The 72,089-nt window shown below is 38.7% G+C and overlaps 1 protein-coding gene across 1 annotated transcript; it reads left to right on the top strand.

The window, feature by feature from the left end:
* The first annotated feature begins 41,433 nt into the window (after nucleotides 1-41,433).
* On the top strand, nucleotides 41,434-42,648 carry LOC113289428 (probable serine/threonine-protein kinase roco9). Its single transcript, XM_026538676.1, has 2 exons — nucleotides 41,434-41,742; nucleotides 41,954-42,648. Exons 1-2 carry the CDS (start codon nucleotides 41,579-41,581, stop codon nucleotides 42,450-42,452), a joined length of 663 nt encoding a protein of 220 aa, XP_026394461.1. The 5' UTR covers nucleotides 41,434-41,578; the 3' UTR covers nucleotides 42,453-42,648.
* Nucleotides 42,649-72,089: the final 29,441 nt, after the last annotated feature.

The following is a 72,089-nucleotide window of genomic DNA, read 5'->3' as shown; positions in this document are numbered from 1 at the left end:
CTTCGCTTCCCTCCCCAAAACCAACCCTTCTCCTCCTCTTTGTGACCGAAGCAAGTCTGGAACGACCATTTCTTGGTTTAGGCCGGATTTGTACAGATTGATCTCTTGAATCTAAAGTACTCCCTTGCAGTACATTGTTTAGGTTTTAGACTCATTTCTCACCCATACACCCGAAATTACCGAAATCAGCAGAAATCGTTTTCACCCTCAAACAATTATATATATTTGTTTCTTTTGCTTAACAAAATTTAGGTTCAATTGATATTTATTCCATGATGTGTGTGTGGATGTATGTTTCAATTGGTTCTTGTTAAGAAAAACTATCGTTATCTTGGTTTATTGTGTAGTATCAATCGTTCAGGCTTACAAAATTTCGGTACAATTGATGTGTGTGTGATTCAATTGGTTCCGGTTAAGAAAAACTATTGTTATCTTGCTTTTGTATAGTTTCAATGGTTTAGGCTTACAAAATTACGGTGCAATTGCGGTGCTTTTAATGTCTATGTTGTTTCAATTGCTTCCGGTTGAGGTGAATAATTATGCAAGTTGATTTATATTGGTTTGTATGAATTATTTATGGCTTAATGTGTATACGGGATGAGTTGTTTAGTCCGATTCGATTGCGGATAATAAACTAAGTTAATTCTGATCTTAGATTTTCTTATCGAAGTGAGGTTTCGATTATTCAAGTCTAATCGAATGCCTAAACAAGGAAATGCTAGTTAACTAACCTAGTATTTGGTTTGTTTAAAATTGAAAGGTCTAAGTTTATGGATAATTAGAACCTGATGAGAAAAATGGAGTTAATCTTTATTTTTGTCTTATCGAATTAAGCGGTTGTTTTTGAACAATCGGTTTAGCAAAGGAACTAATGTGATTAATTGTTTTTGGTTTGCTAAACTAAATGGGAAAAATTGTTTCGGAAATTGTTTCCTTGGTAACATATCAAAATAAGACTACTTGTAGTTTCGGTTTTGATATTGATTATCAGAACGTGATGTGTGGAACCCTCATACCTAACTCTACAGGTTTGCAAGTCTATTCTGAGATTTGTAAGATTCTTTTCGTGTTGTCCTTTATTTTTTCGTTTCTTTGTCATTTTTGTGACAAAAATGGGGAGAAATATATGGAGTAAACAAGTGATACTAGCATTGATTTTATACTAATTGGTATCATTAAGGAAAAGAACATTGGTACTTGAATGTTTTATCTACCAAAAGGGTGAAAGCACAAACTAAGGGGGAGTAACATGTCATATAGTTGGTATAACAAAGACGTGCGGATTGAATATCTACCTATCTTCCTTAGGGGGAGTATTTTCTTTGTTATTATAATGTCAACAACGGCATTTTCAAGGATTGAATGTAAGCAGTTTTACTGTGCTTTTGAATCGGGAATCAAGTGGAGTGTAATGATTACTTTTAATTTGTTTATCCATATAATGTAAGAGTATCGTCACTAAAATTGATGAAGGGGGAGATTGTTAGAGCATTTCTCGGTTGAACCCACCAAGCATTGGTATGTCAAGTTTGGTTGTCATATTTTAGTGAATCAAAACTCATGTTAAGAGTCGCTTGATTATATACTAGAGTTAAACTTCGTATAAGTTAGCTTGAAAGCATTAGGATATGAGACATTACAAGTATTCCGAAGTCTTGAAGATAGAAGCAAGGAGATACAACGACAACAATCATCCCTCCACTTGAGGTTAGTGATATTTGACTTGAAATGTTTCATTCCCTAACGTATCTTTCAAGTCGTGCATATTGAAGGAATAACTGACTCTAGATAGACATAGTATTAAGGAATACAATACGATGTTTATTTCTTAACCATTAAACTTTGTAGATAAGACATCGCCATAATCATTTGAATGCTATTGTGATTATGTATGGGTATGAGGTGAGGATTTCATCATAGGGAACAATGTTTACATGTGTTCTAAGGAAGTAAGTTCATAAACTTGTTTGTGAACCGAAAAGGAAATTTCCAGGAGTTATTGGTTTTGTTATTCATTGCATATCTTATGAACAACCAATATGTGTGATAGAGTATAACCGCTCACAACTTTTTGTGTTCTTGGTAGAACTATTCACAAAGTCCTGACTTTTGTATTGGTATAACTTTTATTAGTAAAACCAATCTTAAGTAATCACTTGTGGTATAATCGGATTATGTCTTCCTTGGAGAAAGGGAACCGATCCTTGTAAGGGAAAGGGAACCGATCCTAGTAAGGGAAAGGGAACCGATCTTTGTAAGGGGTGCAGTACATCAATGGGAACCGATCCTTGTATGGGGTTCAACAAGGTTTATAGCAGAAAGGGGAACCGATCCTATGGACATGTGCAACACATATATGTTAGATGCCATATATATGTGGGGAACCGATCCTAGTACCTATTCAACCGAATCTTTGGGAAGCTAGTGTGACTATGCGTAGTACTCACATGGAGGTAGAATCGAAACTTGTTTTGGTAGAACCGTAAACCCATGATTGTGATTGAATGTTGGTTTGATCAATCACATAGTTCTCGAAATTCAGATGAACTAATTCTAAACTTGTTTGGAAGTTTGGAAAATCAGTTTCAAGGTTGTAAGTGTGAAAGAGAACTTACAAAGTAAAGATGTCGGCAAACTTTGAACACGTGGTGTGAATGTTTATTTCTATAATTGTTCAAAGATATTCCTTAACGGCTAAGGGAAGAGAATCCCAGGATCGAAACATAAGTAAGTTAAGAATATTTTAATTAAGGTTATTAATTTATGTTTGTAGGGAAATTACAGAATTAGTAATGTGCATTTACTAATTAGATTTTCCGAGAGATTTCGATTGTTATTTTTGGACAGAGCATTTCCAAGAATTATGAAAACCGAATCTGTGCATTTATGAATATCTTGAGAATATTTTCGGTTTTGGAAATTCCTTGGTGTCCAAACTTCCTTGTCTATAAATACACAAAGTTTTCCTTTCTAGCAAACTAATCCTTCGTAACAACAGACTTCCTCTTTTGTCTTTGTTACTGGTATAGACGCCTATCGGAGAGGAGAGTAATCTAATTAGATGAAATCTCTTACATCCGCTCGTTTTAAAGTCTTCTTTGGGATTGAGAAGCTCTAGCGCGACCCGTTGGTGGGAAACTAGATAATTGCGGATTATCTTTGTTTTCGATTGATTTGATTGACTACCGGTGGTTGAAATCTGATTGCACCTAGTATGTTTATTCTTTAGAATCTTCTCTTCTGATATAAGATTTACCCAAACTAGTTCAGAGTTTCGACAGGGAACTTTAGACTGTTGTTAGTTCTAAAGACGATCTGGTTATAATCCATTGTTAACAGACTCCGTTCTGTGCGTGATTGATCACAAGAGATTTATTGAAGATTTAAGAATATTTGAAGACAAAGAAGATATTGAAGATCTGACTTGGGTTTTATAATCTTTGGTGTGCACAATACTTGTTTGGGTAAAAGAAGATCCAATTAATAATCGGGTTATCCTTGTGGTAGATTGGATTGATTAATTGAGTAGATCGGCATTAACACGGTTCTTCGGATTAAAGGTGTTGTTGGCTTAATTTTAATCGATTACCTTTGGGTGATTGAACATAAGATAGATATAGACCCGACGAAGGAGTTTATGTTGAGATAAACGGAAGAGCCTTTGTCCGACTCATATCACTTGGTTGAATAAAGTAGATACCAAACAGATTTCTTGTTCCTTTATTGTTTGGAATACGAACCAAAGGATTGTTCCAAGTACGTGACTTATCCATAAGTCAGAGGCGTGGGAATACAGACGGAACTAGGTGAAATATAGGGTTAGTTACTTGGTCTCAACTATATGAAGTTAAGTGTAATTTTTTGCAGCATCTTAATCCTGAGAGTATTCAATTCTGGACTAGGTCCCGGGGTTTTTCTGCATTTGCGGTTTCCTCGTTAACAAAATCTTGGTGTGTCATTTACTTTTATTTTCCGCATTATAATTGTTTTATTATAATTAAAGTAAATTTCACAAATGTTAATTCATATTCACTTGATAAGCAATCCTATTTTGTTTGGTTAAGTTCGAACCTTTATATCAAATAAATATACTTCGTTGTTGTATTGTCTCGATCTCGTATCCATAGTCGATCACAAGAAGTGTGAACCAATTAGTTGTATTATCTCGACTCAGTCCATAGATAATCACTTTCGGAGAAAGGACTTATAGGTAGGAAAAGTTTTAGCTTGAGGTATATTTGGGTACCCTCGCCTTTTCAAGGTAACACCTATTTATACAAGTCGTAATAAAACGTACCCTGGTCTCGTAGGAAGTGGAAAAAATTGAGTGGTGGAAGAGTAACGTGTAACGTCAGAATTTATGTTTCCATAATGAAGGGATCCGTTTACACCATCACTCGTTGCCATTACTATCCGCCGCGTTTTATGACACTTTTCTTGTAACGGGCGTATTGCACGCTGCACGATGTAAACCTCTAGACCAATACCCTGATGAGCATCCCCCAGTTTGTGACATGTTTGATGTCTTGAGTGTTTTCGTGGAAAACATGTAGCATTTTGCTATGTGTGGTAAGTTAAAATCAAGAGTCTTGCCGCAGGAAAATAGCATGTGATGCTATTAGGCTCGTCTTGGATGGTCGCCCAAAACCTGCTACACTTTTGTTAGTTCGGTGGTGAACTTCGATGGCTGAGATCGCATTTCATGAGAAAGGGTAGTCGTTGATTATGGCTACCTTGTGTTGGCGCCTGATAATGGCGCAGTGGCATTTTGGTGTACGCCAGTGGTAAGGTGGTATGGCTCGTGCATGCCAGTGGCACGATGGTGTAAGTGGCCCCTAGCGTAGCCATGGCCACTAGATTTAGGCGGCTGGTCACCTGAAACTTACCACATGTCCGTCAGTTCGTTGGCGAACTTGGATGGCTGAGATTTGTAATCCAGGAGAGAGGGTGTCAGTTGATTATGGCCATATCTCGTTGTATAGCAAAGTGGCGCCATTATCAGGCGTAGCCATGGCATAGCGGCATGCCAGTGGCGTGGCCACGCCTGTTGCGTTGTAGCATGGCCAAAACTAGGATTTGGCTTCGTGGACAAAGTTAGGGCTTGGCGCCATGGCCAAAGTTAGGGCTTGGCATCGTGGACAAGGCTAGGATTTGGCGTCGTACCCAAGGCTAAGATTTGGCGCCGTGGCCAAATTTATGGCCTGGCGGCATGGCCAAGGCTAAGATTTGTCGTCGTGGCCAAAGTTATGGATTGGCGGCGTGACTAAGGCTAAGATTTGGCGCCGTGGCCAAAGTTATGGCTTGGCGGCGTGGCCAAGGCTAAGATTTTGCGTCGTGGCCAAAGTTAGGGCATGGCGGCATGGCCAAGTCTAAGATTTGGCGCCGTGGCCAAAGTTAGGGCTTGGCGGCATGGCCAAGTCTAGGATTTGGCGTCGTGGCCAAAGTTATGGTTTGGCGGCGTGGCCAAGGCTAAGATTTGGCGTCGTGGCCAAATTTATGGATTGGCGGCGTGTCCAAGGCTAAGATTTGGCATCGTGGCCAAAGTTAGGGATTGGCGGCATGGCCATGGCTAAGATTTGGCGTCGTGGCCAAAGTTAGGGATTGGCAGCATGTCGTCTAAATTGGCTCGTGGCATGTTGTGGAATATGACCAAAAATTAGGGCTTCGGCTAATGTTATTGAAGCAAAAGTCATGTTTCGATCATGAAATCCTAATTGGAGTCAGTTATGGCATTGTCCACGAACAAAAAGTGGATTAGCACGTAGTGGCGTCATTTGTGGAACATTGGCATGTTACTTCGGCAGAGTGGCATGTTGGCATGTTACTACGGCAGAGTGGCATGTTACTGCGGCAGAGTGGCATGTTGGCATGTTACTGCGGCAGGGTGGCATGTTGGCATGCCAATGTTGTTGTGGCATAGCACGTTTGGGTTGCCAGTTAGTATGGCGGTGCGGCAGGGTGCGTTTGGCCTTTAATGTATAGTGGCGAGTTTAGAGCGACTTGATTGGTCAAGCAAAGGGGCCGGCCAAATATAAGGCGCGGCTACACCTATAGTGCTCGTGGCGCATTTTAAAGTGACCTGATTGGTCGGTAGGAAGAAGAGGGGCCGGCCAAGCATGGGCGTGGCCACACTTCTGGTATGAGTGTGGAGGATTTAGAGAAACCTGATTGGTCGATGTGAAGTGGGGCCGGAAGGTAAGGGCCCATCCAAAACTTATGCGAGTGTGGATAGTTTGAGGCGACCTGATTGGTCGATGGGGAATATGGCCGGCAAGTATGGGCCCAGCGACCTGATTGGTCGACAAAGGAGTAAGGGATGGTTGGGTAGCATGCGGCGTGGCCAAGTGGCGCGGGTTGGTCTATGGAATTGCCACGCTTCCTCTCATAGTTTCTACTACTCCACGGCTCCTTTGTTCTTTGCTTTCTGATTTTGGGTAGGACTTTGCACCTACTAATCCATGGCGGATCAATTGCTTAGTCTGGGATTGTTGCTACATGCACCAGTCTGGATAAATTTCATGTGAACATATTGAGTTGCTTAATAAATACGAGAGGTTGAACACTCATCACTTTTCATGGCTCCGTTTCTTTGCAGAGTGACGACACATTAAATGTGAGGTTTTACAAATTTAACCCTGAAATAAAAACCACCATCAACAAAAATATTTTGTGAGTATCGTCTTCACAAATAACTTGTTATTTGACCTAATAGCGCCACATGCTATTCTTTACGGCAGGTCTCATGGCTTGGCTCGTCACACATGACTACCCGCCACTTAGTTTGCACGTGATTGAAAAGAATAATTAGGCAAGACCCACTCAGTAACTTGCTACATATTTTCTATGAAATACTCGAGACATCAAACATGTCACAAACTGGGGGATGTTCATCAGGGTATTGGTCTGGCGGTTTACAGCATGCGACGCGCAATGCGCCCATTACGAGAAAGTGTCAGGAAAGGGAGGACGGTTAACAGCAGTAAGAGAGTAGTGGGTGTAAGGCTGACCAGTCTTCCCTCATGACGGAAATGTGATGGTCACCACCTTTTACACAACCCCACTTCTCCACTACTTAACTATCTCCACTTCCTACGAGATCAGGGTGCGCTCAATCAAGACTTGTATAAATAGGTTTTCAACCTATTTCGACAAAAACAAGTGTTATCAACACAAGTATCCAGCAAAACACCAAGAATTGATAGCTTACATTCCGCAAGCCAGTTCCATATACAAGTCATAAAACAACCACACTTTCAAAATTCAACATTTTTGATCTCAACACCTTCTTCGCTTCCCTCCCTAAGATCAACCCTTCTCCTTCACTTTGTGACTGAATCAAGTCTGGAACGACCATTTATTGGTTTAAGCCAGAATGGTACAGACTGATCTCTCGAATCTAAAGTACTCCCGTGCAGTGCATTTGTTTTGGGTTTAGATTCGTTTCTCGGCGGTACACCCAAATTTACCATTTCCGGGAGAATCAGTTTTTACTCCAAAATAATCTGGCAATATATATGATAGTTAGTGTTGTTTAGATTTCACTGAAAACAAGCATATCAACCTCTTAATAGTAATTCTGAATGGAATTAAGAAATAGGAAGAGTCTACAATTACCATAAGAGTAGGAATTATCGATGGCCATGATGGTTTAGGAGTTGTTGCGCATGGCTTCAAACATGTGTTAATTTCCAAGAGACGGGTTGTTCCACAAAATTCCTTAAATGACTATTAATGGTATCTTTTAAAGCTCTATAAAAAGATATTGAAAAGATAGTTTCCAAAATATAGAAAATTAATCCAAAAGAGGTAAGGTAATTAAGAGAAAAAGGGATTTGAGATGATAGGTAATCAGAAGGAAATAATGCAGATAATACAAATGAAAACAATGCTGCAAGAGACAATTAGCCTTCTGCAGCATACAACTTTGCCAAGAGGGTTGCCAAGACTTTGTGCACCAGAGAGTTATTTGAGGATTTTTATGCAATACGAGATTGAATGGAAACATTGTTAGATTGAGTATGATAGAGTTCATCCGGAAAATACTTCTGAGTACGAACTTTGGAAGAGAAAGAGAATTGAAAGAGACGAGTAGAAGGGTAAGGAAAGAGAGGGGAGGGGTTATATGTATGTAACAATAATCATTATGCAACCGAGAGTAAATCTGAAATTAAGAAAGAGACCGAGGAACAAAGGAGGGAAAAAAATGATGTTGAGGATGCTTGGTATGAAAGATACTTAGCAAAGAAAGCGATTCCTCGAATTTTTGCAAAAAAACATGAAAGAGAAATTGAATGTTGATTTTGATGGAGAAACAATTGACAGTCTTGATGAGAATGGTGAACCATTTGAGGATAGAGAATAAAGGGGGGAATAGAATGAAGAGGATGCAGATGCAGGTGATGGTGGAATTCACAAGTTTTTCTATCTCAAGCTTATTGTAAAGGTTAGTTGTACAAACGATATCTTGATTTCTAGTATCAAAAGGAGAGGGTACCAAGTATACCATCAAATTTTCCGTTCGACAAGTTATATGGACAAAATTTATTACAACACAAGTAGGTCAAAGCAAGGAACCTTGAAAAATATTTCATATAGATATTTTCTCATTCGCTTCCGCAATCAACATATATAGATTAAAGGTCTGTGAGCCTGATTGTGTAGAAGAGTTCTTGAATGATATCAAAAATTAATATCCAAGATCAATCTAGTCGTATTCGAATTGATAGGATCCGAATTCTAACAAGTACGAAACTTACAATCTCTATTTAAAGATATGAATTTAACAAGAACAATTCTTGTTTTTTATCATAAATAATGAGGCTTTGATCTATTTAGATTGATTACCCACTACTTGTGTTATTCCTATTACAAAATGTTGATGGTGGTTTTTAGCTTAGGGTTAAAACTGTAAAACCTTGCATCTGATGTGACGTCACTCTGTAAGAAAACGGAGCCATGAGTGTCAACCTCTCCACTGGTATACTTATTGAGCCGTTCAATATACTTACATGAAATTTATCCAGACTGGCGCATGTAGCAACCATCCCAGATGTTCTGTAAATTTCGGCGCCTTGCCTATATTCACTTAATATAAGTTTCTTTGAATGATTTCTATGCTATGTTCCTCGGCTGAACCCTTAATGTTGATATGGCATGACAATTTGTGTTCACTCGCAGCAGAGTAGCATGAATTTCCAAATACCAAGGATAAGGTCTTTGCATAAAGTATTCAATCAGAAAGCATGTTGCTCTCTGGTAATGAACTTAAAGAACTCTGTGTCAACCCATGGAATTCAATCAATTGCTTTTGCGCCTTGTGCAGTATACCAGACCTTGCTTGTCGAATGTAAGCCTATGCAAACTAGGTAATTAATCCGCCATGGATTAGTAGGTGAAAAATCTTGCCAGAATCAGAAAACAGGGAGCCGCAGCAGCAAAAGGAGGTGTGGCCATGCCTTAGGCCAACTGGCGCCACTTTCCATTGGCCACGCCCCATCCTAAACCGGCCATATTCCCCTCGACCAATCAGGTCGCCTCAAACTAGCCACGCACACATAAGTTGTGGCTGGGCCCTTACTTGCCGGATCCACTTCTCATCGACCAATCAGGTTGGTCTAAAGCCGCCACACTCACACCAGAAGTGTGGCCACGCTCATGCTTGGACGTCCCCTCTCCTTTCTACCGACCAATCAGGTCACTTTAAAATGCGCCACGAGCACTAGAGGTGTAGCCGCGCCTTATATTTGGCCGGCCCCCTTTTCTTGACCAATCAAGTCGCTCTAAACTCGCAACTATACATTAAAGGACAAACGCGCCCTGCCACGCTACCATACTAACTAGAAACCCAAACGCGCTCTGCCACAATAACATTGGCATGCCAACATGCCACTCTGCCGCAGTAACATGCCAATGTCCACAAATGACGCCACTATGTGCTAATCCACTTTATGTTCGTGGCCAATGCCATAACGGACTCCAATTAGGATTTCATGATCAAAACAAGACTTTTGATTCAGTAGCATCAGCCGAAACCCTAATTTTGGTCATAGTCCACAACATGCCACGAGTCAATTTAGCCTTGTCTACGCCGCCAAGCCCTAACTTTGGCCACGACGCCAAATCCTAGCCTTGGCAACGCCACCAAACCCTAACTTTGGCCACGGCTTCAAATCCTAGCCTTGGCCACGCCGCCAAGACCTAACTTTGACCACGGCGCCAAATCCTAGCATTGTCCACGCCGCCAATCCATAACTTTGGCCATGAAGCCAAATCCTATCCTTGGCCACGCCGCCAAGCCATAACTTTTGCCACGACGCCAAATCCTACCCCTGGCCACGCCGCTAAGCCCTAACTTTGGCCATAGCGCCAAATCCTAGCCTTGGCCACGCCGCCAAGCCCTAACTTTGGCCACGGTGCCAAATCCTAGCCTTGGCCACGTCGCCAATCCCTAAATTTGGCCACGACGCCAAATCCTAGCCTTGGCCACGCTATCGAGACCTAACTTTGGCCACGGCGCTATGTCGCAGTTATGCCGCACGTGCTAAATAGAGTTGCGATGATCCAAACCCTAATTTGGCTAAAAGTTGCCATGCCAACTGAGTCCGGTAACTCTCCTAAGGCCTCAAGATTAACTTACCAACAGGTCCAATGTTGCCGGAGCCATATTCGGGTCTAACACCAATATGCCAAAACAGCTGCCACGGCTACACCACTGGCATGCCGCTATGCATGGCTCTGCCAGGGGCCAATATGCCAATGACGCCACTTATCTATGCAAACAAGATGCGGCCATAATCAATGCCCATCCTTCCTCATGAGATGCAATATCGGCCATCCAAGTTCTCCACCGAACTGACATACTTGTGGCAAGTTTCAGGCGACCAGTTGCCTAAATCTAGTGGCCATGGCTACGCCAGGCTCCACTTGCACCACCGTGCCATTGGCATGCACGAGCCCTGCCATCCATGACACATTGCCACTGGCGTACACCAAAACGCCACTATGCCATTATCAGGCGCCAACACAAGGTATCCATAATCCACTGCTACCCTCCTTCATGGGATGTGATCTCAGCTATCGAAGTTCTCCACCGAATTGACAAACCTGTGGCAAGTTTTAGGCGACCAGCCAAAACGAGCCTAATAGCATTACATGATATTTTCCTGCGGTAAGTCCCTTGACTTTGACTTTCCACACGTAGCAAAGTGCTACATTTTTCCACGAAAACACTCGAGACATCAAACATGTCACAAACTGGGGGATGCTCATCAGGGTATTGGTCTGGCCGTTTACAGCGTGCGCCGTGCAATGCGCCCGTTATAAGAAAATGTCATGAAGCGGGACAATTAGTGGTGGTGAAAAGTAACGGTGTAAACGAATTCACTTCCTTCATCATGGAAGCATAATGTCTGACGGTTACACGTTACTCTATTTTTCCACCACTCAATCGTTTCCACTTCCTACGAGACCAGGGTACGTTTCAATATGACTTATATAAATAGGCTTCACCTATTTCCACCAAAGGACAAGTTTTGGTCGGTAACAACACAATATCTAGAAATCACCTGTAGTTTTGCATTCTGCTAGCCAGTTCTACTTTCAGATACAAGTCATAAACAACCACACCTTCAGAATCAACAATTCTGGTCTCAACACTCTCTTCGCTTCCCTCCCTAAGACCGACCCTTCTCCTTCACTTTGTGACCGAAGCAAGCCTGGAACGTCCATTTCTTGGTTTAGGCCAGGATTGTACAAATTGATCTCTCGAATCAAAACTACTCCCGTGCAGTACATTGTTCAGGGTCTAGACTCGTTTCTCATCCACGCACACGAATTTACCAAAAGTGGCAGAAGTAGTTTTCACCCAGAAACACAAATATAAACAATATAATGCGGAAAACGAAAAACACAATTAGACACCAGAGATTTGTTAACGAGGAAAACTTCACTTACAGAAAAACCTCGGGACCTCGCCCAGCATTAAACACCAAACTCCATTAAACTGCTACAAACACTAGCCTACTATCATACTTCATACTGGAATGTAGTTGAGACCAAATTAACCATCCAAGCAATTCATCTTCAATTGTGTTCCTTATGTCCATTGAACCTTGCAAGATTCTACACACTTGGTTCCATTAGTTGACGTTCTTTTTATCCTAAGAGTTGCTTCAACCTCGGTGAAGACTTTGATAACTATCTGCCTCTAACATACAAGCCTCTTTGATTTTCCCTTTAATATGTTTCAATATAGGTTTTAAAATTTATTTTCAGTAGACAAAGACCAGCAAACCTCACGAATCCAGAACACTTACACTCAATTAGCTGAGAAACCTGGAAAACTAACCACCTCTCAAGAACAATTCAAACAAATCAAAAAAAAGTTTGTATATCTATCTTGAGGTTTCACAAAGTCGAGATGAAGGATAAATTTGTGATTTCTATCTATTTTGTTACCGATCTAAATTACGTTTGTTAGAGCATTGCTCGGTTGAACTCGCAGGCATTGGTATCTCAAGCTTGTTTGTCAAGTTTAGTTGTCAAAACTATAAGTCTTGATTTCTAATCTACTTATAGCTAAGTCACGTATTAGGATAGTAAGTGTAGTTGAGCTTTAGACTTCACGGCGTTCATCGAATGAAGACGAAGAACTACTCAAGGGAACTTGTGGAACTTCATCAACAAAATGTATGTCGAGACTTGAACTCATCTATCACTCAAAAGTCTATCTACTCTATCTCATATTTTAGACAAAAGTCGTATTGCTATATAGACTTCAATTATACACATTTGATATTTCGAGCTGAGTTTATCTCGCTTATCTATTTCTCGAAATATGTGTTGGTAAGCTTTCGCTTTAACCAAGTTCATCTTTTATTCTTGAAGAAAGTCAAAACATGATCATGTGAAAATCGCCTTGTAACATCATATATGATTTGCATGAGACAGTCATTTGATGTAGACTCGGAATGTTTCGTATTGCTCATTCGATCACTTGAATGAGACAACTATTGTCGTCTTCCAAGAATGATTCAATGATTGAAATGAGGGTTTAGAACATGTAACCATGGTTGGATATAAACATAGTGTGTATTCACATTTATGTAAAGTTCAAAACCGGGAACCATGGTATGCGTACCCGTATGCATGCTGGTTGGTTGATGGAAGTCCGGGAACTAGGTATGTGTACCCGTACGCATACTGGCGGAAGTTCAAGTTCCGTGAATTTCTGCTGGAGTTTGGAAGTATAATATGGTATGCGTACCCATACGCGTACTTGCGTAACCAAACTCAGTACGGGTACGCATTTGGATACTTATGTAGGTCATGTTTCTAAAATTGGTTTGTTCATGAACTAATATATTTATATAATAAGGAACGCAATCTTTTCAACCCATGGCTATACTGTTCATGAAATGATTCGAGTGAATCAAAATCGATTTTGCTTCAATTGTGTCTTGTATACTTATATGAGAATATAAACAATTGAAAAACTCTCTAACTAGTTTCATTTGAGTCATTTGAACTAGTTATGATAAAGATAAATTAGGTATGGTCACCTTTATCTAAATGATGGTACATTTCATTTGTGTATAACAATTTAAGATTGATCTAACGGTTGAAATATATTATCTTGAATCTAATCAGGTTTTCATCTAACGGTGAATAGTGAATGCTTTGTTACCTAGATAACATTGATTGCAAACCCTGATTTGAAGACTATATAAAGGAGAACTCTAACAACTGGGAAACCTAATCCCACACCTCCTGTGTAATAGTAGTTGCGACTAGAGTCGATTCTCCTTTAACCTTAGGTTTTTCCAAAACCCTGAAGGTTAACGACTTGAAGACTTCATTGGGATTGTGAAGCCAGACCAAACTATTTTCTCTATAGTTGCGTGTTCGGATATTGTTGTTTTCTATTGTGATTGAGTATTATCTTCTTTAAGATTTTATCGAGATTTATTCTCCGACAGGCAAGATTGAAAAGTAGTCACAAACATCTTCGTCTCATCGTTTGTGATTGTTAGAGAATTGCTCGGTCGAACTCGCATGCGTTGCTATCTCAAGCATGTTTGTCAATGTTAGTGATCAAAACTATAAGTCTTGATTTCTAGTCTACTACAGATAAGGTCTCGGACTAGGATAGAAAGTGTAGTTGAGCTCGAGAACTCCATGAAAATCATCATACAAGACGAAGGACTACTCAAGGAACTGGTGGATCTTCATCGACTAAAAGGTATGTGGAGACTTGAACTTATCTATCACTCAAAAGTCTATTTATCTCCTATCTTGAGAAAAAAGTCGTTTTGCTATATAAACTTAGATTAAACATACTTGGTATTTCGAGCCGAGTTTATCTCGCCTATCTATTTATCGAAATATGTGTTGGCAAGATTTCGCTTTATCCAAGTTCATCTTTACCTAGTGAAGAAAGTCATGTTATGTTTCAATCACTATGAAAATTGCTCTGACGAAAAATGGTTTGTGAATAAAAACTATATTAAGTCCTCTGAGAATGTTTCAATGATTAAAATGAGAGTTTAGATTATATAACCATTGGAGGATATAAGCATTGTTTCAATAATTAAGTGAACCGGAGTAGTGCGTGAGCTAAGTACGCGAACTCAGTCCGCGAACTGGTGAAGTTCTCAAACCCAAGAATTTCTACTGGAGTTTGTGAACTCCATCCGAGAATTTAAGTCCTCGAACCCAGTCCGCGAACTTGAGTAGGTTATACCTAAAACCGATGATTGCGAACTTATTCATATTAACTAAGGAATGCAATTGCAAACCGTGGATATATAGTTCATGAACCAATTCAAGTGAATCAAATCGTTTTTGCTTTAATTGTGTCTTGTGTAGTACATGAGATTTCCTTGCAATTGAATAACTCTCTAAATAGTTCATTTGAGTCATTTGAACTAGTTATGGTGAAGAAGAATATGGTTGATATGAAAGTGATCATATGACTAACCATTTGGTTAAATATTGTTGAACCAACTAATGTACAAGTTTGGGTACGGTTACACAAGCCTAGAAACGTGCATTTCATTTGTGTATAACAAGCTATGTTTTCGATCTAACGGTTGATAAATATTAGCTTGAATCTAATCAGGTTTTCATCTAACGGTGAATAGTGTATGCTTTGTTACCAAGCTAACATTGATTGCAAATCCTGATTTGAAAGATTATATAAGGGAGAACTCTAGCAACTGGGAAACCAAATCTCCACACATTCTGTGTGATACTAGTTGTGCTAAGCTAGATTCGATTCTCCTTTAACCTTTGGTTTCTTCTTCTAAACCAGGTTAACGACTTAAAGACTTCATTGGGATTGTGAAGCCAGACCGACACTACTTTATCGTAGTTGTGCGATCTGATCTTGTTGTTTCTATCGTACGAGTACAATTATAAATAATTGTCTTGAGATTTCTATCTCCGATAGGCAAGATAAAAAGTAATCACAAACATCTTCGTCTCATCGTTTGTGATTCCACAATATCTTTTTTCGCTGCGTCGATTAAGACTATTGTGAGGTGATTGATAATAGTAGGATGTTCTTTGGGAATATAAGTCTGGATTATCAATTGGTTCCTGTTCATCTTGATTTATCAAAAGACGAAACAAAACTCGTAGGTATATTCGTGGGAGACGTATTTATCTATTACCATAGACTTTTTTGCGTGATAACGATTTTTTTATTAAAGTCTTCGACTTTGGGTCGTAGCAACTCTTAGTTTGGGTGAGATCAGCTAAGGGAATTAAGTACGTAGTATCCTGCTGGTATCAGAGACGTAGGAACATAATTGTACCTTGGATCAGTGTGAAATTGGTTGGGGTTCAACTACAGTCCAGACCGAAGTTAGTTTGGAGTAGGCTAGTGTATGTAGCGGCTTAATACAGTGTGTGTTCAATCTGGACTAGGTCCCTGGGTTTTTCTGCATTTGCGGTTTCCTCGTTAACAAAATTCTGGTGTCTGTGTTATTTTTTTTCCGCATTATATTTTGTTATATAATTGAAATATCACAGGTTGTGCGTTGTTCAATCAATTAGAATATCCGAGATGGACACTTGGATATTGGTATTTGGTACCATCCAAGTTACCTCTCTAGTATTTGATAAAGACTCACAAATTTCTATTTGCTTAAGTATATATCAAATCGAGATATTGAGGTACAAACTCTTTGATATACTTTTTATCTAGATTGAGTCTGAATGTCTAGTTGATTCTCTAGAAAGTATATTGGAGTTTGTCCATACAGATTTTTAAGCGAAATATTGGGTGTGGTTGTTAGACCCCCTCTTTTTCAATTGGTATCAGAGCAGGAAAACACGTTTAAGACCTTACAAGTCTGTGTTTGTAGCGATCTGACTCTATGGACAGAAGTGCTATCTCTATAAACGTACCACCAGCCTTCGATGGCTCAAACTACCCATGGTGGAAAATTGTTATGTGTGCTTTCCATCAAGCACGTGATTTTAGAACCTGGGTACGTGTTGTTAATGGCAATGATCCTCCGATTAATACAGAAGGTGGTGTATCTCTACCTAAGGATGTTGGTAGTTACAGTACTGAAGAATCCCTTCCAGCAATGCAAAACTCAGACGGATTAAATGCTATCAGACAGGCTATTGCCCTAGACTTTCAGCACTATGTGTCTACTTGCACTAAGTCTAAAGATGCCTGGGATATCTTAGAAACTGTATTTGAAGAAAATAAACACGTTTCTGAGAAGCACGTCGTCGATGGAGGAAATAACCTCAACTCCCTCTCCAAAAATGCTCCTCTTGGAAAGGTAAAAGTTCTTGATCAAATTTCTAAAACCTTTGCATTCAATGATGTTTCTGACACAAGTGGAAGCTCTAACTTGTCTTGGGAAGATAAGTGTTTCTAAAATGGTGATTGGTTTGATAAACCATTAATAACAGAAAGGATCAATGAATTTGTAAAAAGGAGCATTAGATGTGATAAACATCCACTGTCATCTCTTGCTGCTAATGATTCTAAGAAAGAAAAGTTCTTATGTGTCAATGTTTTGAATACGTCTGATGGATGTGATGAACCCCCAGCTCATGCATCAGAACCATCCATATACTCAAAATATGATTCAGAAGTTGAGCCTGACACAGATATTTTTGAATTCTTGAATAAAGAGGTTCTTCAAGAAGATCTTCAATTAAAATCTTCATTGAAGAGACTAGAAACATTAATCCAGGTGAAAGATCTTGAGATAGACTGTCTTAATGATAAAATCACCATAACCATTACTTTGAAGGAAAAAGAGACTAATACTCTCAAGGATGATCTACAAAGATTATCAGGAAGCTCTGACAAAATCTCAGCAATGTTATGGTCATAAATCCTTTGGAAATACAAATGGTTTAGGATTTAAAAGCAAGACTGCAGACATTGTCGACCCCGTCGTTTCTACTTGTCTTGGAAAAATAAAGGTTGGCAGTTGTGATAAACAGAAGGAACTTCAACAAGACAGAGGATCCTTGATTTGTTCGTTTTATGGAAATGCAAATCATGTTCAAAGCACGTGTTGGAGATTCAAGAGGAACAACAAAATAATTTCCAGACTGCAAAGAAACATGCAAAAGATAAATCTGGAAAATCAAAATGGGTCTCATAAAACCAATGCTTCCAGAATCAGAAGAGGTATGATGTCTGTTTATACAAAAAACCTTGGTAAATCACCACGTGATAAACAAAGGGAGCGTTTGGCTCACAACGTCACTGTCTAGTTTCAGAGACGTTCGCATCCTCATTGTTTATCTTGGGGAAAATGAGGTTTGAACTAAAAATGGCCCAAGTCATTTTTGTAAGTCTTTTTCTTATGTTTGTTAAGAAAATATTCTCCTAAAAAGATTGAAGGCGAATAACAAATCCTGAAAGACTTGTTCTATCTCTCTAGGGTTTGTGGGTTCATCAATCCGTTTTTATTCTTGTGTGTTCTCGTTCCTATTCAAAAGATACATACTCATGGCTCCTGTGACCAGAGGAATCACAAAAAGAGATGCAGTTGAAGCAGTTAATGTGTATCTTTGTGAAGGAATCTCTTCCTCAAGAGTAAAGAAAGCAAAGTAAACAATCAATGGAGAAGGTTCTTCCTCTAACTGTCTCTTGTCTGTTTGCCATTAAACAAGAGAAATGATTTAAAATCTCAAATCGTTTCCTCTTTGGAGAAGATAACTCACTATGAACAAATGTTGTCTCTAACCAAGAACACCTTTTGTGAGCTAAAAAGAGAACTTAGTGAGTTGACTGATATTTCTGAAGATTTAGAGAAATTGAATGATCCCATAATCAATGGGTTTTTCAACAATGAGAAGGAATTCTCGGTAGATGCTCTGAGAAAGATCTACAGTGCCTATTAAATCTTCTATTTTACTTATTTTTATTTAGAAGAATAACTAGAGTTGGAATAGCCATTATTGTGATTACACATAGGTATGTCCAACGTTTTTATCTTCATGTTTTAGGTTTATTTGTTTAAATTCTAAAACTATTTGGAGGATGATTTTTGCAGTATTAATCTTTATGGTTTTATATATTGCCATATTGTTATGGGATATGTATGTTTACGTCCGTGAACTTGATTGTCCCATACGTTGTCAAAAGTAAAGTCGTTCATGAGTTGATATGTATGTATTGATGAAAGAATGAATTGACTTTTGACAAATACAAAAGTTAAGCCTATTATGTCAATTCTTGATGAAAGATAGGATAAAATATTTTGTGTTCAAGGATTATGTCAGTTGAATGTCATTGTGCAAATGGTGATGGAAAATAGAATGGGTCCTTGCTTATTCCACGGTATAAGGTCGATCTCCGATCCACAATTTTTGTGTACATACTATGTTGTTCCATAAGGTGTCTTATGTTGAGCTCTATCGACTGAGTCATTATTTTTACATAGTTGTTGTTCCATGAGATACTTTGTGTCGAGCATGACCAATTAAATTGATTACTTTTATGATTAGTTTAGTTGTGTATTTCGATTAGATCAATTATGGGTTTTCTTGTGATTAATCTAATTGAGTGTTTTTAAGTCTCCATAAGTTTACTTATGTTGAGCATGTTTGATTAAATTAATCATGGGTTCTCTTATGGTTAATTTAATTAAATATTTTTTGGATCCAAATTCATACTCGTATGTGATTTGTTATGTCCAAAGAAATCCTTCTTTTCTCTTTGAAATTAAGGTCGCTCTTGTTGTTATTTCGGGAATGACATTTTATGGGGGAGAGTTCTTAATTGAACTTGTGCTTAATTACCAAATATTTGTGGGGAGTGCGGCTGTGGAATATTATAAGGGTTATCTTGTATCTTTATAGACTCCTTGATGAATGCATTTAGCTTCGGCTTTATGATTGCATCTAAATAAGATGATATATGCTTTCTTTTGGTCATGAAATATCTCTTTCGAAAATTTCATTAGGATCCCGTTCTCGTACCTTTGCCAATTTTATTGACAAAAAGGGGGAGAATTATTATGTAGTTCACACTACAAATACATATGGTTTTCGGATCATTATGTAAGGGGGAGTGGTTTCCATGAGATATGGAGTATTGACTAAGAGGGAGTGACATATCACCATAGTATTGTTGTTAGAGTTGTGGTACAATTGAACTTTGACGCTGTGTAATGAAACTATGACACTGTATAACAATGATTGAGAACTCTTTTTTTCTCCTTGTTATAGATACGGATTTTCAAAAACCATGATGCTAAACTTACAACCTTTGGGATCATTGGAGTACTTGGAAGTGACAAAGATTTCGAGTAATGTTGAAGATTAGGCATGTGGAATAGGAGCTACAAAAGTTTATTTATATATTTTTTTTGTATTCCATATGTATTGATAGTTTTTCACTAAAATTGACAAAGGGGGAGATTGTTAGAGCATTGCTCGGTCGAACTCGCATGCGTTTCTATCTCAAGAATTTTGTCAATGTTAGTGATTAGAACTATAAGTCTTGATTTCTAGTCTATTATAGCTAAGGTCTCGGATTAGGATAAAAAGTGTAGTTGAACTCAAGAACTCCATGGCAATCATCATACAAGACGAAGGACTACTCAAGGAACTGGTGGATCTTCATCGACTAAAAGATATGTGGAGACTTGAACTTATCTATCACTCAAAAGTCTATTTATCTCCTATCTTGAGACAAAAGTCGTTTTGCTATATAGACTTAGATTATACACATTTGGTATTTCGATCCGAGTTTATCTTGCCTATTTATTTCTCGAAATATGTGTTGGCAAGCTTTTGCTTTAGCCAAGTTCATCTTTACCTAGTGACGAAAGTCATGTTATGTTTCAATCACTTTGAAAATTACTCTGACAAAAAATGGTTTGTGAAAAACAACTATATAACGTCCTCTGAGAATGTTTTAATGATTGAAATGAGAGTTTAGATTATATAACCATTGGAGGATATAAGCATTGTTGTGGAAACACATATATTTATAAGTCCTTATTCCTTAAACCAAAGTTTGCGAACTTTGTTGATCAAGTGAATCAGAGTAGTGCGTAAGCTAAGTCCGCGAACCCAGTCCGCGAACTGGCGAAGTTCTCAAACCCGAGAATTTCTGTTGGATTTTGTGAACTCATCTGGGAACTTAATTCCACGAACCCAGTCCGCGAACTTGAGTAGGTTATATCTAAAAACGATGATTGTGAACTTATTCATATTAACTAAGGAATGCAATTGCAAACCGTGGCTATATAGTTCATGAACCGATTAAAGTGCATCAAATCGTTTTTGCTTCAATTATGTCTGGTGTAGTACATGAGATTTCCTTTCAATTGAACAACTCTCTAACTAGTTCATTTGAGTCATTTGAACTAGTTATGGTGAAGAAGAATATGGTTGATATGAAAGTGATCATATGGCTAACCATTTGGTTAACTGTTGTTGAACCAAATAATGTACAAGTTTGGGTACGGTTACACAAGCCTAGAAACGTGCATTTCATTTGTGTATAACACGCTATGTTTTCGATCTAACGTTTGATAAATATTAGCTTGAATTTAATCAGGTTTTCATCTAACGGTGAATATTGTATGCTTTGTTACCAAGCTAACATTGATTGCAAACCCTGATTTGAAAGACTATATAAGGGAGAACTCTAGCAACTGGGAAACCTAATCCCCACACATTTTGTGTGATACTAGTTGTGCTAAGATAGAGTCGATTCTCCTTTAACCTTTGGTTTCTTCTTCTAAACCAGGTTAACGACTTAAAGACTTCATTGGGATTGTGAAGCCAAACCGATACTACTTTATCGTAGTTGTGTGATCTTATCTTGTTGTTTCTATCATACGAGTACAATTGTAAATAATTTTCTTGAGATTTCTATCTCCGATAGGCAAGATAAAAAGTAATCACAAATATCTTCGTCTCATCGTTTGTGATTCCACAGTATCTTTTTTCGCTGCGTCGATTAAGACTATTGTGAGGTGATTGATAATACTAGGCTGTTCTTTGGGAATATAAGTCTGGATTATCAATTGGTTCCTGTTCACCTTGATTTATCAAAAGACGGAACAAAACTCGTAGGTATATTCGTGGGAGACGGATTTATGTATTACCATAGACTTTTCTGTGTGATACAATTTTTTTTATTAAAGTCTTCGACTTTGGGTCGTAACAACTCTTAGTTTTGGGTGAGATCAGCTAAGGGAATCAAGTACGTAGTATCCTGCTGAGATCAGAGACGTAGGAGCATAACTGTATCTTGGATCAGTGTGAGATTGGTTTGGGTTCAACTACAGTCCAGACCGAAGTTAGTTTGGAGTAGGCTAGTGTATGTAGCGGCTTAATACAGTGTGTTTTCAATCTGGACTAGGTCCCGGGGTTTTTCTGCATTTGCGGTTTCCTCGTTAACAAAATTCTGGTGTATGTGTTATTTCTTTTCCGCATTATATGTTGTTATATAATTGAAATATCACAGGTTGTGCGTTGTTCAATCAATTAGAATATCCGACCTTTTGGTTGTTGATTTAAATTGATTGACACTTGGATATTGGTTTTTGGTACCATCCAAGTTATCTCTCTAGTATTTGATAAAGACTCGCAGATTTATATTTGATTGAGTATATATCAAATCGAGAGATTGATATATAAACTCTTTGATATACTTTTTATCTAGATTGAGTCTGACTGTCTAGTTGATTCTCTAGAAAGTATATTGGAGTTTGTCCATACAGATTGCTAAGCGAAATATTGGGTGTGGCTATTAGACTCCCGCTTTTTCAGTGATTCCACAATATCTTGTTTCATTAATCGATTAAGATTATTGTGAGGTGATTGATAACACTAGGCTGTTCTTCGAGAATATAAGTCTGGTTTATCAATTGGTTCCTGTTCACCTTGATTTATCAAAAGACGGAACAAAACTCGTAGGTATATTTGTAGGAGACAGATTTATCTATACAATAGACTTTTCTGTGTGATACAGATTTGTTTATCCAATCTTCGACTTTGGGTTGTCGCAACTCTTAGTTGTGGGTGAGATCAACTAGTGTGCAGAATACGGCGTGGTTCAAGATGCGTAAGGAATGCAACTGTACCTTGATCACTGTGAGATTGGTTAGGGATCAACTACATTCTAGTCCGAAGTTAACTTGGAGTAGGCTAGTGTCTGTAGCGGCTTAATATAGTGTGGTGTTCAAATCTGGACTAGGTCCCGGAGTTTTCTGCATTTGCGGTTTCCTCATTAACAAAATTTCTGGTGTCTGTGTTATTTCTTTTCCGCATTATAATAGAAATATCACAGGTTGTGCGTAGTTCAATCAATTAGAGAATCCAGCCTTTGTATGTTGATTATATTGATTGACCCTTGAACATTAGTCTTTGGTACCGTTCAAGTTGTTTCACATAATAATCAAGCTCACGGATTTCTATCTGTTTGATTTTCTGATTACATTGTGAAACAGAGATACAACTCTTGGATATACCTTTCTTGAGATTGAGTCTGACTGTCTAGTTGATTCTCTCAAAAGTATATTGGAGTTTGTCCATACAGATTGCTAACCAAAATATTGTGTGTGTTTGTTATACCCCCGCTTTTTCACCCGTGAACTTCTATTACCAGTGGAATAAGATCCGAATATACAAGCATACCAGGTAAAAATATAATATGACTGGGATTTACTAATCCCTAAGTAAAGTCTTCAAAGTCGTAATTTAGAATAAAGTTCTTTAAAGAACCTAGGGTATAGAGGACGACTCCATCTTTGCAACTAGGACACAAGAGTGTTAGGGATTAAGAAATCCTGTTTCAAGAGTCTCTCAATTTATAGATTTTCAAGGCTTTATCTAGCTTTGGATTCAAGATAAGATAACTTGAGATTCAAGCAGACGATTTTCCAGTGTAAATGAAATTCTTATTAGGAATTCATGTAAGCATGTGAAAAGCCCGTCTTGAAATTACACAAAAGAATATACATTATGGTCCAGGGTTCTGGTCACGTGCACAATGATGGTCCACGGCGTCAAGTATGACTCTGAACATACAAGCACTTAGCGGTGTTTAGTAACACTTAATACTAAATAATAATCCACAAGCTCAAAAATGATTTTGTAAACAATGTTTTCTTAGAAATGTCTATGAGAGTTTTAGCAAAAACAAACATATTCGTATAGAATAGTTCGTTTTACTTGTCTAATACAAAAATTAAAGTGTATACATTTGCAAAGTCAGGCCATAATGGTTTGCAAATTAGGTTCGCATACCATGGAAGTTCGCGAAGTCAGATTCAAGGGGTTTGTGTTAGAGCAATGCTCAGTTGAACCTACAATTTTTTCCATCTCAAGCTTTTTGTCAAAAATATCGAAATATGATTTTAGCAAAGATGCTCAACCGTCCTTAACAATATTAGTTCAAAGCAATTTATTGTTTGTGAATTAATTTGTGGGTCAATTGAAAATTTCCCATGCAAATCATTTTATCACTTGGGAATATCTCAAACATCATAAACTACTGATATTTCTGCTCAAGGTAGGTTGGTGAACCAGTTCGCAAACTATAGATATCTGAGTTTCAGAAATACAAGGAAGGTTGGCGAACCAGTTTGCAAACCGTGAGTTCGGTTGGGAACAATTCACAAACCTGGTACACGAACCGTTGTGTACTGAATTCTTAAAGTTGGTATTTTAGGCTAGCAGTTTGGCGAACTCGGTTCACGAACCGTAGTCAACGGAGTTCGGTAGTCTTGTAGGGTTGCTGAAACCGGTTCAGAAACCGATGCACCTTGACTTGTGAACACTCCTGACGCTTCACAAACCATTGCACCAACTGTCTCAACATATTTTAGCAGATGCTCAAAGACTTATTTTTTTATAGTATGTTTAACATCGCTAAAACTCTCTCAAACACTTCTAAGACTTCATTGATCACTCGAACACTTATGTGTGTGCGTCATGATTAAATTCTTAGGTGTTTAAATGAGAATCAAATTACTTTTAGTTCTTTGGCATACTTGCAAACGGAACAACCATTATACACGATTCCAGAACCGGTCCATAATGTATATTGTTCAATTGTAATTTCAATACCAAAAAGTGTTGCTAGATTCTCAAGTTATCTTAGCTTGAATTCTAAACAACCCCTTGTCATTGAAAACTATAAATATCATTTCTCTTTGAACTGGGAAATTCAATCCCTGACACGTTTTTGTCCTAGTTGATTCTAGAGTCGTCATCTATGGACCTATGTTTCCTCTGAGAAACATAATTAGGTATAAGACTAAAAGACTCCGCTTTGTGGATTTTTGAAGCAAGGTCCGACTATCTTTACCTAGATAGTTCGTGTATCCTGATCTTGCCTTTCCATTATCGAGATTTTCGTAATATCTTTCAGGCAATATAGACAGTAATCGCAAAGTTCTCTACATCTCGGACTTTGTAATTCCTCAAGATAAATATTTGAAAACTGATCTTAATTGATTTTTTGAAGATTGTTCTTGAGAGGTGGTTAGGAAGTTGTAGAAAAAATTCTCTTTTTCTCTTTTCTTTATTTTTTTGCTGGTAGGAACAACAAACTCAGATTTGACAAGAATCTCATTTTTTTTTGGTAGTTCTGGATTTGTGAGGTTTGCTAGCTTTGTTTATTTCAAAAATATTTTCTCACCTTGATCTTTAATCAAAACGAAAATTTAAATAGGCTTATCTGTTAGAGGTAGATTGGTATCAAAATTCTTCACTTCGGCCGAAGCAACTCTTAGGATATAAAGGACGTCAGCTAAGGGAATCAATTACGTAGAGCCTTGCGAGGTTCAAGAGACGTAAGTAGCGCGACTATATCTGAATCGCTTGGAGGGTGGATTCGTTCTCAACTATATTCCTGTATGAAGTTTTTTAGTAGGCTAATGTTTTTAGCGACTTAATACAGTTTGGTGTTCAATTCTGGACGAGGTCTCGAGATTTTTCTGTGGTTGCGGTTTCCTCTTAACAAAACTTCTGGTGTCTTGTGTTTAACCTTTTTCGTATTATATTGTTTATCTTTATAATTTGATTTACACAAGTTATACGTATTCAATCTTAGTAGATACGTCAATCTAATTGTAATCGATTACGAGACTCGTTTCTTGTTGAATTCGTATATTGAAAGGTAGATAACAAGTTTAATTACTTGGAAAAATTCCGATTGGATTATTCGAATACATCTAGATTGTTCTTGGATATTGATTTTTGAGATCGCCCAAGTACTCTTCTTAACAAACAGGTTCACAGACTTCTTTTCTATCTACATAATGATTAAGAAGAGGTAGAAATATAAACTCTATATACATATTGTCAAGGATCATTCAGTTTGTCTAGTTGCAATTGTATTAGGTTTTGTCCATACAGGTTTCCGAACGAAAAAATTGGTGGTGTACTCGGTACCCCTGCATTTTGAATTTTATCAGAGCAGGCAAACAACGCTAGACCTAATAAGTCTGTGTTTATAGCGATCTCTTATTAATATACCACGATACCCAGGGGATTTTGAATCTTTTTCAATATTTGACTTTTTAAAGTCTGTTGAAAAACTCTGACTAGACCACCTCCTGGACAGAAAACCCTTGAAGCATTCACTGATCTTGAGAAACAATTAGAAAATCTTACTCTTGATGTGGACTTATTTCTGCAGAAGGAAAAGATTATCTTGACAGATTGAATATTATCATGATGGATTACATGTTTGTTGAGGTGGATATTGACAAGTTAATAAGGGAGTGTTTCATTCCCTCTCCTTGTCATGTGAAAAAACTTTCCTCCTTTGTTCCAAAGGCAGAGACTAATCCTTATTCCCTAGAGTATGCTCTAAATCATGATCTAATACATCATATTGACTACATCTTGTCTATTCACAAAAATGGTCTGAAACAGAGTTATCAATATGAATTTAAAAAAAAAAAATCTTGATGAAAATTTCAAAAAGATACTCTGTAACAAAAGATATGCTTTACACAGTGCTAAACGCTACCTCCAAGCGCTTTTACTAAAAAAGAGTATGACAAGTAATCAAGGTTGTTCATTTCATCATTATACTCATGGCGACTGCAAAAGTGATTTTTTGGTGTTTCAGGAATACCTCTTTTTTACAAGTGTACACTTAATCTTTTTTTTTTGTGGAAGTAGTTGGAAGGAAGTCCTCTCATGAAGTCATTTTGTGTTATAATTAAGTTTTCTTTTTGAGAGCATTATTTTTTTTTGGGGTTTTATCTGTAAATTGATGCCTTCTTTATCTCTTGGTTGAGCCCTGCTCCTAAGAGATGCATTTCTATATTAAGAAAAGAATACTTAAATTTTACAATTTCTTGATTGGCACATGTGCGGTTCACGCACCATGAAGGACATGTGTAAATATAGTTCTAGAACTAGTATATCTGATTCATGAACTATCCAGACTTCACATTAAAAGAAAGAGCATTTTTTTTTTATCTCTCCCTCTTTCTCTCTTTCTCTCTTTCTTTCTTCTCAACAGTTCGAGAACTAGATTTTAGAGCACTGCTCGGTCAAACTCGCATGCATTGCTATCTCAAGCATGTTTTTCAATGTTAGTGATCAAAACTAAGTCTTGATTTATATCCTATTTATAGATGTCTCGGACTAGGACATAGATTGTGTAGTTGATCTTAGTTTTCACGGCGTTCATCACTTGAAGACGAAGAACTACTAAGGGGAGCTTGTGGAACTTCATCGACAAAAGGTGTGTGGAGACTTAAACTCATATATCACTTGGAAAGTCTATTTCTACTCTATTTTCTATATTGAGACATAAGTCGTGTTATGATATAGTTTTCTATATACACATTTGAGATTTCGAGCTGAGTTTATCTCGCTTACATATTTCTCGAAATATGTGTTGGTAAGCTTTCGCTTCGACCAAGTTCATCTTATATCATGTGAAAATTTCCCAGTAACATCTTACATGGTTTGTGTGATACAATCCTTTGGTGTAGACTTGGAATGTTTCGATAATGATTATTTCAATATCTTGAAAATTGCTTTGATGCTAATAGTGTGTGAAAACGGCTATTGTCATCCTCTAAGAATGTTTCAATGATTGAAATAAAGAGCTTAGAATCATGTAACCATCTTTGGATATAAGCATATAGTGTGTTCGCACATTTGTGTATAAGTCCAAAACCGGGAACCAAATGTATACATACTTGTGTGTGTACTAAATGGTTGATGGAGACTTGCTAAGTATGCGTACCGTACACATAATGGCGGAATTTCACGTCCGTGAATTTTTGCTGAGTTTGGAAATCAAAACCAACTCAAACCAGTTACCAAAGTATGCGTACTCGTACTCATACTAGTGGAAAGTTCACGTCCGTGAATTTCTGCTGAGTTTGAAAACCAAAACAAACTCAAATCCGGTTACTTAAGTATGCATACTTAAGTGGTTACTTTCTAAAATCGGTTGTGTAAATGAACCTAAATATTTATAAAATAAGGAATGCAATATTTGCACCGGTGGATATAATGTTCATGTATTGATTCGAGTGGATCAAACCGATTTTCCTTCAATTGTGTTTTGTACAATTCTATGAGAATATATAAATTGATTGGCTCTTTAACTAGTTTCATTTGAGTCATTTGAACTAGTTATGGTTAAGATGAATAAGGTTGATATGATAGTAATCATATGGCTATCCTCGGTTAACTATTTGTGATACGTTTAGGTACGGTTAAATAAACCTAAATGAGGGTACATTTCATTTGTGTGTAACAAGCTAAGTTCGATCTAAGGGTTGAAAGATATTAGATTGGTTGAATCAAGTTTTTCATCTAACGGTGAATATTGAATGCTTTGTTACCAAGGTAACTTAGATTGCAAACCCTAATTTGAAAACTATATAAAAGAGAACTCTAGCAACTGGGAAACCTAATCCCCACACCTCCTGTGTGTTACTAGTTGCATAACTAGAGTCGATTCTCCTTTAACCTTAGGTTTCTATCAAGACCCTGTAGGCTAACGACTTCAAAGACTTCATTGGGATTGTGAAGCCAGACCCAACTATTCTCTTGCAGGTGCATGTTCTGATCTTGCCCGATTCTATCGTATTAAGTACAATTGAAATAATTGATTCGAAATTAATTTCTCCGATGGGCAAGATAAAAGTAATCACAAACATCTTCGTCTCATCGTTTGTGATTCCACAATATCTAGTTTCGCCATCATACGATATAGATTATTGTGAGGTGGTTGATAATACTAGGCTGTTCTTCGGGAATATAAGACCTATTTATCAATTGGTTCCTATTCACCTAGATTTATCAAAAGACGGAACAAAAACTCTTGGGTATTTCTGTGGGAGACAGATTTACTCAATCCTATAGACTTTTCTGCGTAAGACAGGTTTGTTTATCAAGTATACGACTTTGGGTCGTAGCAACTCTTAGTTGTGGGTGAGATCATCTAAGGGAATCAAGTGCGTAGTATCCTGCTGGGATCAGAGATATAAGGAGCGAAACAGTACCTAGAATCAGTGTGAGATCGATTAGGGTTCAACTACAGTCCAGTCCGAAGTTAACTGGTAGTAGGTTGGAGTCTGTAGTGTCTTAATACAGTGTGGTGTTCAATCTGCACTGGGTCCCGGGGTTTTTCTGCATTTTCGGTTTCCTCGTTAACAAAATTCCGGTGCCTGTGTTATTTCTTTTCCGCATTATATTTTGTTTTATAAATATCACAGGTTGTTCGTTTAGATCAATCAATTAGAATATCCAACCTTTGGATGTTGATTTACATTGATTGACACTTGAACATTGGTCTTTGGTACCATTCAAGTAACTCCTCTTATATTCAATCGGGATCGCAGATTTCTATTTGCTGATTGCGGATTGAATTAAGAGTTAGAGATATTAAACTCTTTGATATACTTTACTCTATATTGAGTCTGAATGTCTATTTGATTCTATAGAAAGTGTATTAAATTAAGACATCTCAGATTGCCAAACGAATTGTTGGGTGTGGTTGTTAGACCCCCGCATTTTCATTAGAGAGAAAAAACAAAAAAGTTTTGTAACTTCTCATCATCAAAAAATTATTTCTTGATGAAATTTTGATCTTTTGATGTTGTTGAATTCCTTGTGAATTTTCTTTCCAATTTTTTTCACCTTCATCACAGTTCCAGAGCTTTATCATCATCAATAGTTCGGGTACTTGGTAAGTTTTTCTACTAGTTCTTGATATTTTTTTTGATTCTAAACATGTTTGTCAGGAAAAGGAATCATCATGGAGAAACTTCTAGTAAAAGGAATACTTGTAGGAATGAGCATGATGATGAACAATGTTTTGATGCAAGTCTTCAAACCCTCTTTGTGAATGAGCATGCTTTTGTTACGTATAATGAGTATTGTAGTAAAAAACTGATCATGGAAAGAAAATATTATGCATCTATTATTAGGGTTCGAAACCTCCCCGAGTTCATGAACTCTCATGAATAGGTTCTTATTCACCGCGGTATGGGAACTTCCCATTCCGAAATGGCGAGTCAATTTTATGCTAACTTGCGTAATGAAGACATTTCTAATTGTGTATTCAATACCATTATTAAGAACAAAAGTTTTGTTGTTACTCGTGGTGTGGTTGCTGAGTTATTAGACTTGCGACATAACAATGATTTTGAAGTTCCTCAACCCGAGAATCTGCGACCTTCTCAAGATGAAGTGTCTAATATTCTTATGGGAAAACCAGTACCTTGGAAAAAAAAAGGTAAACTACATGTTCATGATGCTGATTTGTGCCTAAAAGGTGTTGGAAAACTTGTTGTTGCTAATCTCATGCCAAACACCATTGATAATAATCTATGGACCAAGGCTGAAGCTGAGCTAGTCCACTATCTCTTTCAAGGAAGAAACATTAATTTTTGTGGACTAATTATCCGTCACATGATCAGTTTTAGTTGGGTGAAGAAGTATATTGGCTTTCCGTGTCTTATTATAAGGATTTGCAGTCATTTTGAAATTCCTCTTTTTGGGTCCTCTTATGGAAATCAAAGCTTTTGACCATGGAGAGCGTCGAGAAAGTGAAAAGAACGACTGCACCTGCTTCTTATCCTGAGACAGTTTTTTTCCTTCAAAGAGTTGCATGTCTTTTGGAGTCATATCCAGACCTTGCTGAAGGGATCTTTTAGATTGCTGAAAGTCATCGTCGCAGTCACACTGACTAAAGCATGAGCGTTTTTATTTTTATTTTTATTTTTATTTTGTGCCGGTCGTAAAAATCTCATGTTGAACTTCTTTTGGAGTCTTTCTCCTTAGATAGTTTTTAACTTTGGCGATATTTTAGATTTGAATGATTTAAATAAGCTAAGTGTGTCAAAATCATGAAAGTTACCTATTTTGTGAGATTTATTCTTTGTTATCATATTCTGGTGATTAGAAAATATATATCATATTTTCTCATACCTTAATCTCTTAACTCTTGCAAAATAGGAGTAAACTATTTTGATAATTACAGTATTGATCTCTCTACGATTACACTTTTGTGAATATACTGCTACAGGATTCCGTAAAATTTTCTATAGGAATCTACTTACTTCCTTGATTGCATAACCGCATGGGATAAGTGGTGAACTTTAATTCTACGTTCGTACATGGATAGAGAAGTTATAATTCTTATGTTGAGTCATATCACACTAATTTTCGCTTGGTCGTAACTGACATAGAGATTAGTTTTTGTCGATGATTATTTTTCTCATGAAAATATTGTATCTTAGTGTCTCTAACATTAAGATCGTTATTTTTAACTTCTTTTATCGTAACTGGCGAGAAGAGAGAAAATATTGGGATACTTATTTACTTCGTTCATGACTGGCGAGTAAATTTTTATATACAAGAAAATCCTTCTTTTCTGATTAGAGTTAAGGTTGCTCATGTTGCTCTTTAGGGAATGACATCAAATGGGGTGGGGTTTTTTTTTTTAACTTGTGCTTAATGGTAATATCTTTGTCGGGAGAGTGAATGTGGAATTATAGGAGATTCGTTTACCTTATGTCTCCTTGACGAAAACCGAGGTTTATTGGTGAAATCGTCTAAACTAAATGCTGGTATGTGTTCTCTAAGCTTGAAACTCTTTTGTTTAATTCATTGTGATCCCGATTTTCTCCTTTGCTAATTTTATTGAAAAAAAGTTGGAGAATTGCAGGGAAGGTTGGCGAACCAGTTCACAAACCTTGAGTTCGGTTGGGAACAGTTCACGAACCGTTGTGAACTGAATTCTTGAAGTTGGTATTTTAGGCTAACAGTCGGCGAACCCAGTTCATGAACCATAGTCAACTGAGTTCAGTAGTCTTGTAGGGATGGCGAACCTGGTTCACGAACCGTTGGACCTGACTCGTGAACAAGCCTTACGATTCACGAACCGTTATACCAACTGTCCCCGCAGATTTTAGCAGTTTCTCAAAGACTTATTTTTTAAATATGTTTAGCATTGCTAGATTTCTCTCAAACACTTCTAAGACTTCATTGATCACTCAAACACTTGTGTGTGTTTGTGTCATGATTAAATTCTTAGGTATTTAAATGAACATCAATTTGCTGTAAGTTTTTGACATACTTGCCAAATCGAACGGTCGCTATACACGGTTCCAGAACCTTCCCATAGTGTATATTCTTCTATTATAGTTTCAAAACCTAAAAATGTTTGTTGATTCTCAAGTTATCGTAACTTGAATTCTAAGTAACCTTGGTATTTGAAAACTATAAATAGAGATGCTCTTTCAACTGGGACATTCAATGCTTAACACATTGTGTCCTAGTTTATTATATAGTCATCCTCTATATACCTAGGTTTCCTATAAGAAACATAATTAGGTATACGACTAAAATTCCTCACTTTTGGGATTCGTGAATCCAGGTTCGACTATATTTACCTTGATAGTTAGTGCATCCTGATCTTGCTTTTATGTTATCGATATTTTCGTAATCTCTTTCAGGCAAGATAGATAGTAATCATAAAGTTCTCTTCGTCTCAGACTTTGTGATTCCTCGAGATAGATAACTGAAAACTGATCTTAATTGATCTTTTGAAGATTTTTCTTGAGAGGTGATTAAGAATATAGGATGCTCTCCGGGAGTCGTAAGTTCCAGATTTGTGAGGTTTTCTATCCTTTTGTATTGCAAACAGATTTCCTCACCTTGATTTTTGATCTAAACGGAAATCAAATAGGCTTATCTGTTAGAGACAGATTGGTATCAAAAGTATTCACTTCGGCTGAAGCAACTCTTAGGATGTAAAGGACGTCATCTACGGGAATCAGTTTACTAGAGCCTTGCATGGTTCAAGACACGTAAGGAGCTCGACTGTAACTGAATCGCTTGGAGGGTGGTTCAGTCTCAACTACATTCCAGTCCAAAGTCTGATAGTAGACTAGTGTCTATAACGGCTTAATACAGTTTGGTGTTCAAATATGGAAGAGATCCCATGGTTTTTCTGCAGTTACGATTTTCTCGTTAACAAAAATTCTGGTGTCTTGTGTTTTTCCTTTTCGTCATTATATTGTTTATCTTTATAATTAGATTTACGCAAGTTGTACATATTCTATCTTAGCAGATATGCCTATCTAATTGTAATCGATTACGAAACTTGTTTATTGTAGGATTTGTATCTTGAAAGATTGATAACAAGTTCAATTACTTGGAAGAATTCCAATTTGATTATTTGGATACGACTAGATTGATCTTGGATATTGATTTTTGAGATCGTCCAAGTACTCTTCTTAACAATCAGGTTCTTGGACTTCTTGTCTATATTCCTACTGATTGAGAAGAGGTAGTGATATAAACTCTATATACATACTAATTTTGACCATACAGGTTGCCGAACGAAAAAGTTGGTGATTTACTTGGTAACCCTGCGTTGTCAACTATCTAGGCAACACCACATGTCCCCAACTTCATATTCAAAACTCACATTGAAAATCAACTTTCTCAATGAACCCATTTTCACCATTAAATAATATAAGAGATCTCTTATCATATCAATTACCAAAACGACAATCTATTAACTTATGTACCTAAGTTACCCATCCTTGTGCTAAATATTTTCTTGATTTCCTTTTATTTTGAAAATTAAATGAACACGATACCAAAAGGAGATGCATAAAGTGTATACTTTTTTTTTTAAAAAGTTTTGATTGGAAGTGAGAATTTTAAACTTGAAGAGATATCTGCAGTAAATGGTGTAACGGACTGAAATTTTGTTAATCTACCTCCATTTTTCAGTCCTCATAAATGGTTCTTATTTTGGATACTTCATAAGCACCAGAGGTGTGAGGCAGGGTTTCCCTGTTTCACCTTTGCTTTTCCACACTTCTATGGAAGGATTTTCATGATACATGGATAGAGCAGCAAACTCTAATCATTTTAGTGGTTTCTCTATTTCACCCTCTAGTATTGATGTGAATTATCTTCTTAATGCTGAACGATACTTACTTTTTTGTGAATAAAAGAGGAGTTGCATAACCTTTTCTCCGTTCTTAACTGTTTTGAGTTCATTGCAAGATTAAAAGTGAATTCCTCCAAAACAAGACATCTAGCAATTGGAGGTATTAATTCCTAACTTGTCTGCATGGGAAGATGAATTTGGTTGTGCATTTGACAACTTTCCTTTTAAGTACTTGTAGATGCCACTTGGTGCAAAGCCGAATTCTAAGCAACTGTGGGATTCAATACTTAAAAGATTTAATGCTAGATAATCTGTTTGGAGATAGATATCACTTTTTTATGGAAGTAAACTTGCTTTTTTGAAATTTATCCTCACTTCAATGCCCAAGTACTACTTCTCTTTGTTTAGAGCTCCTGTTTCATTTATTAAAGTTATGGAAAAGAAGATGAGAAACCTTATGAGAGTTTAACTCTGGGTCAACACTTTCTCATCTTATCAACTGGAATGTAGTTCTTGCACCTAAAGAGAAAGGAGGATTGTGCATTTACAATCTTAAGATAATGAACCTAACTATGCTAGTTAGATGGTACTGGATATTTGGAGTTGAAAAGAACAAATTCTGGTATGAAATAATTATTGATAAGTATGGTAGTGATTTCTCATGGTAGATCCCTGATAAATCAAAACAAACCTATGGCGTTTCTTGAAATAGAGAATAGATGATACTGAACATCTAGTAGGTGAGAACTCTGCGCTCATCCTACACTCTGGGAAACATATTAACTTCTGGAACGATTTATGAACTGGCATACTACTTTGGCATTTATATTCATAATGCTTTACAAACTTTCACGTGAGAACAATGTTACAGTAATAGATATGGTTACTAGTGATATCAGTTGGAAATTCAGTTTTAGAAGAGTCTTATTTGGCTATGATCGAGATCATCAACCACACTGAACTATTTACGATTACTGGACACACTTCTCCGTTGTTGGATACTCTATCAAATACAAGAATGTCGACTCTGCATAATAAGGTATCTTTACAGTCAAATCATTATATGCAAAGTTGGTTGCTGAAGATGGTGTTGATAACTTTCCTCGTCTTTTTGTTTGGAAACCTGCAATCCCACCTAAAATCAATTTTTTAATGTGGTGATTGATACATGGTAAGTTGAATACTATCGACCGGTTGCAACATAAATATATGAATCAATATAATTCTTGCGATTTGTGTGGAACTGATGTTGAGTCACAAGACCATGTATTCCTACACTGTAAAATTGCATATAATATTTGGTCTGTTATTATCAGTAGTAAAGGTTGGGAGTGGGTTGTGCCTGGATCTATGGGAATGTTGGCATCATAACCATTTCTCTATTTCAGCAGCTACGTGTAGTGTTTAATTTCTACAACAGTAATCAACACCATTTAAAGAAAAAGATATTGTAGAAGGTTTGAAGAGCACTATCTATAAAAGACTGATGATGATCTAATTAACGAAGCTCAGTCTTCAGTTTTAGCATGACAATAGATGCGAGTCATCCGGTGCACTTGAACTTTGCAAGTTCGATACTTTTTACTTGGGATACCATCTATATGTAATTAGTATAATTTTGTAATTATTTTTCCTTTTTTCATTTACCACTGGTAGAACTCCATGTATATTCTTATCTCTTTCAATATATCTTCTCCTTTGATAAGAAAAAAATCTGAAAGTATAAACAGTAATTAACATGATATAAAGATAAAATAAAAAGCCATATGATGGATAGAAAATAAATTAAAAGAACTTTTCTCTTATACATTAACTTTTTCAATAGTATTTTTTTGCAAAAAAAAATTAAATAAATATAACCCAACTGTATATACCGTGGGTTTAACGCTCCATAAGCTACTAGCTTATATTGCTTTCTTGCACGGCTGTGCGGGACAGCGTGTTAGGGTTCTAAACCTTTATACTAAAATTAAGTTGCAAAATACTCGAAAACAGGGGATAAAGCCCTTTGATCTGGGGCGAACATCCTCTGCCTTTGAGAATAAACTTAATAAACTTCTTAATATTGATAATCGTACCTCTTACAAGCTTAGAATAGAGATATATATAGTTGAATAAACTTGATAAGCAAGTAACTAACTAAGGAAACCTAAAATACTAGGAAACTGAATACTAAATACGTAAAGAAATCAAACACCAACTAATAAGCTAATTGAAATAAAAGAAATAGGAGTTGGCATCGCAACATCCCACCCCACTTGAAACAAGGCTTGTCCTAAAGCCTCTAACTTTGGAAATCACGCAATGAGATCATAAGCATCTTCCCAAGTTGCATCATCTTTGGAGTGACCCTTCCATTTAATCAAACCACTTGTAGCAGCTCGGTTCACTTTCTTATACATTTGCCTGTCTAAAATTTCCTCTGGCTCCCATTTGTCATAGTCAATAATGGTAGGCAATGTAGCTTCTACAGCAGTAGTAGGAGCTATCTTCAGTTTTAACTGTGAGACATGGAATACTGGATGTATTCTGCTAGTGACAGGCAAATCCAGTTTATATGCCACAGTTCTCATTTTCTCAAGGACTTTAAAAGGGCCATAAAAACGAGGTGATAGCTTCGGAAAAGACTGATTAGAAACTGTTATCTGTCTGTAAGGAAGAAGACGGAGATAAAAAAAATCATTAACTGAAAATTTTCGTTTAGTTCTATGAGAATCAGCATATTTCTTCATTCGATCCTGTGCATCAGACAAGTGAAACTTTAACAGCTTGAGTGTGTGATCTCTGACACGTAAATTCAAATCCACATCATGCACAGGGGTTGATACAGGTAAATAAGCTGATATTGCTGGTGGATGACGGCTATAAAGAGGTTCATACGGAGTCATCTTAATAGCAGAGTGGTAGCTAGTATTATACCACCATTCTGCCCATGCTAACCATTTGAACCAATCCTTTGGTTTCATTCCTGCAAAGCATCGAAGATAACATTCGAGTGTACGATTTGTTACTTCCGTTTGTCCATCACTTTGCGGATGATAAGTTGAACTCTTGCACAATTGTGTGTCTTGCATTGTAAAGTAGGCTTCCCAGAAATTACTCATGAATACAGGATCTTTATCACTCGTGATAGTTTTTTGGCATGCCATGAAGTCGTACCACTTCTCATACAAATAAATAAGCTATTATACTGGCAGAATATGGATGATACAGAGAAAGAAAATGCGCATATTTTGTCAGACGATCAACTATTACTAAGATATAACTCTTACCACTAGAAAACGGAAATCCTTCTATGAAATCCATAGAGATGTCAAGCCAAACATCTGAAGGAATTGGCAATGGACTTAAAAGACCAGGAGGAGCTACAACTTCAGTTTTATTGCGTTGGCAAGTCTCACACTGCGAAATAAATTCCTTAATGGAATGTATTATACCAGACCAGTGAAAGTTTTGTTGTATCCTCTTGAAGGTTCGCAAATAACCCGAATGACCACCTAATGGAGTAGAATGAAAGTCATGAAGAAGTTTTCTACACCATTTTGAATATGAAACAATAAAAATTCTCCCTTATAGCGCAGCACCCCATTGATGTATGAGTAGTGGCGTTTACTGTTAGGATCTAACTGCAACTGATCAATTAATGCACGTAATTTCGGATCAGTATGACATTCTGCAACGATGTCATTAACACCAGAGAAGATTGGTGTACTTATTTCCAATAATTGGGGGTTAATAAGTCGAGACAAAGCATCTGCATCTTTGTTTGACGATCCACTGCGATAAATGATCTCATAATCATAACCTAATAATTTGGAAACCCACTTCTGCTGCTCAATTGAAGAAAGACGCTGCTCCAAGAAATACTTCAAACTTCTATGGTCTATATAAATCTTAGAATCAAGCAAATAGGGTCTCCATTTATTTACTGCAGATACAATGGCAAGCATTTCTTTGTCATAAACAGATAAGTTAAGATTATTACCAGATAAGGGTTTACTAAAGAAAGCTATAGGTCTCGCATATTGAATCAACACAGCACCAATGCCACCACCAGAAGCATCACACTCCAAATAGAACTCTCTTGAGAAATCAGGAAGTATCAAAACAGACGTAGAAGTTAAAGCCTGTCGAAGCAATCTGAAAGCAACAGTTGCCTCTTCAGTCCAGGTGAATGCATCTTTTTTAAGCAGTTGAGTTAAAGGAGCACTGATTTTTCCAAAATATTTCACGAACTTTTGGTAGTAGCCGGCAAAGCCTAGAAAGCCTCTAAGTTCTTTGACTGTTGAAGAGATCTTTCAAGAAAGAATGCATTCTATCTTCTCTGGTTCAACAGAGACTCCATCAGATGAAATCAAATGGCCAAGGTAACCAACAGACTTCTGTGCAAAAGTACATTTGGATTCCTTAACGAATAATTTGTGCTTTCGTAAGAGTTCAAACACCATCTCTAGATGTTTAATATGAGTATCATAATCCTTGCTATAGATCTGAATATTATCGAAGAAAACTAACACAAACTTCCGTAAGAAAGACCTAAATATATCATTCATTAAACTTTGGAATGTTTCCGGTGCATTCGAAAATCCAAATGGCATGACCATCATGTGTACGGAAAGTTGTTTTCAGAATGTCAGCTTCATGGACACGAATCTGATAATACCCTGATCGTAAGTCAAGCTTGGTAAAGAAATATGCACCATGAAATTCATCCAATAATTCGTCTACCACTGGAATTGGATAACGATCTTTAATAGTTATCTTATTAAGAGCACGGTAGTCTACACACATGCTCCACGAACCGTATTTCTTTCGAACCATAAGAATAGGGGAAGAAAAATGACTAGAACTAGGCCTGATAAAACCTGCTTGTTGTAGTTCACCAACTATTTTCTCAATTTCATCTTTTTGAAAGTGTGGATACCTATAAGGACGTACATTCACAGGTCCTGTCTCTGGCAACAAAGAAATTTTGTGATCTTGCACACGTTCAGGAGGCATTGTTGTTGGAGTAGAAAAAATGTCACCAAAGATTGAGAGCAGCTGTTTAATTTCAGGTAACAATTCTGAATGCTTGGAGGCGGAAGAATTTATTGCAACTAGTTCTAATAGAATTCCACAATTTTCTGTAGATAATAAACGTTGCATGGGAACATCCATAATCATTACAGCTGATGATGGTTACCAGTTAATGTCACGGCTGTGTCTTGAATGTGAAACTGCATAGTCAACTTCTCAAAATCCCAAGAAATATTTCCCAATGTCCGTAGCCACTGGATTCCCAATATACCATCACAACCACTAATGTCTAGCAAGTGAAATTCAATATCAAAAATCGTACCTTGTAATTGGATAGGGACAGTGCAAGAACCTTTAGTGTTTAGATGACCACCATTACCCACAGTCACACGTAAAACAGGAGCAGAAGAAGACACTACAAATCAACATTGTTTGGTTATGTTGGGATGCAAGAAATTATGCGTAGAGCCTGAATCGATGAGAAGGGTGAGGGTCTATCCTTAACATAACCATTGATACACATAGTATTTGGGAACGTAGAACCCAAAAGTGAGTTAAGAGAAATAGTTGGGGTCGAATCCTGAGCAGCAATTTCGTCACCAAGCTTTGGATCTTCGATGATATGCTCAATTTCAGTGACACCCTCAGTAGAATTAGGATTTATCTCTAATAGTAAGTAACCAGGCTTATTGGGACAAAGACCCTGCTCAAGTCTTTCTTTCATCTCTTCCCAGGATAATTTCTTATAACCAGTAGGGAGTGTCAGCTTCTTGATTGGAGCAGTAGGAGAAGGTGTTGCAGCTCGAAGTGGAGGAGGACGATAAGGTTGTCGTGCATGAACCTTATTAACAGAGGCATAAGCCTCTTCCTGATGAATTTCCTTAGTAAAGGCTTCATTCAACGTTTGAGGTGCGAGCAGTTTTACTACCGTACCAATGTGAGGTTTGAGAGATCTAATAAAACAACTAACCAAGTAGTCTTCCGGAAATAGCCAGACGAACGTCAACAAATTTGTCAGGTGCAAAGCGTGCACGAATATGAGCACATAATTCCAACCAAGTCACAATTGTGGTTTTAGTTTGCTTCCATCTATACCACACATTAACATCACCTTTCAGAATAGAAGCAACAATAGTTATTTTCAGAGCATCATCAGCTTGATTTACGCTGAAGTATTGATCAGCATTAAAAATTCATCCATCAGGATCGTCTCCATCAAAAGTAGGAAATTTCAGATTGATTGCATTGGTTCTGGCAGGAGGTGGAGGGGGATGATTATTGCCACCACCATTATAAATGTTCAACTGAGGCCATAATTCAGCAAAAACTGAAGAGAAGCGGTTAGTTGATTGTTGATAATTGTTGTAGTTTGTGTAAGCTGAGTGCTGAGAGCATTCATTAAAGCTGTAGTCATGCTAGTAGTAATAGTTTCCCCTAGAAATGTATTGTTCTCGGTTGTTTCCTGCTTACGAGCAACTCGTTCTTCTTCTCTCTGTTGACGTCGTTCAACAACCTTGGTCTTTTTCCTCTCATCAACTTGAAGTTGTTGTTTTGCCAAAGCATTAATTAGGTTATCAATGTTTGTAGACATATCGGTAAGACCATCATTTACGAGCTTCAGATTCTCTGTATAATTTTGATCCATTAGAATTATTTTTTTTGATAAATTTAGGGTTTGATCTAAACCTGCTCTGATCCAGGTGTTAGGGTTCTAAACTTTTATACTGAAATTAAGTTGCAAAATACTCGAAAACAGGGGATGAAGCCCTTTGATCTGGGGCGAGCAGCCTCTACCTTTGAGAGTAAACTTAATAAACTTCTTAATAATGATAATCGTACCTCTTACAAGCTTAGACTAGAGCTATATATAGTTGAATATACTTGATAAGCAAGTAACTAACTAAGGAAACTTATAATATTAGGAAACTGAATATTAAATAGTAAAGAAATTAAACACCAACTAATAAGCTAACTGAAATAAAAAAAATAGGAGTTGGCATCGCAACACAGCGCTGCTTTTGGCATATACAGATAGACACAAAACATACTTGTACAACTTACAAACTAAATGCAAAGACAGATTTGCATTAACAAGTTTGTTCATCGACACAAAACTCATACAAAGGGACATATCGATAAAGTAATGATGATCCATGGCAATTAATACAGATACATCTCCACCCATTACGATCCATGAATCAATGATAATTCTCGCTGCTGTCGGCAGTCCCGCCACAATCCTATGATAAAGAATGAAAAATGCAACAAAAAAAAGAATTCACTTTTGCGGAGAAAAAAAATACCCAAGTCGCTAAAAGTGGTCTCTTTGATCAGGCTTTTCTTTCTTAGAAAAAAACGCTCACCAAATACGTTACAGAGTTACTGAGAGTTACACTTTAAACTTTAATCTTATGTTCGTCCGTATAACAAGTATTTGGTTTCTTTCATCAACTTATTATAAAAATTTGCTTCTTTTTTCCTTCGTCGAGTTGTGGGGTCAGTGAAAATGAAACGCATTCAATCTTTTTTTGGTGAACCAAAACGAAAGTCCAATGTATAGCTTAGCTATGAATAGATCTAAATAGTTGAGCAATCCCCGATTTAGTGTCTCCCCCCCTCTCTCTCTCTCTCTCTTGCTCTCTGTCTCATGCATGACTCATGAATACTACCAAAGAATTAGCCGCTGTCGGATCTTCACCATCGTCGTCTGCAAAAGAATCGAAACCTACTGTTACTGCGAATGAATGTTGTATGTGTGGTGATTATGGCATAACTAGTGAACTCTATCGGTGCAACCTCTGTTCCTTCAGATCTCAGCATAGGTAGGCACCTATGTTTAATTTGTCATACCAATTTGATCAATTTCTTTCTTATCTTCCATTTTCCAATCCGGGTTTTCGCTTTTCAATGTTATTCTCTTAATTTCTCATTCTGGGTTTCAATATATTCTCAAAATTTCATCAATTTCTGATTCTGGGTCATCATAGTTTTATCTTGTAGCTGAAACATTAGTTAATAACTTGAAATTTACAGATATTGTAGTAATCTATATCCAAAAGCAGAAACGTACGAACTCTGCAACTGGTGTCTGAGAAAAGATGATGGGTCAATTATAAGCACTGGTCACCATGAGCAGCAAACATCAGATAAACGCTCATCACAATCAAGAAAGACGATAATGATCAAGAACAATAATCCAGTGAGATTGAAGATTCAGTTACGAAGATGTAATTCTCAGATACTGAATAACAACAACAATAATAATGATCCAGTTAAAAAGCAGAAATGTTTAGAAAGATTGTCATCATCATCATCATTATCATCACCATCGTCTAGTGGTGCTGGAAGAAAGAACACTAACAATAATAAGACGATGACCATCTCTAATGCTACGGAAGAATCTGAATCATTGATTAGAAGAACAAAATCTGAAGATATATCAAATTCGTCATCATCATCTGCTGGAGTAGTCAAACAAGTATTCAGAGGTAAAGCTAGAAGGTACAAACTCTTGGAAGAAGTCTCTAGCTAGCAAGTAGTAGGCACATATTTTGCGACGAGGTGTGGTAGGTTTGTAGCGGTTAGAATTTTGTCGAATAGGGTCGGTGATCAGGTGTGTATCCAACGGTTGTAATAACATAACAATAATAAGTAGTTGATAATCAAATACGCTAGTAGCTAATTTGTGTTTGTTCTGATAATAATAAAACAATGAGTTGATGATCAAATGGACGACTTGATATTTTATTACTCCACCTTGGCCCTTGCAAAGTCAAACGAAATGAACGGCAAATATGCTCGAGTCAGTGGGGCACAACAATAGGATAAAGATGCAGGAGTTTTAATAAGGGAAAATCACACCAACTAGGAGGACTTGGGGGAGGGTTCCGTATTAGATCAAAAGCAAATTGATATCGGCCAAGAATTTTATTTTTGTCATGGAGCCATTAAAGCCCTATCAAGACTTTTGGTGCATGATAGAAGGTGCAAAGTAGAGAGACAAGGACACTAGGTGTCGGATGACATGTGGCGCTTCCATTTAATTTTTTTGACCCAATTGCCACGGTCATGACTCTCTGTTTCTCGGTTTCGAATCAGTAAACTGGTGTGCGGTCTTTAGTTTTGGTGTGCATGTAACTCATACTCTATTTCACAAGTTTCTTGCAGGCCAAGGGGCATAGTAACTTCTATTGTTATTTCTCCCAAAGAGAAAATTACGTACCTACAAAAACAATGAATATATTTGATCTTTTACCAATCATTGCGTTCGATGATAAAAGGTTGTCTCGGCATAATTTTAACTTCAAGATATCATGTGACCCACTCACAAGTCTGAAACTCATTTGGCCTGCAAAAACGTGGGTTTGGACAGGCTATTTGTTTAGTATGCCCGACAGGCTTTCCCTTTAGAATCTCAAATTCCATTGGCTAGTGTGGCTCCCTAAGTTTGACGGGACTGGACAAAACATGAATCATGTGTACGAAATTCTTTTCCCATGCCGCTGGCTAGTATTATGGTATTACTAGGACTAAGAAATGCATATATTGAGCTTTTAGCCCGCCAACTTGCTTTTAGACTCGCATGCAGCTATGCTTAGAGGTTGTTGCGTGTTACCTATTGTCTAAGCAATTATCTGCTTATTCTTTCCATCAATTGATATAGAGATAGAGAGGGTCTGGATTCTGGAATTTTGTCTTTAACAAATTGGCGGTTTTCTACAAATGCCTATTAGCTAAAGGTACACGAAAAGAAGAAATGAGCACATAGTTCGTCATTTTAGAATTAACATAGAGGGAATCCTCCTATATTATAGAAGAAATGAGCACATAGTTCGGTGTGGAGTTTGATGATAAGTCCGCGGGGCATCCTCCACCATTGCATTAGAGGGAATCCTCCTATATTATTCCATCCTCCCTCTAATGCATTCTATGGATTAGTGGAATCCTTGGCCATTTTAAGGTCAATGTTTTTAAGAAGCCTCTCATCCTAATAAATTGCTACTCCATTAGTCGTTGGAATTTTACCCGCCAAATCCAGTTTTCTTGCTGACACTTAATACCATGAATAATATTTCTTAGGCACCTTGATAAGGAAGGAAACTACCAGTAACCTGAGCATATTATAAGATTTTTCAGCCCTCCTTCGCCCAAAATACTACCACACACTTTTTTTTATCTATAGGAATGGTTGAAGTGGAAGCTACACGACACATCATTTACCGTGTGAGAAAAATCAGGATGCAGCGATATACTATCAGCAGTTTAAGGGTTTCACTTATTATATATCCCAGGCGGTTCCACCAATAAAAGGATTTCTGTTTGATTAGTTTTAAATTTCACAAGGGTCCTATCACTACTTACTTTCACTCATTTTCCATAGTGTGATCACTCCTTCAAATTAAGAGAACTCCTTTAAAATAAACAAATTAGTCTTTAAATGAGACCACCTATAACTCTCGTTCTAAGGGGTCTTTGTAAATGGTAAAAGCACTAAGTTACCTTCACTAGTTATAATTATGTTTTTATCCTTAAGACCCAATACTTCCAATCTATTCTCATTTTTTTCGAAACCGATCAAAGTTTGAAAATTTGTCTTTTTCAGATCATTTTTTTTCTTGGAAATACTTAATTCTAAGTTAATGTTTTTCGTGAATGCAGAACATCAAGAACAATCATGCCTTAATACTCGGTAACATCAACTCGAGTATCGAGCACATTATCAGTACATAACCTCTCTTCAGAACTGGCCATGTCTCCGCTCTTAGTTCGACAGACGGCTATGCTAGGTTAACGCTCAACCTCAGCCTTCACCTTGCTCCCATGATCAGACAAAGGGCGCCTTGCTCATATGGTTGAACAACGACTCGTATTTCTCCTCTAAACTGGATAAACAACTTGAGCATTAGCCTCTGATTATCGATAGACATCAGGTCAACACTTGACCTCATAAGGCCTTAACCTCTTCTTTAGAGTCGACCACCTTATTTTTCTACCTAACAAAAGGACATAACTGGGTCATGATTGACTTCAATCTGTGTTGTGTTGTCCTCATGACACACATGACTATAACATGCCTATTTTCCTTTTCAACGCGACTCAGGACGACCTCCGTACAAAAAACGTGAGTATTTCTCCATTTAAGTTACAACAACGTCAGGATAATACTACCTGAAAACGTAGGGGGTACCAAAATACACCACCAAATTTTTCTAAGGCAACCTGTATGGACTAAACCTAAATAAAATTCCGAGAGTTACAACTTAATGAATCTCAATCAGGAATAATATTCATAGTTTATATCTATTTCTCTCACAATCAGAAAGTTTACAGAAGCAAGTCCATGAAACTGATTATGTGTGAGAGTACTTGGATGATTCCAAAGATCAATATCCAAGATCAATCAAGTCGTATCAAAAATAAAAGGATGGATATATCTACTTTGACTGATGTGGATACCAATATTCTGCGGAGCACGTGTCACGATCTCAGTGGTCGCATACAAGATAACTGTGTAACCCTAGCTATACAGAGGAATCCAGGTGACAGGGAATACCTTCGTAGATCTACTTTATCTCGTCTCAAGAAAGGATGCCACGACAACTAAGATGAAAGAAGTAAAAGCCTAGTCTATGAGGAGGCAGCTGGCGAAGGGACAGAGGTAGATGACATATCTAATCAGCATTAAATGCACAAATCTCTTATCTACACGCATAATCAAAGAACGTGGAGGGAGATGATGTGGCGGAACCAGATTGGCAGAGACTGGCGGTGAACGAAGGTACAATCTGTACTAAGGCTGGGAAGTTCCCGAAGGAACGTGGGTCAACTGAGGTGGCAAAGTCCGACTGGAGAAAGCGTGCGGTGAACGAAGGTACCATTTGTATGGAAGGTATATCAGGGAACGATGGACCCCAAGACATCAAAGATATATCTGGAGTCGAAGGGGCTATAAATACCAAGCTTCACCAACAAATTAGGGCATTCAATTTCTAGGATAAGAAGATCTAGTCTTAAGCTTATACCTCTTTAGTGTTTTGAACTTAAGTAATGACTTCAACTTGAGTTCTCTCTAATACTTTAGGAGCATTTAAGATCTTTTGTAACTACTACAACTTAATACAAACAAATCACGTATTACCCCGTGGACGTAGACGAAAGTCGAACCACGTAATATCTTGTGTCTCATGATAACTTAGTAGCATTTACTTTATATTTGTGTTCTTTGTTATTATTGTGATCTTTGATATCTTTTATTACTTAATGTTAGAGCATTGCTCGGTCGAACTCGTATGCGTTGCTATCTCAAGCATGTTTGTCAATGTTAGTGATCAAAACTATAAGTCCTGATTTCTAGTCTACTATAGATAAGGTCTCAGACTAGGATAAAAAGTGTAGTTGAGCTCAAGAACTCCATGACAATCATCATACAAGACGAAGGACTACTCAAGGAACTGGTGGATCTTCATCGACTAAAAGGTATGTGGAGACTTGAACTTATCTATCACTCAAAAGTCTATTTATCTCCTATCTTGAGAAAAAAGTCGTTTTTCTATATATACTTAGATTATACACATTTGGTATTTCGAGCTGAGTTTACCTCGCCTATCTATTTCTCTAAATATGTGTTGGTAAAGCTTTTGCTTTAGCGAAGTTCATCTTTACCTAGTGAAGAAAGTCATGTTATGTTTCAATCACTTTGAAAATGGCTCTGACGAGAAATGGTTTGTGAATAACAACTATATAACGTCCTCTGAGAATGTTTCAATGATTGAAATGAGAGTTTAGACTATATAACCATTTGGAGGATATGAGCATTGTTTTGGAAACAAATATATGTATAAGTCCTTATTGCTTGAATTGAAGTTTGCGAACTTTGTTGATCAAGTGAACCGGAGTAGCGCGTGAGCTAAGTCCGCGAACTAGAGAAGTTCTCGAACCCGAGAATTTCTGCTGGAGTTTGTGAACTCCATCCGGGAACTTAAGTCCGCGAACCCAGTCCGTGAACTTGAGTAGGTTATGTCTAAAAACGATGTTTAGTGAACTTATCTTTATAAACTAAGAAATGCAATTTCAAACCGTGGCTATAGAGTTCATGAACCGATTCATGTGAATCAAATCATTTTTTCTTCGATTGTGTCTTGTGCAGCACATAAGATTTCCTTGCAATTGAACAACTCTCTAACTAGTTCATTTGAGTCATTTGAACTAGTTATGGTGAAGAAGAATATGGTTTATATGAAAGTGATCATATGGCTATCCATTTGGTTAATTATTGTTGAACCAACTAATGTACAAGTTTGGGTACGGTTACACAAGCCCAGAAACGTGCATTTCATTTGTGTATAAAAAGTTATGTTTTCGATCTAACGGTTGATAAATATTAGCTTGAATCTAATCAGGTTTTCATCTGACGGTGAATATTGAATGCTTTGTTACTAAGCTAACATTGATTGCAAACCCTGATTTGAAAGACTATATAAGGGAGAACTCTAGCAACTGGGAAACCTAATCCCCACACATTTTGTGTGATACTAGTTGTGCTAAGCTAGAGTCGATTCTCCTTTAACCTTTGGTTTCTTCTTCTAAACCAGGTTAACGACTTAAAGACTTAATTGGGATTGTGAAGCTAGACCGATACTACTTTTCTTGTAGTTGTGTGATCTGATCTTGTTATTTTTATCGTACGAGTACAATTGTAATAATTGGCTTGAGATTTCTATCTCTGATAGGCAAGATAAAAAGTAATCACAAACATATTCGTCTCATCGTTTGTGATTCCACAATATCTTTTTTTGCTGCATCGATTAAGAATATCGTGAGGTGATTGATAATACTAGGATGTTCTTCGGGAATATAAGTCCAGATTATCAATTGGTTCATGTTCACCTTGATTTATCAAAAGACAGAACAAAACTCATCGGTATATTCGTGGGAGACGGATTTATCTATTATGATAGACTTTTCTGTGTGATACAGATTTGTTTATTAAAGTCTTCGACTATGAGTCATAGCAACTCTTAGTTGTGGGTGAGATCAGCTAAGGGAATCAAGTACGTAGCATCCTTCTGGGATCAGAGATGTAGGAGCATAAATGTACCTTGGATCAGTGAGATTGGTTGGGGTTCAACTGCAGTCCAGACCGAAGTTAGTTTGTAGTAGGATAGTGTATGTAGCTGCTTAATACAGTGTGTTCAATCTGGACTAAGTCCCAGGGTTTTTCTGCATTTGCGGTTTCCTCGTTAACAAAATTCTGGTGTCTGTGTTATTTTTATTTCCGCATTATATTGTTTATCTTTATAATTGAAATATCACAGGTTGTGCGTTAGAATCAATCAATTGGAAATCCGACCTTTGGTTGTTGATTGAAATTGATTGATACTTGAACACTGGTCTTTGGTACCATTCAAGTTATCTCTCTTGTATTTGATAAATACTCGCAGATTTTTATTTGCTTGAGTATAGATCAAATCGAGAGATTGAGATATCAACTCTTTGATATACTTTTATCTAGATTGAGTCTGACTGTCTAGTTGATTTCTAGAAAGTATATTGGAGTTTGTCCATACATATTGCTAAGGGAAATATTGGGTGTGGATGTTAGACCCCCGCTTTTTCACTTAACATCATCAGTTCAACTGAAGCATCGATACTACTTAGTATCTGACTCTCCGGACTGTATACATTAAGTAGACTACGGGAAAACGAGCTAGTAGTCATAGTTTGGCGCTAGAAGGTTTTTCTCACCAGCTTGAGTTTTTATATTCCGTCATTAATTTTACTTACGCATCTTCTTTAACAAAGAGATATGAGTTCAACAACGATGGATCTCACTTTATAGTGATTGGTTCGTCCATTGTTCTCGCAAGTTCTTTGAGTTCATAGCCTCTAAAAACTAGCAATCTCACAGATCTACAAAAAATTTCACAAAAACGCACTCGCAAAAAGTTAAAACTTTCGTTTTGTACTAAAACACCTTTTCTGATAAAGTATTCTTCAGATCTGAGTACCTCTGAGCACTGAGGAATCTCAGCAAAAATCTTTTCAAGCATTTAATACCCCATTTTTCGAAACGATCTGGTACCCTTTTTAATTATTTTCAACATTTAAGGTGATTTTCTCCAAGGGTACCATAAAAAAAGTCAGTACCTGTCCCTGCAAGACGTCATTTCAGTCATTTTTCTGAAAAAGCTGCTTAGACGTCTTCCGTGTCAGAGCATTAATTTCTACTTTTGACGAAGGCACCCAAGTAGTAGATTTTTGTCGTTTTTTATGTGACCACAGGATAACAAAAGCCGAAGGCATGCAGAAACCGAGTGATGTACCAACAAGCTCACGACCAGCAGTCACGAGAGGAAAATCTCAAAATTCGTCTCAAGCAAACCAAAGAACCGAAGCAGAGGACGGACAAATCAAAATAGCAAGAAGAACAACTGTTACCAAGCCTCTTATTCCTGCTGAAGGGATGGGGAAAACATCGGGAGCACAACCACTTTACGACATGCCATTACCAGAGTATCTCAATGTCACGCAGCCACCTGCGGCCAATGCAGGGTTACCCAGAACCCTAGTTCCTACAGGACGAGGGTTGGGAAATCTAACTCCGATCCAGATAGATCCATACGCACCGGTCATAGAAGAAGGAGTGGATAACTCTGAGTCTCTGACGATCCGGCCGACAACACTCCTCAGGGTGGTTGAATCCACAACGAAGAACAAATGGCAGCACAATTAGCAGCTTTGCTATTACAAAACAAGGAACATGAGGACGCCATGCACGTGATGGCCCAGGAGAACCAAAACCTAAAAGATATGCTGGATGTGCAGATCGAAGGTTCCCAAACTCACCCTCCGTTAAAGAGGCGTGAGAACGGAGCCATCTCAGAAAGAAGAAGGGTGGATCTTAACCCACTAAAGGCTAACACACTTAAGGGAACCAGGAGAATGCACCACGATCCAGACGAGACAGACTCAACCTAAAATCCCTCTCAATCCTACTATGATGAGGCATTTTGCATGGATGATCACAATGTGAACATGGTTATGGAGCAAATGGAGAAGATGCGGAAAGAAATACAAGGGCTGAAAACCGGCCATGCAGGCGCAAGACTAGAAGAAATGCTCCATGAAGCGACAACATCTATGTTGTCTTTCCGCATTTTGAGGGAGCCAATCCCTGCGAAATGCCCAGTACCTGCGTTTCAGACCTACAATGGTACCTCTGATCCAGCAACCCACCTAAGGTACTACACTCGTATCCTTTCCCATTGGGAAAGAGATGAGGTAGTACTTTGTAGGTATTTTCCTGCAAGCTTGACAGGATCAGCATTGGCGTGGTATAATTTACCAGCAAACACAGTTGACTCCTTTGATCAATTGTCTACGGTATTCTTGGAGACATACATGTACAACAAATCAACAAAAGCAGGGTTATATAGGCTATTTGCTTTAGCTATCGGACCCCGGGAAACATTAATGCAGTACACAGACAGGTGGCAGAAGACGTGCCAAGCAATCGAAAAAGTCAATCCAGAAATTAGAATTAATTTCTATAAGTACGGACTTGATAGAACCTCAGTTATCTTCTTGGTATTCACAACAGATCCCTTGATTCCGAAGTAGAGCTCAGGATTGTCCAAGATCGCTACATCAGACTTGAAGAAATCCAGAAGGACAACCCCATGGCACAAGCAAAGACAACAACAGCTCCGCAATGAACCAACTCTCTGGAATCAATTCCGGAGAAACCTAAGAGGCAAAACGAGAACGGGGGAAGAACCAGTTCTCGAGACAAAAGATCAAAATACGGAGATGGCAAAGGCAGGGGAAAAGGAAGAGACGAGTTTGTATATAAGATCTACACAAAGCTAAATACCACATTCTCCCACATCCTAAGCAAGGAAGGAGCGAAGCCGGGATTTCCTTACCCTAACACTAGGGGAAAGCAACCAGGGAATACGAAGGAGGCTAAGGAGTATTTCGAGTACCATCAGTATTATGGCCATACAACTGATACATGCTATTACCTAAGGAACACAATTCAGAGATTCATAGACGAAGGCAAATTCATGGAGTACGTACAGATACAGCCAGCTGAAACTAAGGTGGCCCCAAAGAAAAGAGTAGAACTACCTCAGGACGGCAAATACATCAATATGATCACCTTCTCCAGCGGAGGTCAAGAATAACTACTCGAATACATCCTCGAGTTAGCTTGAAACAGAAGAAAGATAGAAACCCACGAGGTGTTCAAGCTAAGCGGACCACCTACTAGAACTTGGGAAGAATGGATGGCCATGCCATTAACATTCTCAACAAAAGACGTCAATCAGAAGGTCGAGATGCACAACGATCCACTTGTAATCAATCTTCCAATACACGGATGGAATTTTATGAAAGTCCTCGTTGACGGGGACAACTCGTTAAATGTATTGTTGTTTATGGGTAAAAACTGATTCTGCTATTTTTGGTACTTTGGGGTGTGTTGATGAGAAACGAGTTCAAACCCTAAACAAATGCACTGCACGGGAATGCTTTTAGGTTCGAGAAATTAATCTGTAAGAATCTGGCCTAAACCAAGAAATGGCCGTTCCAGATTCAATTCGGTCACAAGGTGAAGCAGAAGGGTTGATCTTAGGGAAGGAAGCGGAGAAGGTGTTTGAGATCAGAGTGTTGAATTATGAAGGTGTGGTTGTTTATGATTTGTGTATCAGAAAATGGTTTCTGGCTACTTGTTTTGATAACACTTGTGTTCCGTTGAACCAGGTTGAAATCCTATTTATACAAGTCATTGAGCGCACACCCTGATCTCGTAGGAAGTGGAGGTGATTAAGCAGCGAAGAAGTGGGGTTGTGTGAAGAATGGTGATCGCCACGTTTCCATTATGAGGGAGAACTGATCACACTTTCCCCCACTACTACCATTGTTGTTAACCGTCCGTCTTTCCTGATACATTCTCGTAATGGACGAGTTGCACGCCGCACGCTGTAAACCGCCAGACCAATACCCCAGTAAGCATCCCCCGGTTTGTGACATGTTTGATGTCTCGAATAAGTAGGTCAAGTCGTGGGACCCGCCGCGGAGAATAGCATGGTGCTATTAGGTGAAACAACTAAGTTTTTTATGAGGCCAATATAAAATATTGTATGTATTCGATGCATGTGAAGCATCGTATTTAAGCATTTCAAACTAATTGATGTGTATGAAGCATCATTGTTTTAGAGCCTGATTGAATAATTTGCAGATAGGCGTCTTAAAGGAGGCAGTATGATCGACCACCTTTGGGTTATCGTTTGAGGACCCTCTGGTCAAGTCATCACTTGGTCGATCGCCTCATGTTGAAGAGGTATGACCGGTCTTCACAATGTTGCTTTGTTTGTTTTCGAAAAACAAATCCACACCATCCAACTAGGTTAGCAAAGTTGGGTGGACGATATGATATGTGGCAGTTGCATACTGCCATTGACGCAACTCTAGGGTTTAGGGAGCCGTGTGGACCACCCCTCTTTGGGCGTGCGTTTCGAGTCATTGATCCCTAGTTTGCGTAGGCCGGTAAATCACGTGTAAAGGTGGGTCCACAGTGATCACGTTAACACCTTCGGGACCACTTGAATCTAAATCTATGCCGCTCGTTTAGGCTGGCGAAGATGGATGGTTGTGATCAATCTGAGACAGTTATGTACTGTCGTGACCTAAATTAGGGTTTTGAACACAACGTGTCTGCTCAAGTTTGTGCAAGCGGTCGAGTACCCTATAGGCTTGCCGTAGGCAAATCGATCGTCCAAGGGGAAAGTGGGGCCGCCAATGATCATGGTGATACTTATTTAATCGTTCGTAGGAAGATATAAGCCGTCCAACTAGGCTGGCGAAGTTGGGCGGATATGATGGCTTTTGAGACCATTTTTTATGGTCTTAGATTGTTCGAGCTTTGTTTTTACGCAGCGCAAACGCCCACATTTTGGTCGGCGTTTGAAGCGCTTGTGCATGGGCAACATTGGACTCGATCAACTAGAGAACTAATGGCACCTCCGGTGATTGCTACGACGCTTTTTTGATCGTCCAAAGCTCAATCTAGGACGTCCAACTTGGATGGCCAAGTTGGACGGACGTGATGACTTTGAGACCTTCATGGTCAGTCTAGCTCCTTTGAGCTTCTAAATAGCGCGAATACCCATGTTTGGGTCGGCTTTTGAAGTGCTTGTGAAGGAGCAAAAGACTGCTCGATCGACTAGGGCACTAGTGGGTCCGTCGGTGGTCGCTATAGTGATTGCCTATTTCTGCTAGGAGTAGTCTAAGTTTGTTAAATCACGCGGCCAAATCGTGTGGCCGTGATTATTTTTTGAGATTGATGTGAACATTCCAGTTTTTCTTTAAGGAATTTAAACGCGTTCGATCGCGCAACTTTTAATTAAAAGGTGTGCGAACGCGCTGATCTCTTTGTCAGAGGGTGGTTTAGCCTATGTGAGTGTTTTCATGCAGGTCTCAATACTGACACTTCGGGAGATTCATGCTACTCTGTTGCGAGCGAACATTTAATCGTCATGTCATGCCAATATTGAGAGTTCGCTGGGGAACATAGCATAGGAAAACACTAGGCAGGCCATGCATTAGTGAATAATGCTGGTGCAAGATAAAATTTATAGAATATTTAGGATTATTGCTACATGCACCATTCTGAGTAAATTTTATACACATAAATATATTGAGATTCTCAATACATATATGAGGGAAGAGGCTTAGGCACTCAACACTTTTAAATGGCTCCATTTCATTAGTGAATAATGCAACTAGGAGCTTATAAATACTCGTTAGGCTCTATACTAGTGAACAATTCATCTAGGAGCTTGAGTTTTCAATACAATATGAAGAGCGGCATATGCACTCATCAGATTTTGATATATTCTTCAAATTCCTTGCGGAATATGGGCATATCAAGGTCTATTACTTCCAATGTCGAGTCAGGTAGATATACTTTTACAATTTTCGCCTTAAACTAAAAACCACCATCAACAATTGTTTTACGAACCCTACCTACGCATGGTTTTGACAGCGGAGCATATGGATTCTTCCACTTGCACAATATACGATTTCAATGGAGCAGTCTCCAGACCAAAAGGAGAAATCGTCTTGCAGGTACATGCAGGACCCTTAATAACCAACCCGAGGTTATGTGTGGTGGAAGCACCTTCGCCCTACAATGTAATCATGGGAAGACTATGGGTCCATAGATTACGAGGAACAGCTTCGACATATCATCAGTACCTTCGATTCCCTAAACCCATAGGTGAAATGGAAATCAAAGGTGACCAGCAAGACGCAAGGATATGCAATCTAGCAGAGGTCAGACTCAATGAAGAAAGAGCTGCTGCCCATCAGTACGAAAGAAAAAGACGAAAGGCAAACACTAAAGAAGTGAAGGATGAAGCCTTCTCAGTTCCAGAGACAAGCACCTCCGCCACTCCAGGGGTGAACGTCTCTGCCAAATGACAATTACAGAAAAGCACTCCTCAACGTCCTCAGAAACAAACCTTCTCACCGGTAGAACCAACGAAGAAAATCAACATCGGAACGGAGGCGGAGCCAAAAATGATCAACATCAGAACTTTACTTGAATAGGAAGAGGAGATGCAACTACAAAGGCTACTAAGGGACTACGCAGATGTCTTTTCGTGGTCAATGGAAGACATGCCAGGAATTGACCCGAATTTGGTCTCCCACTACCTTCGGCTCAAACCAGAAATACCACCATTTAATCAACACATCCGTAAGGTGGCAGAAATCTACCAAGAAGCGGTAGAAAAGGAATTACAAAAGCTATTAACTGAAGGGTTCATATGAGAAGTCAAGTATCCCACGTGGATATCCAACATGGTGATTGTGCCCAAGAAGAACGGAGGCGTACGCATTTGCATCGACTTTAGCAATCCCAACAAAGCATGCCCCAAAGACAGCTACCCGCTGCCAAACATTGACCAACTAGTCAATACAACCGAATGTCACCAGAGGCTATCCTTCATGGATTGATACTCAGGTTACAACCAAATCGCCCTTGCAGAAGAAGACCAGGATCATACTGCGTTCTTTACCCCACGAGGCTTGTATTGCTATACAAGGATGCCTTTTGGACTAAAGAACGTGGGGTAAACATACTAGTGATTAGTAAAAAAGATCTTTAATCCATGGATAAGCAAGATACTGGAGGTCTACGTGGACGATATGCTTGTCAAAAGCAAATAGGAGAAAAACCACCTGTCAGATCTAAGATAAATATTCGAAGCCATGAGAAACTTTCACATGAAAGTAAACCCGGAGAAATGCACATTCGGAGTAACCTCAGGAAAATTCTTGGGATACTTGGTAACTAAGCGAGGAATAGAAGTAGACCCCGAAAGGGTCAGAGCAATAATGGAAATGCCATCTCCACAAACACTAAAAGGAGTACAAAAGCTAAATGGAATCTTAGCTTCCATGGGAAGATTCATAACAAGATCATCGGATAAATGCAAAGCATTTTTCGATACACTAAGGAAAGGAAGCAGGTTCATGTGAACCACAGAATGCGAGCAATATTTTCAAAAGATCAAAGAATACTTGGCTTCAGTACCCAACCTACAGAAGCCGGAACCAGGTGAGATACTCATCTTGTACTTAGCAGCAACAAGCTACGCTGTGAGCGCAGTATTGGTACGAGATCAAAGACAAGGAGAAACACCCATATACTACATTAACAAGACACTCAGTTCAGCGGAGCGTAACTATACCAAGGTGGAGCATCTTCTATATGCCTTAGTAGTGGCAACACAAAAACTAAGGATATATTTCGACGCACATACCATCCGAGTCTTCACAAAGGCTCAGATAGGTCAAATCCTCGACAACACAGAGAACATTGGAAGGGTGGCAAAATGGAATGCCATGATAAAATAGTTCCACATAATCTTTGAGACTAGGAAGGCTGAGAAATCGCAAATCTTAGCAGACTTTCTAACGGACCTACCTCTCAACGACGAAGCAGAGATAGACGACATCCCAGGAATTGAGGAAGACAAGCAAGAACCAGAAGATCTCTTGGAACCTCAGAATTCGCGGAGGTGGGAGATATTCGTAGATGGCTCCTCTAATGGAGAGGCCGCAGGCATAGGTATTGTAATAACAACCCCTACCGGAGACCGACTCATCTATGCGTTCAGGTTAGAATTCGAACAATACACTAATAACATCACAGAATACGAGGCGGTCATACATGGTCTACGCTTGGCACGGGAGCTAGGCTTATCAGATGTTCGTTTAACTAATGACTCACAGTTAGTCATTAGACAAATCGAGCTCAAATATAAAACTTTGGATCCAGTACTATCTTCGTACCTAAAGTTAGCACATGAGCATGCGTCAAAGATCAACAATATTACATTCATACATGTCTGTGGAAAAGATAATAGATACTCAGATGCCTTAGCGTTCATATCATCGATTCTAAGGGACAGAAATACCACCTCCGTGCAAATTGGAAGGATATACGATCCTTCGATAGAGGGACCAATCTCAGAAGCTGAGGAGGCTTTGGTCGTTCATACTCGAGCCATGAAAGAAACTGAGAAAGGAAAAGTAAACGAAGAAGAACCAGATGACCAATTCGAAGAATCTAACTAAGACCAATCTATGTCGGACGAAGACAACAAAGACGAAGCGGGGGATGATTGGCGGATTCCAATTCACCAATACCTTGACAAAGGTACCTTACCAGCAGATGTCAAGGAAGCTTGGAAACTAGAATCAAAAGCAGCAATGTACAACATGCGTGATGGAATACTGTACAGAAGGTCATTTCTTGGACCTCTGATGCGGTGCCTCTCACGAACCGGAGGCAGAAGGATACTCCACGATATACACAGCACAGATACCGGAAATCATAGCAGAAGAAGGTCCTTGGCAGTCAAAGCCAAAATACAAGGATACTACTGGATAAGCATGGACGAAGATTCAAAGAACGTGGCTAAGCGCTGTGAGAGATGCCAACGCTTTGCCAGGAATATTAAATCACTAGCAACGGAGCTTAACTCAGTCATCATCCCTTGTCCATTTGTCAAGTGGGGGGTTGATATTGTTGGACCCTTGATAGAGGGAACCTCGAAGATAAAATACCTTATTGTGGCTATGGATTACTTCACCAAGTGGGTGGAAGCAAAGGCTTTGGAGAGAATTGGGGACACATATGTCTTTAAGTTCTTGTTTGATAAAATCATATGCAGGTACGGAATACCAGCCGCCATAGTATCTGACAATGGCAAGCAGTTGCAAGGAAAGAACATAGATATGTTGTCGATACTTTCAACATTCATAAAAACAAGTCCACTCCTATATACCCTAAGAGCAATGGACAAGCGGAGGCGACTAAAAAAACAATAGCGATGAACTTGAAGAAAAAGCTAGGAGCATACAAGAAAAGATGGTGTGAACAACTGCACAATGTCCTATGGGCCTACCGAACTACAAGAAGGGCGGCCATGGGAAAAAATCCATTCTTGATAACCTACGGAGCCGAAGAGGTCATCTCAACGGAGATAATACTTCCAACAACAAAAACAGAGGCATGGGAGAAGAACCTAACAACAGACCTAATGCTAGAAAAGCTCGATGATCTTGAAGAAAAGCGGGAGGTGGCTTTGAAAAATATGGTGAACTATCAAAGAAGGCTATCTCGCGAATACAAAAAACATGTCATCCCTACAAACTTTGTGGTCGAAGAATACGTGCTACGTCAGATACCACCATATCAAAGAAAAAAAGTGTGGGGAAATCTAGCTCCGACGTGGGACGGGCCCTACATCATACATGACGTCGCTGGAAAAGGGTCATACTACCTAAGGACCCTCAAAGGTGAAGTATTGCAACACCCTTGGAATGCAATGTACCTAAAAAAATACTACCTGTAAGAGAATGGTGATTACTCAGGAGAAGAAGGAAACGGGCAATAGCCCACCATGTTCTATCCCTGATCAAAGGTATTATGAACCTTACTAATCAATGAAAGAAACTTTTTGCTAAGAGAAAGTCAAATTTTGATTAGGTACAAAATGGGTTAGAATATAAACCCTTCGTCAGAACTGACGACGAGACAAGGCAAGACATAACTTCGCATATGTCAATACTCGGATCCTCGGAGTGATGGCTTCATTCATGAGGCAATAAGAGAAAGTAAGATATCCTCTATAGAGATACCTTGTCAAAGTAAAGAAGCCTTCGCGTTGAACACGTAGGGTTACAAGAAAACTATTGCCCACGTAAGATCCTTCGACACCATGGTACCTTATGGCCAAAGGATACTTAGGTAGGACGATGAATGTTCCACCCAAGGTTAAAGATACCTTAGCACCTTGTGATGACCTGAATGTGCAATCATCTAGACACAATACGTCTACGAACAATATATTCATTCAATAACATAGTGTTGATGGTGGTTTTTAGCTTAGGGTTAAAATTATAAAATCTTGCATCTGCTGTGACGTCACTCGGTAAGGAAACGGAGCCATGAGTGCCAACCTCTCCGCTAGAATATTTATTGAGTCGTTCAATATGTCTACGTGAAATTTACCCAGACTCGCGGATGCAGCAACCATCCCAAACACTCTGTAAATTTCGGCACCTCGCCAATACAAGATTCACTGAGTACTTTTCCTATGCTACGTTATCCGGCAGAACCCTTAATATCGGTATGGTATGACGGATTTATGTTCACTCGCAGCAGAGTAGCATGAACCTCCAAGTACCAAAAAGTTAAGGCTATTGCACAAAATTCTCATACGGAAAGCACAATGCATTCTGTAAAATAAGGATTTCTTGTGTGGCAGCATACAAAATCCAATCAATTACTGTGATAACTCACAAAAACTCATAAACCTGACTAATTTGCAGAAATTAGGGTTTTTGCGCCCTGCTCAGCATATTAGACCCCGTTGGTCGAAATTACGCTTAAAACAACTACGCAACTGATCCAAAATAAGAAAAAAAAATAGATCCGTGGAGTAGGAGCAAAGGCGCGGCGGCTATGACACAGGCCAGCCGGCCGCTTGGCCACCCCCGTGCTACCTAACCGGCCCTATTCCCTAACGACCAATCAAGTCGCGTTAAACCCGCAATGCGCGCTAAAAGGGTAGCCACGCCCATGCTTGGTTGGATCCCTACTTTCATTGACCGATCAGGTCAGTCCAAATCTGCCACGGCCTCGAAAGAGGTGGAAATCGTGTCAAAAGGTTGCCCTACTAAGTCGGCTTCCCAAACATGCCAGACGCGCATACCAGGCGCACATGCCAATCGCGCATGCCAAATATGCCAAACACGTCACATACCGCGACATCATGCCAAAACTTGCCATCCCACTCTCTGTGCGTGAGCAGCTTCACAATGGACTTTAAACCTGGATAGACTGAACCTTAGGCGCGTCCATGATCTAGTGGCGGTGGAAAAAACCCTAATTTCTAATCGTGGCACGATCTATGCCACCTCGGGCCCGCAACATCCCTCCTGAATTCTTCCTGAGTTTTACTATCGGACTGTTTTCACCTCCTAAAAGAGATCAAAACCTAAATATTCCCGCGTGGGGAGATAGGAAATTCTTTTCTCATCAGAATGGAGGCGCGGACCGTCAAAATCCGAGTTCGTACGAGAATTATACAACGATTTTAGTAAGGGGAGCTAATTAGGGTTTCATCACGCCAAACCCTAATTTAGACAAAGTTGCCAACTGCCAACAGAAGGTAGCCATAATCAACGGCTACCCTTCTCCTTGAGATGCAATCTCAGCCATCCAAGTTCGCCACCAAACTAATAGACTTGTGGCAACTTTTAGGCGACCAGCTGCCAAAATCCAGTGGCCATAGCCACGCCATGCGCCACTTGCACCACTAAGCCACTGGCATGCACGAGCCATGCCATCCAGGTCGCCAAACCCTAATTTTTCCACGACGCCAAATCCTTTGGCTATGCCGCCAAACCCTAGTTTTGCCACGATGCCAATTCTTTTGGTCACGGCACCAAACCCTAATTTGTCCATGGCGCCAAATCCCAGCTTTGGCCATGCCACCGCGCCAATGGCATGCACGAGCCATGCCAGCCATGCCGCAACGCCGCTGGCGCGCGTTAAAGGCGCCACTGCCAACATAAGGTAGCCATAATCAACGGATACCCTTCCTCCTGAGATGCAATCTCAGCTATCCAAGTTCGCCACCAAACTAACAGACTTGTGGCAACTTTTAGGCGACCAACCGCCAAAATCCAGTGGCCACGGCCACGCCAGGCGCCACTGGCATGCGCGAGCCATGTCAGCCAGGTCGCCAAACCCTAATTTGGCCATGCCACCGTGCCAATGGCATGCACTAGCCATGCTACAATGCCGCTGGCGCGCGTTAAAGTTGGAGGATACGTTAAGAAAAGCAACCATAGAATTTGACCGGATGCATTCGATAAGGGCCACCTCTTGCTAAGAGTCATGTAATTATGTTTTTCTTTTTGTTCATGTATCAAAAGTGTCACTATATTGTAAAGATCAAAGTTATTTCTTACAAAAAAAAAAAAATTCAGAAAAAAAAGAAAAAAAAAAAGAAATCAAATCAAATCAAGTATTTATTTATTCCATGTTTTGTCATGTTAAAGACAATAGTTCTCTCTTGTTCCAAAAATAAAAGAGAGTAATCAATGTAAATAAGAGTCATATAAAGAGTTATCTTTTTGTTGTAAATAGTCTTGTAATAAGCAAGGAGGGTGCAGCCATCGATGTATAACACGGGTAAACTGAAATATCACCAACTCATTGGGTGAACATTCACAATTCTCGTAAAGCCGGACAGCTAGCTTGGCTTAGAATTCGGTTCTTAGCCTAAAAACTATCTCTTGGTGGTTAGTAGTCATAACTTCAGGTCATTCTAGAAACATGTGTAGATACACTTTACACTCTTATCACATGTCTTTTTTTGTTATCAGTGCTAGGATTGTGCCTTTGATAGCTAGATTGACATCTCCATTTTGCTGCGAGCTTAAACTGACTTGCACATGTCACATTTGATGGAATCTGAGCTTATATTTTGACCTAGAACTTTGTAGGTACGTTCTAAGCAAACCTTCACGAGACTTCACTCGTCCACTAGGGACACTTAGTGGTTTAAAAGGCTTAGTGCATACGCTAAATGCATTCGAGAGACCAGCGACAGTGGTATAGGTAGGATTTCCTTAGTTTTGTTTTACTTGAGGATAAGTAAAATTCAGGTTTGGGGGTATTTGATGAGTGCTAAAAAGTGCATATTTCTATATCTTTTTGTTGGCATTTAACTCATCTTTTGTGCATTAATTCTACATTTTATCCCATATTCTGTATTTTCTTTGTTTTCAAGAATAAATATTTTTATTAACTAATTTTGCATTTTTAGGTAATAAATAAAGTTTGGATGAATAGCGGAGCGGAAAAGAGCAGAAAAGTGGTGAAAAGCCGGGAGGAATTACACAAGGAAACCGCGAAGGATGTTGTGCACAAGACCAGAAGGATGAAAATGGGCTCACAAAGGAAGAAATTTTTCTTAAAGAAGAAGTGGGCTCAAGATTGTTTAAGCCCAAACACATTTCCTAAACCCAAACCCATTTTCTAAGCCTAAAATCAATACCCAAACCCGTTTCGCCTCTTAACCGTCAGATTGGATCCATTCCATCATCCAACGGTCGCTTCATCACAGTGCATCAAACTCTGAAGCTCCTGTCTAACATTACAGCACCTAACTCCATCTGGAGCCATCAGTTTTGTTGTGTCTCACAATCCTACGGTCGCTGCAAGCATTGCCATCTCAGCCGATAGATTCGATCCAGATGTGTCGATCCAACGCTTTAGCTCACTGGACATCTAATTCTGATACATCCGCTCAACACCCTAATACCTAACCCTATTCCTACCCAACCAAACACCCCCTCACTCTTTTTCATCGACTCCATCTTCTCTTTCTCCCCTCACCTCCTCTGCAACCTCCATGTCCGCCACCATCTCCTCCACCTGCTATCCCAACTGCTCCGCCATCACCACCATAATTACCACAGCGTCGAACAATGATAACCCATCATTGTTCCCCTCTCCCTAGTCCGTCTACTTACTTATTCCACACATTTTCAACCGAAACCCTAAAGTGTGAAATAGGTAAATTAGGTCGATCTAGAGGCAAATTGAAGGTATGGGAAGCAAGAGAAGACTAATTCTAAGCATGGGTCGAAGTTTGATTGGAGTCAGAGATTAGGTAAATTTCTAATTTTAATTTCTAAAACCCTAATTTTTCTGATTTGGGAAATTTTTGGGGGAAATCAATTGAATGTTAAATTGAAGTATGGGATAGTCTATTAGGGTTGTTATCAGAGTTAGGTAGGATTTTTTTTGATTTAATTTGTATTTTCACCAAACCCTAATTGGACTGATGTGGTCCTATTTTGGGGAAAGTTGGTTTGTGTATAAATAGAGATGATGGGTGTGTGTTAGAAGTCATGCCTGGACTAGCCAGAGCACCACCAAGAGGACTGGAATAGCCAGTTCCTCAATTGTTCATGTTCTGTTTTTGTTTTTGTTTCAATTTCGATTACTCTTTATGTTCATCATGTTTTTAATTACTGTCAACATGTTCTAGTTCTTCAGCTAAGGCTCAGATGAAGCCTAGTGCACTGATTAATGATGAATTGCTAGGATAGTCGTCTTAATGCTTGTCTTGCTTGAGCAATGGGAAGAAGTCAGTGCTCTGATATGCCTGTGATTGACTGTGCTGTCAAAAGACAGTCAATACTAGGGGCATATCAATGAGCAAGCTGATTTTCCTCCCATTCTAATGTATGCTTAAGATCCTAATTTCAACCTCGAATTGCATTGCTTGATTAGGACACAAGGTGGATTCTAAACCCTTAGCTTAGCCACAATCCCTTTTACAGTCACTTATAAATTCAGTTCTGTTTTGCTTCCTGTTCAGTTTATCTCCTTACCTGTTTTGCTTGTTTAATTTCTTGCAATTTGTAGCTGTTGTGCACTGAAATCAGTGCACAAACTCCCTCCTGCCCTTGGCTTACAGCCTTGGTTCCTTGCTGTTTTTATTACATGTCATTTGCTTTGCTTTGTTAACTGTTTTCCCATCTTTCCCATCTGCCATATTGCTTTGCACCCATTGATAGCTTAGGATAATTTCTTGTATGCTCCCACTCCCTGTGGACTGATCCCATTCTTACTTTCTATACTAAAACTCGACCTTGTATACTTGCAAGTCTTTTGTGTGTCGTTCCCAAGCACACCAAGTTTTTGGCGCCGCTGCCGGGGACTTGGTTGTGTTGTGTTGAATTTTTCTTGGATGTTTTTGCATGTTAGTTCATCTGCATCTTGCATATCTTAGTTTGCATCTTATCCAGCCTCTGGTGCTGCATATTAGTGTAACTTAGCCAGCCTCTGGTGCTGCTGCTGCATCTGCACCTGTAACTTAGTGTAGTGTAACTTAGTTTATCTTTAGCTGTAAGCATAAACATCTGCATCATTTGCATAATCTCTTCTCCTTTGCTTCAACTGCTTCATTCTGGGAACTGAACCTCTTCTCTGAGTTGCCAGGTGCTTGTGGTGCTGCTGTTGCAGCCTGTTGCTGCTGAATTACTCCTGTTGCTGTGCTGTTGTGACTCTGTTTTGCTTGGCTGAGCCCTTGCTGTTGCTGCTGATTGAGGTGCAGCTGGGCCTGCCACTTGCTGCTACTTTCTTCCTCTTCCCTGTGTTGCTGGCCTGTGCAGCTTGCTTCTGTGCTGAACCTGTAGAGCTGCTGCTGCCAAGCCAGCAACATTGCCCCTGTTCAGCTACTGCTTGTGGTGCTGCTGAACTTGTGGTGCTGCTGAGCTGCTTCCCCTTGATGCCCTTGCTGCCTGCTACCCTTGTTGCCTGCTGTTCTAGCTGAATTTGAAGCCTGTGAGCTGCTGGGCTTGATGTTGTGCTGCTAAGGCTGAAACCTGCTGAACCAAAGCTGCAGCTAGAACCCAAGCCAAACTGGTCTGTAATACAAGCCAAAGAAGAAGGACCAAAGCCCAACTGGGCCTTGAGTGTTGAAGCCAAAGCTTAGGATGATCCAAAGCCCAACTGGGCTTTTGCAACCAAACTGAGCAGATGGGCTGTGCTTAAGCAAGTAAGCCTAAACCCAATAAGAGAACCCAACCTGTGGGCTTCCATTTTTAATTTGTGGGCTTGTAATAATTTTTTCCATTTTTTTGTTGGGCTTGTAATCTTAATTACTTGTGGGCTTGTTTGTTTAATTGCTTGTGGGCTTGTGGTTTTAGATTGATTTGGGCCTGTTGTTTTAATTAAAGAAAACTGAACATTTGAAAGCCCAGTTGGACCTCATATTTTAGTTAGTAGCTAGGCAAAGCCCAACTAAATTTCTGGGACTGTGGGCTTAACATCCATTTGAAAACTAAACATTTACACTGTGGGCTTAACCCAAAAACAGAAAACGTTTTCAAAGCCCAGTTGGGCCTCGACCTTTGGCTATTTAAGAGCCCAAATTTCAAATTGTTACATGGGCTCAGTTCCTAACAAACTCTGGACCTTAACTAACTGGGTCAAAACGAACTTAAAACCCTCACACTGGGCCTGTTTTTCAAAAAACCAGCTGGGCTTCGTCCAAATTTCTCAGCTGAGCCGTGCAAATTCCAACAAACCAATAGTGAGCCTTACTCACGAGCGGTGGGCTTCTTCTTCAAAACTCACAGCTGGGCCTCTCCAAAAGCACTAAAAGATCTACCCATTATCTGGGCTTTTTCCCGAATAGAAACCAAGGTTTCTTCATCCCATTTAAACCAAAAGTTTTTTCTTTAACCCATTAAAAACCAAAAAGCTCTTTGCTCCCTTTAAAAAAAAAAAACCAAAAGTTTCCAAATGTCTCCCGACAAAACCAAACTTTTCCCCAAAAGTCAAATCCCATTAAAAACCAAATTTTTTTGTATAGAATCTAGTAGATAGTTTCTTAGTTAAATCTTTTGTTTCTTTTGTACATATTTTGCTAATCCAATGTGACTCTTAACTGAAATATGTTGGATTTTTGCGTTGAATAACGGAGTTCTAATTTTGCTTTCGCCGTCAAATCGGGTATTCTCTTTCCTTTTTCTCTACTCAGCATAATCCTCTTCGTATGTTATAATTCTTTTCATATTTTGAAACATTGAGGACAATGTTTAGTTTAGGTTTGGGGGTATAGAGTATACACCACGATAACATGTTATAATTAAAAACAGAACTCTTTCTTTTTGAAAAAAAAAAAATGAAAAATGAAAAAAAAATATAAAAATGAAAAAAATCATAAAAATGGAGCTCATTTACCTTGAAATGTTGACTCTTGTGCATGTATGTAAACATAAGGATTCTTAGTCTAGATATTTAGGCACCCTGATTCTAGCACAATTCACATGTGATAAGAAACTTGCACGCGCACGATCTACCAATACATGTATAGCCTCGATCTTCAAGGTGTTTGATAGGAAGTTAGATTGCCAATCACTTTAGAATACTGAATGAGACTTGACTAGCTTGTTCTTTGGTTGGCTGGGATAGAAGTTGGAGGATACGTTAAGAAAAGCAACCATAGAATTTGACCGGATGCATTCGATAAGGGCCACCTCTTGCTAAGAGTCATGTAATTATGTTTTTCTTTTTGTTCATGTATCAAAAGTGTCACTATGTTGTAAAGATCAAAGTTATTTCTTACAAAAAAAAATAAAGTATATATATATATATATATCAAAAGAAAAATAATAAAAATAAAAAAATAAAAAAATCAAGTATTTATTCCATGTTTTGTCATGTTAAAGACAATAGTTCTCTCTTGTTCCAAAAATAAAAGAGAGTAATCAATGTAAATAAGAGTCATGTAAAGAGTCATCTTTTTCTTGTAAATAGTCTTGTAATAAGCAAGGAGGGTGCAGCCATCGATGTATAACGCGGGTAAACTGAAATATCACCAACTCATTGGGTGAACATTCACAATTCTCGTAAAGCCGGACAGCTAGCTTGGCTTAGAATTCGGTTCTTAGCCTAAAAACTATCTCTTGGTGATTAGTAGTCATAACTTCAGATCTTTCTTTACACATGTGTAGATACACTTTACACTCTTATCACATGTCTTTATTTGTTATCAGTGCTAGGATTGTGCCTTTGATAGCTAGATTGACATCTCCATTTTGCTGTGAGCTTAAACTGACTTGCACATGTCACATTTGATGGAATCTGAGCTCATATTTTGTCCTAGAACTTTGTAGGTACGTTCTAAGCAAACCTTCACGAGACTTTACTCGTCCACTAGGGACACTTAGTGGTTTAAAAGGCTTAGTGCATACGCTAAATGCATTCGAGAGACCAGCGACAGTGGTATAGGTAGGATTTCCTTAGTTTTGTTTTACTTGAGGACAAGTAAAATTCAGGTTTGGGGGTATTTGATGAGTCCTAAAAAGTGCATATTTCTATATCTTTTTGTTGGCATTTAACTCATCTTTTGTGCATTAATTCTACATTTTATCCCATATTCTGTATTTTCTTTGTTTTCAAGAATAAATATTTTTATTAACTAATTTTGCATTTTTAGGTAATAAATAAAGTTTGGATGAATAGCGGAGCGGAAAAGAGCAGAAAAGTGGTGAAAAGCCGGGAGGAATTACACAAGGAAACCGCGAAGGATGTTGTGCACAAGACCAGAAGGATGAAAATGGGCTCACAAAGGAAGAAATTGTTCTTAAAGAAGAAGTGGGCTCAAGATTGTTTAAGCCCAAACACATTTCCTAAACCCAAACCCATTTTCTAAGCCTAAAATCAATACCCAAACCCGTTTCGCCTCTTCACCGTCAGATTGGATCCATTCCATCATCCAACGGTCGCTTCATCACAGCGCATCAAACTCTGAAGCTCCTGTCTAACACTACAGCACCTAACTCCATCTGGAGCCATCAGTTTTGTTGTGTCTCACAATCCTACGGTCGCTGCAAGCATTGCCATCTCAGCCGATAGATTCGATCCAGATGTGTCGATCCAACGCTTTAGCTCACTGGACATCTAATTCTGATACATCCGCTCAACACCCTAATACCTAACCCTATTCCTACCCAACCAAACACCCCCTCACTCTTTTTCATCGACTCCATCTTCTCTTTCTCCCCTCACCTCCTCTGCAACCTCCATGTCCGCCACCATCTCCTCCACCTGCTATCCCAACTGCTCCGCCATCACCACCATAATTACCACAGCGTCGAACAATGATAACCCATCATTGTTCCCCTCTCCCTAGTCCGTCTACTTTACTTATTCCACACATTTTCAACCGAAACCCTAAAGTGTGAAATAGGTAAATTAGGTCGATCTAGAGGCAAATTGAAGGTATGGGAAGCAAGAGAAGACTAATTATAAGCATGGGTCGAAGTTTGATTGGAGTCAGAGATTAGGTAAATTTCTAATTTTAATTTCTAAAACCCTAATTTTTTTGATTTGGGAAATTTTTGGGGGAAATCAATTGAATGTTAAATTGAAGTATGGGATAGTCTTTTAGGGTTGTTATCAGAGTTAGGTAGGATTTTTTTTGATTTAATTTGTATTTTCACCAAACCCTAATTGGACTGATGTGGTCCTGTTTTGGGGAAAGTTGGTTTGTGTATAAATAAAGATGATGGGTGTGCGTTAGAAGTCATGCCTGGACTAGCCAGAGCACCACCAAGAGGACTGGAATAGCCAGTTCCTCAATTGTTCATGTTCTGTTTTTGTTTTTGTTTCAATTTCAATTACTCTTTATGTTCATCATGTTTTTAATTACTGTCAACATGTTCTAGTTCTTCAGCTAAGGCTCAGATGAAGCCTAGTGCACTGATTAATGATGAATTGTTAGGATAGTCGTCTTAATGCTTGTCTTGCTTGAGCAATGGGAAGAAGTCAGTGCTATGATATGCCTGTGATTGACTGTGCTGTCAAAAGACAGTCAATTCTAGGGGCATATCAATGAGCAAGATGATTTTCCTCCCATTCTAATGTATGCTTAAGATCCTAATTTCAACCTAGAATTGCATTGCTTGATTAGGACACAAGGTGGATTCTAAGCCCTTAGCTTAGCCACAATCCCTTTTACAGTCACTTATAAATTCAGTTCTGTTTTGCTTCCTGTTCAGTTTATCTCCTTACCTGTTTTGCTTGTTTAATTTCTTGCAATTTGTAGCTGTTGTGCACTGAAATCAGTGCACAAACTCCCCCCTGCCCTTGGCTTACATCTAGGGGTGCACATACCCTACCCATACCCGCCAACCCTACCCTACCCGCCAGTTTTTTAACCGTATCCTATCCTATCCACTATTTGGCGGGTAGGGTGGCGGGTAAAGATTTTCTTAACCGCCAGTAAACGGGTAGGGTGGCGGATATAGGCCATATCCTACCCACCCTACCTAGAAGTGCACATACCCTACTCCTACCCGCCAACCCTACCCTACCCGCCAATTTTTTAACCGTATCCTACCCTATCCATTATTTGGCGGGTAGGGTGGCGGGTAAAGATTTTTTTAACCGCCGGTAAACGGGTAGGGTGGCGGGTATAGGCCATATCCTACCCACCCTACCCGTTGTGCAGCCCTACTTACATCCTTGGTTCCTTGCTGTTTTTATTACATGTCATTTGCTTTGCTTTGTTAACTGTTTTCCCATCTTTCCCATCTGCCATATTGCTTTGCACCCATTGATAGCTTAGGATAATTTCTTGTATGCTCCCACTCCCCGTTGACTGATCCCATTCTTACTTTCTATACTAAAACTCGACCTTGTATACTTGCAAGTCTTTTGTGTGTCGTTCCCAAGCACACCAAGTTTTTGGCGCCGCTGCCGGGGACTTGGTTGTGTTGTGTTGAATTTTTCTTGGATGTTTTTGCATGTTAGTTCATCTGCATCTTGCATATCTTAGTTTGCATCTTAGCCAGCCTCTGGTGCTGCATATTAGTGTAACTTAGCCAGCCTCTGGTGCTGCTGCTGCATCTGCACCTGTAACTTAGTGTAGTGTAACTTAGTTTATCTTTAGCTGTAAGCATAAACATCTGCATCATTTGCATAATCTCTTCTCCTTTGCTTCAACTGCTTCATTCTGGGAACTGAACCTCTTCTCTGAGTTTCCAGGTGCTTGTGGTGCTGCTGTTGCAGCCTGTTGCTGCTGAATTACTCCTGTTACTGTGCTGTTGTGACTATGTTTTGCTTGGCTGAGCCCTTGTTGTTGCTGCTGATTGAGGTGCAGCTGGGCCTGCCACTTGCTGCTACTTTCTTCCTCTTCCCTGTGTTGCTGGCCTGTGCAGCTTGCTTCTGTGCTGAACCTGTAGAGCTGCTGCTGCCAAGCCTGCAACATTGCCCCTGTTCAGCTACTGCTTGTGGTGCTGCTGAACTTGTGGTGCTGCTGAGCTGCTTCCCCTTGCTGCCCTTGCTGCCTGCTACCCTTGTTGCCTGCTGTTCTAGCTGAATTTGAAGCCTGTGAGCTGCTGGGCTTGATGTTGTGCTGCTAAGGATGAATCCTGCTGAACCAAAGCTGCAGCTAGAACCCAAGCGAAACTGGTCTTTTATACAAGCCAAAGAAGAAGGACCAAAGCCCAACTGGGCCTTGAGTGTTGAAGCCAAAGCTTAGGATGATCCAAAGCCCAACTGGGCTTTTGCAACCAAACTGAGCAGCTGGGATGTGCTTAAGCAAGTAAGCCTAAACCCAATAAGAGAACCCAACCTGTGGGCTTCCATTTTTAATTTGTGGGCTTGTAATAATTTTTTCCATTTTTTTGTTGGGCTTGTAATCTTAATTACTTGTGGGCTTGTTTGTTTAATTGCTTGTGGGCTTGTGGTTTTAGATTGATTTGGGCCTGTTGTTTTAATTAAAGAAAACTGAACATTTGAAAGCTCAGTTGGGCCTCATATTTTAGTTAGTAGCTAGCCAAAGCCCAACTAAATTTCTGGGACTGTGGGCTTAACATCCATTTGAAAACTAAACATTTACACTGTGGGCTTAACCCAAAAACAGAAAACGTTTTCAAAGCCCGTTGGGCCTCGACCTTTGGCTATTAAGAGCCCAAATTTCAAATTGTTACCTGGGCTCAGTTCCTAACAAACTCTGGACCTTAACCAACTGGGCCAAAACGAACTTAAAAACCCTCACACTGGGCCTGTTTTCAAAAACCAGCTGGGCTTCGTCCAATTTCTCAGCTGAGTCGTGCAAATTCCAACAAACCAACAGTGAGCCTTACTCACGAGCGGTGGGCTTCTTCTTCAAAACTCACAGCTGGCCTCTCCAAAAGCACTAAAGATCTACCCATTATCTGGGCTTTTTCCCGAAGAAACCAAGGTTTTCTTCATCCCATTTAAACCAAAAGTTTTTTCTTTAACCCATTAAAACCAAAAAGCTCTTTGCTCCCTTTAAAAAAAAAAAAACCAAAAGTTTCCAAATGTCTCCCGACAAAACCAAACTTTTCCCCAAAAGTCCAATCCCATTAAAAACCAAATTTTTTGGATAGAATCTAGTAGATAGTTTCTTAGTTAAATCTTTTGTTTCTTTTGTACATATTTTGCTAATCCAATGTGACTCTTAACTGAAATATGTTGGATTTTTGCGTTGAATAACGGAGTTCTAATTTTGCTTTCGCCGTCAAATCGGGTATTCTCTTTCCTTTTTCCCTGCTCAGCATGGTCCTATTCGTATGTTGTATTATAATTTTATTCATATTTTGAAACATTGAGGACAATGTTTAGTTTAGGTTTGGGGGTATAGAGTAGATACCACGATAACATGTTATAATTGAAAACAGAACTCCCGCTTTTTGAAAAAATTTAAAAAATTCCAAAAAATTAAAAATGATAAAAAAAAAAAAAAAATGGAGCTCATTTACCTTGAAATGTTGACTCTTGTGCAAATATGTAATTATTAGGAGTCTTAGTCTAGATATTTAGGCACCCTGATTCTAGCACAATTCACATAGTGATAAGAAACTTGCACGCGCACGATCTACCAATACATGTATAGCCTCGATCTTCAAGGTGTTCGATAGGAAGTTAGATTGCCAATCACTTTAGAATACTGAATGAGACTTGACTAGCTTGTTCTTTGGTTGGCTGGGATAGAAGTTGGAGGATACGTTAAGAAAAGCAACCATAGAATTTGACCGGATGCATTCGATAAGGGCCACCTCTTGCTAAGAGTCATGTAATTATGTTTTTCTTTTTGTTCATGTATCAAAAGTGTCACTATATTGTAAAGATCAAAGTTATTTCTTACAAAAAAAAAAAATTCAGAAAAAAAATTCAGAAAAAAAAAAGAAAAAAAAAAAAAATCAAATCAAGTATTTATTTATTCCATGTTTTGTCATGTTAAAGACAATAGTTCTCTCTTGTGCCAAAAATAAAAGAGAGTAATCAATGTAAATAAGAGTCATATAAAGAGTTATCTTTTTGTTGTAAATAGTCTTGTAATAAGCAAGGAGGGTGCAGCCATCGATGTATAACGCGGGTAAACTGAAATATCACCAACTCATTGGGTGAACATTCACAATTCTCGTAAAGCCGGACAGCTAGCTTGGCTTAGAATTCGGTCTTAGCCTAAAAACTATCTCTTGGTGGTTAGTAGTCATAACTTCAGGTCATTCTAGAAACATGTGTAGATACACTTTACACTCTTATCACATGTCTTTTTTGTTATCAGTGCTAGGATTGTGCCTTTGATATCTAGATTGACATCTCCATTTTGCTGTGAGCTTAAACTGACTTGCACATGTCACATTTGATGGAATCTGAGCTTATATTTTGAGACCTAGAACTTTGTAGGTACGTTCTAAGCAAACCTTCACGAGACTTCACTCGTCCACTAGGGACACTTAGTGGTTTAAAAGGCTTAGTGCATACGCTAAATGCATTCGAGAGACCAGCGACAGTGGTATAGGTAGGATTTCCTTAGTTTTGTTTTACTTGAGGACAAGTAAAATTCAGGTTTGGGGGTATTTGATGAGTGCTAAAAAGTGCATATTTCTATATTTTTTGTTGGCATTTAACTCATCTTTTGTGCATTAATTCTACATTTTATCCCATATTCTGTATTTTCTTTGTTTCAAGAATAAATATTTTATTAACTAATTTTGCATTTTTAGGTAATAAATAAAGTTT

This window comes from Papaver somniferum, chromosome 6 (assembly GCF_003573695.1).
Source record: "Papaver somniferum cultivar HN1 chromosome 6, ASM357369v1, whole genome shotgun sequence".
Lineage (NCBI taxonomy): Eukaryota > Viridiplantae > Streptophyta > Magnoliopsida > Ranunculales > Papaveraceae > Papaver > Papaver somniferum.
Note: the sequence above shows the minus strand (reverse complement) of the source record. Positions and strands in the feature narration are given on the sequence as shown.

Bases quoted from the DNA above. Each gene is read 5' to 3' on its own strand.
- LOC113289428 (XM_026538676.1), top strand. From the start codon at position 41,579: ATGAATACTACCAAAGAATTAGCCGCTGTCGGATCTTCACCATCGTCG. The intron at 41,743-41,953 runs GTAGGCACCTAT...TGAAATTTACAG, and splicing joins TCCTTCAGATCTCAGCATAG to ATATTGTAGTAATCTATATC.